The sequence below is a fragment of the Mercenaria mercenaria genome, chromosome 15, assembly GCF_021730395.1.
Source record: "Mercenaria mercenaria strain notata chromosome 15, MADL_Memer_1, whole genome shotgun sequence".
Classification (NCBI taxonomy): Eukaryota; Metazoa; Mollusca; class Bivalvia; order Venerida; family Veneridae; genus Mercenaria; species Mercenaria mercenaria.
In genome coordinates this window covers 42,226,333-42,294,313 of record NC_069375.1, presented here as the reverse complement: position 1 = coordinate 42,294,313, position 67,981 = coordinate 42,226,333, and the positions used below count along the sequence as shown (strand labels likewise).

General features: G+C 34.9%; 2 protein-coding genes and 1 long non-coding RNA gene across 3 annotated transcripts; all 3 read left to right on the top strand.

Annotated features, from left to right (window-relative positions):
• The first annotated feature begins 8,469 nt into the window (after positions 1–8,469).
• LOC123552133 (17-beta-hydroxysteroid dehydrogenase 14-like) lies at positions 8,470–19,652 on the top strand. The gene is made up of 9 exons (XM_045341546.2): positions 8,470–8,651; positions 12,559–12,597; positions 13,412–13,500; positions 14,373–14,439; positions 15,360–15,451; positions 16,198–16,302; positions 16,864–16,931; positions 18,250–18,346; positions 19,242–19,652. The coding sequence occupies exons 1-9, from the start codon at positions 8,549–8,551 to the stop codon at positions 19,374–19,376; spliced, it is 795 nt and encodes a 264-aa protein (XP_045197481.2). The 5' UTR covers positions 8,470–8,548; the 3' UTR covers positions 19,377–19,652.
• A 4,331-nt stretch (positions 19,653–23,983) lies between these two features.
• On the top strand, positions 23,984–42,202 carry LOC123557225 (DBH-like monooxygenase protein 1 homolog). The gene is made up of 11 exons (XM_053524205.1): positions 23,984–24,006; positions 24,564–24,753; positions 28,397–28,529; positions 30,206–30,307; positions 32,433–32,609; positions 33,657–33,826; positions 34,590–34,833; positions 35,514–35,610; positions 37,274–37,437; positions 37,899–37,903; positions 41,845–42,202. The coding sequence occupies exons 1-11, from the start codon at positions 23,984–23,986 to the stop codon at positions 42,178–42,180; spliced, it is 1,641 nt and encodes a 546-aa protein (XP_053380180.1). The 3' UTR covers positions 42,181–42,202.
• Positions 42,203–48,674: 6,472 nt separating this feature from the next.
• LOC123557154 (uncharacterized) lies at positions 48,675–56,903 on the top strand. Its single transcript, XR_008367247.1, has 7 exons — positions 48,675–48,827; positions 49,422–49,588; positions 49,719–49,962; positions 51,131–51,227; positions 52,850–53,010; positions 54,627–54,714; positions 55,239–56,903. It is a non-coding gene; the product is annotated as an uncharacterized LOC123557154 (long non-coding RNA).
• The last annotated feature ends 11,078 nt before the right edge of the window (positions 56,904–67,981 follow it).

The following is a 67,981-nucleotide window of genomic DNA, read 5'->3' as shown; positions in this document are numbered from 1 at the left end:
CTTAAAATTAAGAAAAAAATGCACCAGAGGCAACCAGTTTATACCAGTTTTTCAAACTTTCCAAGGAGAGACCCTGAGCCCTCGAAAATGACATGGATAACCCCTCCCAAACACCGAAATTTTGAACAAAAAATGCAATAAAAGTCCAGCATTCCATATTTGTCTTTCAAAATTGTCCATGGGAAAAGACCCTAACCACCTAAAATAAGGGGAGTGCCCCTCTAGTACGTACCTAAAATAAACAAAAATGCACCACAGGCCAACATTTCATACCTGTATATAAAAAACTTTCCCACAAATATGGACAGAGGAACCCCGTACCTACCGCACGACGCCGGTGACGCTTTAGTTTAAAACTGGTGCCCCCTAACATCCCCCCCCCTCCCTACCTCCCATCCTCCATCAACAATTTCTGGCCCCCGGCCTGTTGTGTAACGAAATTCAGGTCGACTAAAGACATGCGATACAACGCGCGACAATACGCAGCCCGAGCTTAATGTCTCATGAGCTAAACAGGACTCCATAGAATTACATAGTTCAGACCTGAAATAAATCTAGTGCTGTGGCGAGTATCACGTTAGTGCTCAAACCTTTACGTATGAAATATAACGTATGTATGGTGCGGTACCACTGAAAAGCAAACGTGCAGATTAGAGTGAAAGGTCAATTCAGCCCTTCTTAAATGAAGCATGCATTACCCAGTCTTATCTCTAAGTTGTAAAGACTGTTTAACTTACCTTATTTTACTGTGCGACATTTAGCGTTGGTGTTGCGACATATAACGGTGGGCAAATTCTGGCGACATTTAACGTTAAAGGTGCGACATTTAGCGGCAGACGATTTTGCGACATTTAGCGGTGGTTGCGACATTTAACGTCAACCTTGCGACATTTAATGGTGGTTGCGTCATTTAGCGGCGTTGCGACATTTAACGTTGCCACAGGCTTACTACGGAATTAGTCAGCATGTACCAGAACTGTTTTGAACGGCTAAATTAAGCTACAGGTAACAACTAGCAAATTGTTTTACTATAGAATATAACAGTGTGTATAAGTGTTGGTTGCTCGTAACATTATCCCTTTGTGGTTTTGTTTTATGCATCTGCAGCAAACAAATGTGTACAATGTCGCATACAAGTAAGTGCACCACATGTTGTAATTTCAAACTTTTGGAACAATACAACATGGTCATGTTATAAACAAAGGTATCAAGCAGTAAGTCCGTAAATTGTGCCAGATAAAATTCTAGTTTCTAAAGGAAATAGGCAGCATGAAAACATCTAAATTACCTCATGTTGACATTTCTAATATTTATATATGAAGCCATGTTTGGAGAGAGACATTAAGGTATGAACATACTTAATAGCTGGCCTTCTTTATTCTAGATAAAAAATGACAAATTTCACATGGCTACAGCACAGAGCAGGACCCGTTTTAAATGTCTGTAGCTTACATTTTTACATTTTCTTAAAGAATAGTGTCAGTGCTGAATAAAAACATCAAAAGAAAATTGCGGGTAATGTACTTCAGTCAAACAAACCAACTACAATATCAAGTAAAATGATTCACCAAATTGCATGACCTACATTTCAATTAATAAATCTGTCATGCTATCATATTATTGCGAAAATGCTTCCTAAATGCTAAGGAATAAGATCTGTTATGTAACTTCAGCAAAACAAAATGTAAAAAAGGAAGGAAAAAGCTTTACAGAGCAAAGAAGGAGGACTCTTTGAATGCGACTACGGTAACCATGATTTTTGTCCGCGCCAGTTTTCTATTTAGTGTCTGTATACCTTACTTGTGACCCTTGCATTGCTTAATTCTGTTAAATCTGGATTGACCAGTAATGACACTTGACTTTCATTAACATGTACACTTCACAGAACCAATTAAATGCCAGTCGCCCAGTGCAATAACACATTCATGTATAAGAAATATAAACTTGTCAAACAAATGTATAGAGAAGTGCTGGGAAACCTATTACAATTCCTGGATATATATTAAAAGGGTGTAAATATCAGTTTTGTTTATTTTATGGGTATTTGGATGAGTCATTTGATTTGAAAACATGATCACGTCATATAACATATAAAAATGATCTATTGAAGGGTCTCTCTTTTTGATATAAATCTAATAATTATAGGTTATTAGCTTTGTATCGGGAAATATCCACGAGTTCTTCAGCGGAAATATTGCGCGACTTTAGGAGCGCAATATTCTTCCGCTGAAGAACGAGTGCATATTTTCCGATGCAAAGATAATAACCTTTTTATTACATACGCAGCTACATATATAAATATTATGTAAATATCATAAATATGTTCAATAGCCTGAATAGGATTGACAATACTGAACTAAATAGAAAAAATAGTGCCACAACACACACTGAATATTACGTCACGCACCCGATATGAAACTCAGGCGTCAATGTATGGAAAAATATTGACGTTTCCGGTACCAGTGTAACTTAACGAGGAATGAAAACGAGTATGTAATATTTACAGATATAAAGCTAACCTCGTGGACCTAAACACGTGAATATGTTTTACATTTTTTGATATGTTATACATAAGATCCATGAATTCTGTTTCTTTACTTTTTAAGTTCAGTAGTGTGATATTTTTTTTTATTTTTTTTAAATTTAACGATTGAAATAAATTAATTTTCCCTTAATTTTTTTTTTTACAATTTCCCCTTTATTGGCCTCATATTATTTTTCCGGTTTCTTGTATATTGAATGTGTATAAAATGTAATTGAATAAATTTTGTGTCAAGGGTTATAATTGGTAAAGGTAATGAATTAACATTTTTGAAATTGTTCTAGATATATCTAACTGAAATAAATAAAAGGTAGTTCCCCTTTGGGGCCTCATGATTTGGTCTATCTAAGCCTACAAATCGTATATGTAGTCCATTTCCGATCCAGTATACTTTAAAATACTTAAATTCAAACTTTCATGCTTTCTTCTTAAGAAAGATCTTTTTACACGCAGTTGTGAAATTAAACATACAGTAAAATAAGATTACCTCCCTTTCTAGTATGTATCTTGAGAAATAAGAGTATTTTGCAGTAAACTTTGTATAATTGTCAATACGAATTGGTTGTTTGTCTATGCTAGCGATATGTTATCCATGTTTAGATCATATGAAACATTACTTTATAGATAAATTTCAATTTAAAGGAAAAATTATTTTTCCCAAGACATTTTACCTCCCTTTTCTAAATTGATTTAAAAGGAGGTTCCAGGGCAGATATAGCGTGTCTCCTCCTCTTGTAAGATTTCGGATACCTTAAAGTAATTTCATGCAAAATTTGGTGCTTTCTTCACAAACGGGAACATCTTTGCTATTTTTTGTTCCATATCTTAGTCGCTATAGTGAGTAGGTTATAGGAAAATGATGTTTCCTTTAGTGAAGAAAGCACCAAACTTTGTATGTAACTATTTTGAAGTATGCTGAATCCAAAAAAAGGAGGAGACACGCAGTTCGCTAATCTCAGTTATATCTTTCATTTCTACATTAGTACGTTTATTCTTCTTGCTTGTAATTCTCAAATGTCAAACCAGCTGATTTTCACGTGGTAAAACACTCGCTGTCGCTTGTCTGTATTGTAACCACTGTAAACAATCAATCTGATCACCTCGGTCTTTATTATAACCAATACTATGATTACATAGCCTAATTTTGTGTGACTTATTTGTACCAGAGTTAAACCTAAGGTTATAGGTCGATTTCCGTATTAATCGTTGTTGTTGTAGTAACACGGGGACAAAATCGATAATTAACAGCTTCGGTCATTATCTGACGGGACATATTTAATATATTTACAGGTAGGCGGGCGGTTTACTTAACGATGTACTTGAATGAAGTTTTAATATTAAAGTGAAAAGCGGAACAAGTCGAAAATGTATATAATACTGTAATATCAAATAAAGTAATATTTAAGAATATGAATATGTTTTCTAAAATATTAAGAAAGACATTACATATTACATATCTAATATATAAATGTTTGCTTTAAGTTGGAATACTACAATTATATTGTAGCTGTATTCTTGCACATAAAAGATGAAAATAAATTATGATAGCTTAGATTTTATAAAAAAAAAATATACAAAAAGTTAATTCCTCCGTTTAGCCTACACAAAGCGGACTGTCTATATAGTCAGCTTCATAATTTAACACTTGTTAATACATGAAACATAATCCTGAACATATACCTATGTACACAAAAGGAATATTTACGCACAAGAAACAGTGTCTGTAAATACACATTAAAAACAGGAATTACATATATTATACAGCACCACTGAAATAATGTTATACACAAAACGCGAGTCGTAAATTAAACTGACGGCAAGCTGTAATGGCTTTGCGACCGATTCACTTCTTAACTGTTCGCTAGTTACTTGATTATTAGTTTCATGATTACGTAAAATCAGAACTGTGTTACAGTTGAAAACGAAACAATATATACATACCAAAATAATCAGTTTATCTAAAGTCATATTTTAAACTCACCTATGATCTACTGCCACACACACGCCACACCCAACAACGTCGTGGTTTTGACAGTACATGTCTATACAGTTGTGAGTTAGTATTTCACATCTCTCGGTTGGTGCCTGTCCTACAGTCTTCCTAGATCCCTGCATCTTGACTGATCCTGATGGAAACTGGTCTTTGTCCAGAATCTTGTGTCCGGTCAGGGACGGAATGTCCTCGTGAACTATGACACATGTTAAACAAAAATAATCCTGGCATTCCACACAGTATTTTTCTGCTTCTCGATTTTGACCTTTACGTTTTCAAACTCTACACAGAAGATCAAAAGTATCCTCGGACAGAATATGTGTTCATACGCTCCCCGGTAGCCATTTAGCTACTTTTCTTTTCAGTTTAGCAAAACATTATTGTTGTATTAGAATCATTAAAAATTCAAGTGCTTGCCTCAAAGAGTTTCAGATGTTACGAGTGTGTTATTCATTTCTCTTTTATCCTTAACACTATTTTCATTAGCAAATATGAAAACTTGCACAGATTACGAAAACACCCGAAGTTTTATTATCGCTTCCCGATACAGGTCCTAAATAGTATTCTATATATATTCTATATAAAACATTTTTAAAGAGCTACCAAACATAGCTAGACAAATTTCAGAGAATAAATCCTTACCTCATTTTAGACAGTTATGATGAAACTGATATACAATGAAGAGAAAAGTAGGGTCATGTATCTTCTAAGAGGGATTTCTCTTGTCACATTTACTTACTGTAAAATCGCATCAAAACCACACCGATGTAACCTGAAAGTATAGCTCATACCAAAATTGAGTTTCACTTCACCAAATACAACCCTCTTTCCCATTTATTCTACCAAAATATCAAAAATACACCCACAATGAAATTTAAACAGAAATCAGCTGTAGATCAAAACGTCTGTGGCCATGCCAAGTCAAAAAAATAGTGTTCAAACACCTGTCCGCCATCACGAGACTAGACCAGATGGCCCCCGCGCTGGTTCCTTTACTATATACGAATACATGTAAAGGGAACTAAACGAATGTATTTGACTATGATTTGTAACGTAAGAGTTGCTGTTACTCTTACCGGGTCTTATCTCTGGACATAAAAAGTTACATTTTGTCCATTATTTGTAACAAAATGGAATAAATACTGCGTATGAACAGTCACATATTGACAGATACAATCAGTTTTTCCTGTGATATGCAGGCTCCATAACCTCAGATCCCCTTTCTAAATTCCAGTTTGTTTAGTTCTGCTCATAGTTTTCTCGTTTAGGGCAAACCCATTATTTTAACTGGGGACCATACGCCGCTTTTCATGAAATTACACACTAGTGTAGCATTGAAGGTTCCATGTGCACCGCCGTATGAACACATCTGCGGATGTCTCTAAATTGATTTTTTGTACTTTTAGAATGTGTAAATGTTGAGTTCTGCTCAACCCGGGGCTAGAGGGCGTGGACGGTAGCATGCACTTCCACTACCGTCCATGAACAAGCTCAGTCAAACTGAGCCAGCAACATTTTCGTTTTTGTTGTGTTGAGCGACCTGTGGAGTTTCCACTTTTTCTATTTTATCATTTTCTGTGGCACGGTGAGCAGAACTACATCGTTATAGATATGCGTAAAAACTTACAGATTTTAAAATTCAATTCGAATTAACTTTGAAAATATTATCAAGCTAAACCTCTTATAATATTAGGACGGTTTTCATAAAAAACGATTATAGTTCAGCTGGTAGAAATTACCAAACTTTATGATTTTAAGCATGTTCTATGTCACGAAATATAACACAAAAATGCAATATTAGTCCCTTTTCGTATTTTGACGAAATTATTTTTACTCCTACCTCTATTGGATCTGACAAAAACGCTTATATGTATATATATATATGAGCCGCACCATGAGAAAACCAACATAGTGCATTTGCGACCAGCATGGATCCAGACCAGCCTGCGCATCCGCGCAGTCTGGTCAGGATCCATGCTGTTCGCTTTCAAAGCCTATGGCAATTCGAGAAACCGTTAGCGAACAGCATGGATCCTGACCAGAATGCGCGGATGCGCAGGCTTGTCTGGATCCATACTGGTTGCATTATGTTGGTTTTCTCATGGTGCGGCTCATTTATATTTCTTAACAATTAAGGTAGTGGACACGAAATGACAATCAGCAATTTCCGTGTGATTACGTATACGTATTCTTGTTTGCTGTTTCGGAATCCTTCGGCCACAACAGGAAATTGCTTTTTTCAGAACCGAAGAATGCCGAAATAGCCTACAGAGAACACGTAATCGAACAGAAATCTTTAAAACGGGACCGTTGCCTTAAGTACATGAAAGACAGGTAAATTTTACAAATAATAATTGTTTAACTTTGTACGTATGCTGCAAAAAAGCTATCCATATTAAAAACCGCAGTCCCGTGAAACATGATACGTTGATATAGAACATTCTAAAAATGGTTAAAACTTGGAAATCATAATTATATAATTTTTGAAAAAAAGTTCAAACACATCTTTTTAAATGAATTTCATATTTTACTAATGCGGAGAAAGATTTGTGATAGATTTCTTTAATGTAAATGTTATATGATATTATGGACTAGTACATGTAAATTAACGGTTGCTTTTGTAAACATTTTAATAGCCTTGAGAGGAAGCCTAGTTTTACAACAGGGATCACTCGAAATTAAAAAAAAAACAAACGCCACATGTATTATGAAACATACCGCGCGATAGCGCGATAATATTGCAGATAGTGAACAACTATGACATAAACCGCATTATTTAGAAGATAAAATGAACTATTATTCAAATAAACACATTAACAGCGTTAGAGAAAACATTCGCATATTTGTTATGCACATTTATATATTTTCATTCATTCCGTTATGAGAAGGGACAGAGACCGGATAATGCCAAAAAATCACTGCTTGGGTTTGTTTACATTCCAAGGTATACACTTACCTCATTCCCAGTAAGTTCCCTGTACTTTTTTTCAATTAGTGGTCTCTGACCATGAACATCAAAAGGAAAGGCGTGACAGTTACGAGTAGTCAGGGAGAACGTTCCTTAGATGACATCTCATTTGTTCCGTCTGGTGAACAGAATGGCCAGGAAGCTGATTTTAATGTTAAGAACAACAAAATGTGTGCAATTTATAATACAATGTATAATCTTGTTTACAAATGGAAATGAAATATAATGTAAATATAAGAAATGAAACTTCTTTATTTCAATGTTCATGCGAAATGAACGACCAAATAGGATCGGCAAATTAAACATGAATCGCGCTAGTTATGGATTTGCCGATCCTATTTCTGCCTTTCATTTCGCAGAGACACCGACAAAAAATAGTCCATCTCTTTAGTACACACAGTTATGAAAGTAACCTAAGTGTGGGTCGAAATGTAGATATCTTTCATGCAAGAAAGCCGTTTTCGTACTGTGATTTTTTATAAGTATGTAGATGTATTTTGAAAGCATTTATATGCAACTTGTTATTTATGATGTTTATAGAACTAAGGATTCCTGCGGACTAGTAAGTTTTGTTCAAAATAAATTAATGCTTCAGAGCTAGGAAAATTGATTCAAGCATTAATTAATTACTGTTATTTTATTTGGCAATACCCGGCTTACGGCTAGGCCTTACGGTTTTAACAGATGAACAGATTAGCTACTTATCAGTCAAATGAATAAGCGATTTCATATTGTTTTCTTTTAATGCATTATTTTACTTTTAAATTATTTCCATCAGCTGTTTTACTGTTGTTGCGCGTTTCAAACGTAGCACTTCGTAGATGCTGAAAGTGCATATCGTGCCAACAAATTTAATATTAAAATTGGTAGTGCAGTCCGCATAATTATCACAATAAACTCCAACTTGATTGATGTAGCCGAGGTCAGTTGAATCACCTTCTACACTTAAGCGCAGATATGAACAGATAAATTGATAAACTTCGACCTAGTCACAACCTGAAGACTGTAGGGTATTTTAAATAAGCGTTACTATTTTAAGTAAAAAATGTCTGGAATTCCAGTGTCACGAGGGTTTCGGTTTCAGAACAAAGTTGCTGTGGTTACAGGAGGTTGTTGCGGTGTAGGGCGCGGCTGCGTTGATGTTCTAGGTAATTATATTCGTTAAACTGTACTAGTATCTAAAAAAATTTCGTTGTATACATAATATGAAATGTGTGTATTTTGAGCTAACTTGTATGGGAAAATACGGCATACCGGTTTTTCGCATGCATTGAAGATTTAGCTAACTTTGTGCTCTGGGTGAGACATTGTGATCACTCACCGCCCGTCCGGCCGTCTGTCCACGCCGTCTGTCCACGCCGTCTGTCCGTTTCTACTACTTTCCTCTAAAACTGCTAGTCAGAACTGCACCAAAATTGGTAAGTAGCTTTCTGGAATGGTTTTCTGTCAATAATATTAAATGTTCTGCTTTGTTCCTTTCTAGGGCTAGAAATAGATATACCGTTAAATGCCTTCTTCTCCTGAACGGCTTGATAGACCTTCATCAATCTTGGTCTGTAGCATCATTATAAGGTCCTAATCCAGTTTGTTCAAACGGGTAAGAGGTGGGGTGGGGGAGGGGAGGCTTGGTCCCTTTTAGGGACTACAAACGCTAGAATATAACATATAAACAATTTCTTTTTGTGACCTTTATGAATCCTAGTTTGTAGCGTTTTAAGGCCTCTCCTAATTCGTTCAAATAGGGCGCTTGGTCAACTAAAGCAAGAAAAAAAAAAAAAAAAAAAAAAAAAAAAAAAATCTAGATATGTATGCGAACAACTTCTCGTGAACTGCTTGATGGATCTTCATCAAACTTGGCCTGTAGCATCATTTTAAAGTCATTTTCTTCACAACCGCTGGATGAAGATAACCATTATATTTCCGTTTTTTTCTGTTTCTTTACAGTAGCTTGTTACAAAAATATGTCATTCAGAAAATCGAAATAAATGTCAGGTTATGGATAACTTATACATGTAAATACAACAGCTCGTATTTTATCGCCTAATACTATTCTTGATTTTTATTTACAATAGTTGTGTCAATTCAAATTTGACATTTACCGTCAGATAAAAAGACAGTCGTAATTCTTTTTTTTTTAAATTTCCTCCGTGCCATTCTTTATGTCTTTTTTTGTTTGTTTTTGTTTTTTCTTTTCTTTGCGAATGACATCAGATCGCACGTGCAATCTGGCAGAAAAAACCCCCACCATTGAAACGAAAACTTCAACACATAGTTACTGCCCCCTTTCGGTACCGTAGACAGTGCCATCACGTAGAATGAAATTTTCGAGAAAGTAGAATGACTGAAAATGAACTAGCAATCTTCTGTAAATTTAAGAAAAAAAGTCTAGTTTCAGATAATTTACTAGTTTTGGTGTGATGGATTTGTGACGCTCTGCAAAGTCCGTGTTATTGCGTGTCTTTTTTAACTTGTAACTGTACAAATACACGTTTTTTGCCTTCGAAGTGGGTGGTGACGGAGGGGGGTGTTACAACTTCACGTGTTAATAAATATTCATGGAAGGTTTGAAAAATTTAAAAAATGGAATGAACAAATTTTGGGGGAGGGGGCGTGGGGGAATGGGTGACCGGGTGAGGGTACAAAACTTCACGTGTGGGTAATAAATATAATAAATATTAATTTAAAATTAAACATGAAAAAAAAACTAATGTTGTGGGGGTTGCATGATCGGGGCGGTGGGATGACTGGGTGGATGAGCGAGCTTTAGGGGGGAGGGTACAACTTTGCATATTGATAAATATTCATGGAAGGTTTAAGGCTAAAAAGAATGGGAAAAAATGTGGGGGTGGGGAGGGAGAGGGGTGTGTGACCATAGCGGTTGGGGTGACCGGATGTGGGTACACAACTTCACATGTTGAAAATAAATGTTCATGGAAAAAAATGAAAGAGATTTAATGAAATTCTACCAATTGGTTAGTTTGTTATCTACAAATATGTGGATTATCAAGCAATTAAAGGGCAATAACTCTGAAGTTACTGAATAGATCCTGACGAAATTGTGTGTGCACTTCCACAGTATAGTGATCTAAATTCAATCAAGTTAAGTTTCATAGTTCTAGGTCAAATATGTCACAAGTTATGAAGCAGAAATTGCCATATTTATAGTACCTTATATAGTTAACGCTAGAAATTACTAAGGATCATAACTCTGGTGTTACTTGGGCAATCTGACTGAAACTTGACGGGCGACTTTTCACTATATTGATGAACATGTGTGTGAAGTTTCATTTTCATACTCCAAACCACTTTCTAGATATGGCTCCGGACGGACGGACAATGCAGAAACTATATCCCTCCGCCTTGGTCGGAGGATAACAATAGAGACGTCGCCGTTCTAATAAATCAATTTGCTGGTGGCCATTAAAATGATTTTCGTTTGCGACTGCCTAGTCCAGGCTTTATTCTATATTATCCGGATAAACGACATTATACCATTCCTTCCGAATTATCATATATGCCAAACGGGTATCGTATATCAGGAATTCCGAATTTTATAGCATATGGAAATCCGTATTTTATTAGTATACGGACTTTCAAATATACGAGCCCCGTACACGCCCGTATTTTAGTTTTCTTTCCGTATATGGGTATACTTCCGTATACTAACTCTTTTTATTTTCGCAGTGATATATGCAAAACGACCACAACGTCTCAATTATATTATATCATACAATTATCTATAATATATTCATTTACATATCTATGTTTATACATTGAACATCGCTGTTATCTCAACCCAAACACATAATTCAGAACAGCTCATTATCTCATATGACAGTATATTTTTCGTGTGCATTTAATAAGTATTTAGAGAGTCATTTCTTAAATATTCAAATGTACGGCACATGCAAAAGAAGTTACTTACTTGATTTTAGGAGGTCACCATTTTAATACACTAACGTTATTATATCTTGCAAACGGAGTTCCAACCAAATATGTACCAAAGCCAGTTTTTATTAATCTATTTAAAGCGGTGCCATTGGTCAGGGTGACTAAAAAGCAAACCAGTGCGGCTAGCGTCGTAAAAAGATTGAGAAAAAAAAAACATAATTGAGCCGCGCCATGAGAAAACCAACATAGTGGCTGTGCGACCAGCATGGATCCAGCCAGCCTGCGCATCCGCGCAGTCTGGTCAGGATCCATGCTGTCCGCTAACGGTTTCTCTAATTGCAATAGGCTTTGAAAGCGAACAGCATGGATCCTGACCAGACTGCGCGGATGCTGGTCACAAAGTCACTATGTTGGTTTTCTTATGGCGCGGCTCAATTGTAAGATGACAGATTTTAAGGATCTTGTATGACTGCCTGTTTTCTCAAACCCGCGGAATTAAAAACCAAGCACTAGCGATGTTTTTTATCCATGCCGTCCCGATGGTTGGAAAAACACCTGCCTTATTCAGGCAGTCATGTTAGGTATTTTTTCTTGCCTACCGTTGATAAAAGACATTACGAATTAAGGATGTAGGATCAATGTTTTTTTCTACCGTTAAGACTTTTTATACTCTGTGAGCTTGAAGAATAACAGTTTATAAGACAAATAAGGACAGAAAACGCACAGGTCACCGTACTCGTTTTTATTTTATAGGGCATTTTCTTCACCCACACCCGCACTACCGAAGCTCAGTTAAATTGAGAAAAAATGAGATAAGATGTCGTGCGCACGAGATAAGATGTCGAGCAATCGAGAAAAGATGTTGTGCGCACGAGATGAGATGTCGTGCGCACGAGATAAGATGTCGTGCGCTCGAGGTAAAATGTTGTGCGCACGAGATAATTTAATCTTTAAAAAAAAGAAATGCATGTCTTAAACCTACCACCGTACAAATGGTACATTCTTAGCCATATTTTTAATTATTTAGCATAATAATGTTTGGCATAAATTTTGTAAGATAGAAATATTCCCGTACATCATACATTATGACGTCCTAATATGACGTAGATATATATAATTATACGTACGTGTAGCTTGTCTTTTCCATATATTACTTTTTTTCAGTTGAGGAGGGCGGCTTTGTTGCGGTCTTGGACTTCAATGGTATTTTTACACATTAGATTTACATTAACATTCAATGCTTTTATTAGATTTCTCTAAAGTTGCAACTATATGCTTACACATTGAAAATAACTTCACTTAATTAAGCAGAATTATAGTCTACTTATTTTTTCCTGTGTTAAATCATCGATAGCTTCAATCAGTTTCGTTTACTATTTTCAATATTTGTGTAAAATCGTTATTTAATGCACAGTTGTATGTAGCGTTCCGTGTCATTATCACTGGCGGCTGTGTTCAGTAAAGTTTTTTTTACATCTAGATCTATCATAATTTTATGCACAGAATTTTAAAATTGTGGAATTCTTTTGGTATTTTTTATAGAATCTACTAAGGCAACAGTCTCAGAATTAGTTTAGAGCTATATACAGAAAATATAATGACATCATTTGATGATATGATGATGATTATGATGATGATGATGATGACGATGATGATGATGATGATGATATATCGCCTTTCAGTAATATCGATGCGAGGATTTATTAACCTCGAAAATGCAACAACTGTTTGACTATTAAATCCAACAACTCGAAGGATGCTTGGAAAAAAGATTAATAAATAGAAATATTTTCAGAATCACTACTCATTTTAGCATTGTGTTCAGCTTCACATTGTAGGCCTAATGAAGTCATAAAGTAGGTACATCACAACTGGATGTGATGTATTTTAACTCCGCTTACGAGTCAATACGACTTTTCATCATTCATCATGTGACTGTATTAAGACCAGTAGAAATTATAACAATTACAAATGTAATTATTTTGATGGACATTTTTTATATATGCTTAAACTGTAGATGAAGTCGGAAAATCATTGAATTCAGACGGCCTGGCCGGTGAAATGTATTTTATACACTGTGACATGAATAAGGAAGAAGATATCAAGGTTTTTGAAATTTATAATATTCATGATTCTTCTGTTAGTGCATCAGTTGTATGACGAAAGAATCATCAGTCTTTGAGCAAATTACAGTTTCACATTTACACTCAGTTCCAAAAGAAAGTGTGCACTTAGTTTTCTGTTATTTTTTCTCGGTTATTTTCATGAAAACTTATAATGTTTGGTACCGAAATTTAAAACAGTTCGTAAACAAATTGGTGTGCATTTTGGATTTTGAGTTATACCTGAGAGTAAGTGTATGAAAGAATGAAACAAAAACGTCGGGGATTTTTTTTTTGAAATATTTAAACTTAAAAAGTGCACACTTTCTTTTGGAACTGAGTATATAACATCTCTAAGGAGCAAATACCTCCAAATAACGACATAATTTTCCCTACTGGATTAGTTAGTTTATACTAATTTGTTTTAGCTCGATTGTGATGACAGTTTCAAACTGATTTGAACCAGTCAGGAAAACCAGTTCTGATGTCATATGAGAAGTCAAAGTCGTGACCAAAATGGGGCTCGAACCCACGACCCCAGGTTTGAGCCTACTGGATTAAACTCTATACGTTAGCAAATTAACTACTGTATTGTAAAGCAAAAAATAGCAAATACATTTATGTCTCCCAACTGGTGATCGCAATATAGCAGTTACACTATAGATCATTAGTTAAAAAAAAAATTCTGCAGAACCGTAGCGTTTAATTATAATTGTTTCTTTCTGATCTAATGAAAAACCCGATGCTGATAATGCTGACAAGATTAGTTAGACACGCAATAAATTGAAGTTTAAGTTTGACTTTTACATATACTTTTCTCTTTTAAGGCACCCCTCCCCCAAAGCCTCTGAGACATAACTCTTTGTAACATTTCAGAATGCTATTGAAGAAGTAATAAAGAAATATGGCCGTATCGACTGCTTAGTGAATAACGTTGGAACTCGTAAGTATCTGCGAATTAATTGCCGCCATTATTGTAAAGACAAGATATTTTCTTCTATGGTCATGGAAATTTAAAACTGGCCAATATTATAAGATTCTTTCACTGGTTGTAGGTGCAGATTGGAATTTCCGGTCTCGAGGGTAACTGTTTAGGCGGTTACGAGGCTCCAGCCGCGTGACCGCGTAAACAGTCACCCGGGAGCCGGATATTCCCATCTGCACCTACAGCCATGACAGCCAGTGATAGAATCTTTTTCTTGCATACCATATTCAACAGAGAACAGTAAAAATAAATTCAAACAAATGATTTTCTTAAAGCACTTTTTTCTTATAGTAGCGTATTAACAAAGCGCGGGAACTTTACGTCGGTAAACTGGAAGTACGTCATGACGTTACAGAGACGAAAACAACGTAAGAGTTCCGGTTTTGTTTTATTATCTGCAATGAAACGTTATGTTATTTCCTTAAAATAACGGTTTTTTTTAATCGAGAAATATGTTATAAGGAACAAAGCGGAACTATCAAGGTATTTAATTTTTATCCCGTTTTACGAAAAACATTATTATTACTACACACATATTCTGTACATATGTAGTTCGTTATACGTCATATACAGCACGAGAGTCATCTTATACCCCGGGGTGTAAGATGGAGTTTTCCAGCACCGGTGAAATCACCAGAAATCCCCGTCTGGTATGCAAGAAATGTCCATTTTTCCTGTTATGTATAAAACAGGGTCTCATGTAAACTAAATTTTCACTATCATGGACAACTTCTTAAATACCGCATTAAGTAAATACAAGCAAAGCAGGCGTATTTTTAGTCTCAGGTATGCCAGTTTAATTTATTTTACTTTCACTTATTTTATAATTAAGAATTATTATAAATACCCCCAACATCTGGTGCACATGTTATTTTAAGATCCTGGGAGTAAAGAGATTGATGACCTCTCAGTGCAAGGCTTCAGAGATCTTCTCAACACGAACCTAGTCAGTTACTTCACAGCAAGTAAAGTACGTTCATTTTCGAATAATTCAAATTTGATATATTAAAAGAATTTTGTTTGAAGAAATACTATTTGGCTAGAGGTGGTGGACCTGTAATCCCACACATTTGCAGCTATAGGGAGACAGAGTTCAGATAATTTTCTTCCCTTACTTTTCCATAGAGAACATTTAATGGGCTAAGTGAACGTAGATCTCTGCCGTCTCAAAAATATTGTTCTCTACAATGGACGATGTTGATCTACTGTTCTATATCACAATACATATGTACTATAGCTGGCGAAATAGAATCAAACATAATAGACAGTGTAACTGTAACACTGAGGACAAAACCTTGATTCAAGGTTATAACCAGTCCAAAATCTCAAGCATTACATTGTCTGTCTGTGATAACAGATTTTAAAATTGAGCAGTGGCACGAGAGCTTTCAGAGACTGGTCTCCAAGCTCCGTTTTATAGTCTTTTAGAGTTTTAGTTTAAATATGGCTCTTTCCGCGACAACCATTAAAGTATTTTTTATTGCGTCTATAGTTTCAACCGACGTTCTAATTTTCTAAAGTAGCCACAATAGTTTTATCAAGGACAAAGTAAAGATTAAAGTTTTAGTTTTTAGTTATTAGGTGGCAGTTGTGTTTGACGCGTTATATTTTTGCAAAATGTCTTGATTTAGTCACCCTTGACTTATATTTACGTATCTTTTTTTACCGACTGAATACATTAAAGTTGTTCTTTTTACTGGTTTAATTTCTTTGCAGTATGCGTTGCCTTACCTTCGCAAAACAGAAGGATGTATTGTAAATACCGGCAGCATCGGTTCATCAGCAGCTGCGAAGGGTATGCCGTCTTATTGTGCCTCGAAGGTAGGTCTGTCAACGGAAGCAAAACAGATGATACTGCTAAATTTTATGATCATGTAACAACAATGATATTTGTAGAAACACACCTGCGATCCATACCTGCATAACTATATCAATATTTGTTACAAATGATACAAGAATGATTTCTAAATAGTTTAGTGTTTGGTCAAACTTTTTTTAAAGTATTATTATTACAGAACTGCGGGAAACTCACACGCAGTCACGCTTGTGACACCAACACGCTTAGCTAAGGAATGTTTTATTCGTCACTTGCTTTGCTGGCCACAGCTTATTTAGATGTAACTTGTACATTACCTAATCTTGATTCTGAATTATTGTTAAATATCAGTCCTCTTCGCAGTCGTCTCCATTAACAATAAATGTAACGCTGGTGAAAGGGGTATTCGTTATTCGGAGTTTGGCAAAACTTTAGCCATAGTTTTCGACAATACCCAAATAGAACAAGCATAATTTTATTTTTTATTTTCCGTATAAAGCAGAGAATGTCAAGCGTAGTTTGATACGAGATAAGTTAATTTTGGTGAATTTTTATTTTCTTTTAAGGGTGGAACTATCGCCTTTACTAAGGCGCTTGCAATAGACGAGGCCAAACATGGAGTTCGTGTGAACGCGTAAGTAGTGTTTCTTAAAACTAAGATAAAATTGATAATAATGTCGTCCCCTCCGATTACACCTCATTGAGCAAACTACTATTTGTACTTTCCTCCAATGAATCGGGTTTTAACTAAAAGCGATTTGGTTATGACAATCTGAAAATTCCGTTCGAATACGTATTTCTTGTATGCGATTTGGGTATTCTCTAGTAGAAAGACAGGTGCTCATATGAGCTAAAATATTATGCAAAGTGTGCCGAAACGCTATAAAGAATACGTCATGGTACGGAAGTAGATCAGTAATAAAATTTGATTTTGTTAAATTCAGCAATCTTGTCTATTTTTGTAATCTCATTAATTTTATTTTCAAGTAATATTTGATTCAATCGCCTTATACAAATTTTGTTAAGTGCAACATTATCTGGATTGCGTAGAAATTTATACAAAGATCCATCTCAGACAATTCATTACTTTAATTCATATACATGCAGTCGTGACCTTAGCAGGGAATGAACTTTGAATCTTTGTCCGACTACAGATTAGCTGTTTGACCGATGATTCATTGAATGTTCTCACCAGAGATAGTTGACACATCACAGGGCAGTTTTACTTCAAAGGGCATTGACCAATAAGATGACTGAACGATAATTATATATTGTTCATGAAGATACTATTACCTTTACGGTAGATACAGTATAGATTACTCATAAAGGCAGTATCGTCTTTACGGTAGAGACCGTGTAACCATCCGATATTGAAAATAACATCTTTACGGCGCAGACAATATAGATTGATCAAGTTTACAGTACCGTTTTTACGGTAGATACAGTATAGATTACTCATAAAGACAGTGTCGTCTTTACGGTAGAGACGTGTAATATCCGATATTGACAATATCATCTGTACAGTGCAGACCAAGTTTATAGTATCGTGTTTACAGTAGAGACAGTATAGATAGAGCCCGCCCGCTTAGCTCAATAGGGAGAGCGCAGATTTACGGATCTCGGGGTCGTGAGTTCGAGCCCTGGGCGAGGCATATGTTCTCCCTGACGATTTGATAAAAGACATTGTGTCTGAAACGCTGGTTAGGTGAACTGCCCGCCGTTACATAATTAAAATACTGTTGAAAAACGGCGCTAAACCCAAAACAAACAAACAAACAGTATAGATAACTGATACAGACAGCATTGTCTTTAAGGGAAAGAGACAGTATAAAATCACAATTACGGTGGAGTTTGCAATAAATTTTATATAAATAGTATTGACTTTACAGTGCAGACATTATGGACAATTTATGTAGACATCGTCAGTCTAATTTAAGGAACCATATTTTCAGAGTGTCTCCGAGTATAGTAGATACGCCCCTTTTGAGAACAGTAATACGTCAGTGGGGAGAAGAGCAGGAACAAGTCGACATGCTTGCTTCCTTTACGGTAGGATTTGTAAAAAATAAAATCTGATTCACCGATTCTGTAACGGTTTTTTTGTTTTAGAAATTTTCTTCTAACAGATTAAGTTGTATACTCTAAAGATATCTTTCAAGTTTTGAAGCCAAAAAATTGTATTTTATATACAAAATATGTGTATCATTCTGTCAGAATTGAAAAATTTAGAAGTATTAAACATTGTTTAGTTCCTAAGTATTGATTTTCATCAATAACTTGGAAAATAAATTAACAAAAGCACTTGTTATGGAATAGGTGAATCAAAAATAAACATACTTTTACCCATTCATTCATCTAAGATACTCAATCCAACTTAAAAAAGACCCATTTTTCAGGGTGTCTCCGAGCATGGTGGATACCCCATTGCTGAGGTCAAATAGAAACAAGCTTGGTAATCTACAGGAACAACTTAAGCTACTTGCCTCGTTTTCGGTATGGCTAGTAAATTATAGTACCCAGATTATACCAAATTGGATGAAGCAACCAAAAACCATTTGTATCCAACTCCAAGTGCAGTCAATATGCTAATAGAAGCAGTCTGCTTGGTTTTCTCAGTAGGGGAAGTACAGGACAACCAGTCAAAAAGTCTTAGCCAGGCAAATCATGACGAATTGACAGAGGACGACACGTATAAAGTGTTATTGTCCTCCGCCCTTTATTCATGTTGAATTGTCACTTACTGGAGCCCTTGTGAGGGTCGTCTTTTCTTAAACCGGTTGTTGGATCTAAAAAAATTTCCTCTCCCCTGCGCCCATAGGCCAGGAGAGCCGAAAATAGAGAACACATTTTAACACACTTCATCATGAGACGTTTTTTGCTCTTTGATATTTAAGCCCGAAGAATGTGTTGCAAATCTGACGACGGTGTTATTTCCTTATTTCAGCAATTAGGTCGTTTGTCTATACCTCGTGAGATAGGTAAAGCTTGCCTTTTCCTGGCAGTTGATGCGACCTTCACTACTGGAGAGGAACTTATGTGTACAGGCGGAACAGAGATAGGATACGGCGTTAAACAATAAATGCAATGATAACGGACATAACTGTGTGTTAAAAATATTGGAACACTGTGTGGACAGTAATGCACTGGTAACAGATATTACTTGGTATATTATCTAGTGTGTGAAAACGGCAGTATAATGACAATGAAATGAAATATGATATGGCTTCATCGAAACATATCTAATGACAAGAGTCAAGAGATTATAAATCTTTGGGTCAAGCTAATAAACAAGTTGATTATGTTTAATGTTTATATCTACATAAGGCAAACTGTTCCTATGATAAGGAAAACAAAACTCGCCTGTGTAGGTTTTGTGATATAATGTTTTCTGTGGTATAAATGTGTACAGATATATCATAAATATTTTGTAAAAGGTGACAGATAAAAAATACACGTTTAGCCCTTACCCTGATACATTTATGTCTATAATGAATTTTGTCCGTCTCCCAATTTGGACAGTGCCATTTACTGTTAAAAGGGGTGCTTACCAAAAAGATACTAACTGAATTGCGAACAGTGCAGATCTTGATCAGACTGCAAGGATATGCAGGCTGATTATGATCTACACTGGTCGCAAAGACAGAACCAACCTTGTTCAACATGCTAAGGTTTAGTATTTATAATTGATATGAAGGAACACAACTACTTATCCTACAATTAATAATGTGTTAGTAAATAAAACGGTAATGATTTCTTGATATTAATAAACTTCGATAATGTGGCAGTTGACCTAAATACAATCGACACTGTTTATTTTCCGATACAGGTAAATTCAATATTTGTTTTACAATGGATCTATGACGGATTATCATTGAACACCCCTGGACTTATTGGACTCAACTGCCACATTATCAAAGCTTATTAGTAATAGTTTGAATCATATTAAATAATACATTTTTTCTTATAGAACTGTCCAATACCCGTGTTTTCCTGAATGTTTAGAATTTGATTACATAATAGTTTGGTAATGGAGAGCCAATAGAATTTGATTTTATATCAGTTTGGTTATGCAAAGCCAATACCTTCCTCTCACAGTGTGTCAGCTAACGGTGATGCAACTTAACCTGCCTTTAAGGTCACTTGTATTAAACACCAACTTCCTTACGCAGTCAGTGGGCTATTTTCCCAAATTTACTTTTTGTTCTTAATATGATTCATCTTAAGCAGTCACCTGTCTTAAAACACCAAATTGTATCGCTCCCTCTGCTGACTGTTCAATATAGGTTTGACTGTATAGTAAAATCAAATTTTCCAACTGTGTGAATATCTTTAAATTTTCTAAAACCGTGACTGCTTTTAAAAATGGAAGAAAACACTAACTAGGTGAGTTCCTGTGAGAAAGTTTTGAACAGTTGCTCAGGTAGCTCATTCTGTCAATATTTTCAGATATGAAAAGTACCATTCTTTTTATGCGGGGACATAATTTTGGCTATATCTGCAGATTGTCACTGTAACGCAAATATTTATTCCGCAAAAATAATTTGACAATTCTCTATTACAAATGACGGGCGTTCCGTTGAAGAAATCACATATACTTAGGATAAGACTTTAAACTAATCTGCAAATAAAAACTTTAGAGGGCATAGGCACTATAAGGTTTCTTTGGCGGAGCCAAATTTTGATTTAAAATTAGCTTTGTTTGAAGCAGAACTTGAATCAATTTTGAAATCAAGCATGTTCTTTTTATATCTATTCATTTTTTTTGTTATACTTTAGTTATTCAGAGTCAAGTAAGTGTTATAATGATATAAAGTTTATATTCTATAACTCGACCCGACTTAATTCGCTATTAAATTGAAGACTGAAAATGTGTGTTATTGTGCAACACACACAGGTCGTGCATCACAATCATTACGTCATAGCGTCTGACGTCACAGCGACGCGCTATAAAATAAAACACATGTCAGGCAAATATTTTGTGAATATTTTCAAACAATTGAGATCATGTTAAAATTGAAATAATATAGAATCTATCTCTAACAGTGATTTAGTCTTGAATTGTCTCGGTATTTGATTCTTGCACTTCTAAACTCCAAACAACGACAAATTAGTAAATGATATAGATTCTATATTATTTCTTGACTGAATTGTCCGTTTAGGTATATAAAACCTTTGTATATATATGCTCTTACAATTCTTCATTTTTACCCAAAAATGTTTAAATAAGAAACAGATGACCAAAATATAGATTTAAAACACAGCCCATAAAATAAACAAACGTGTTTGTTGTCGAAAGACATTTGGTCGAATACGACAGTTTGCCGATTATGTCATTAGGTCTACCGTGACTGTTCCTCGAAGCCTTTAATGCGACAAATGGTCGAAATAAATATTTTACACTACTTGCTATATTTGTCTTTAAATTGGCGGACGAAGTGGTACAGAAGTACAGTGGTAAGGCGTTGAAACCTAGAGTCGTGGGTACCAATTAAAGTCTTTCAGTTAAATTTCGCTATTAAACGAAGACTGAAAGTGTGTGTTATTGTGAATCACACACAGGTCGTGCATCACAATCATTAAGTCATAGCGTCTGACGTCACAGCGACGCGCTATAAAATAAAACCACACATGTCAGGCAAATATTTTGTGAATATTTTCAAACAATTGAGATCATGTTAAAATTGAAATAATATAGAATCTATCTCTAACAGTGATTTAGTCTTGAATTGTCTCGGTATTTGATTCTTGCACTTCTAAACTCCAAACAACGACAAATTAGTAAATGATATAGATTCTATATTATTTCTCGACTGAATTGTCCGTTTAGGATATAAAACCTTTGTGTATATATGCTCTTACAATTCTTCATTTTTACCCAAAAATGTTTAAATAAGAAACAGTTGACCAAAATATAGATTTAAAACACAGCCCATAAAATAAACAAACGTGTTTGTAAACATGGACGGATCCAACCGGAAGGGGAAGAAGCATTTTATAGAGATATTTCGAAGGCAGAAAACAATACATATTGTAGCCCTGATCAACCTATAAACCGCGTCAGTCTATTTTTTTAAGTACGACAACACGGTTGATCCATTTAAACGAGTTGTATACCAAGACACGATTTATCTTTACTAAACTACTCAGTCAATGATTAAAGGAAATGATTAAACGAAACAGAAAGACATTGTTTTATCAGTTGAATAGTTGCTATGACAGTAACCCTGTGAGTAATACCTGAAGTCGCGAACACTTATGGTAAGCTGTCCAATTAATTATCGGAACATGAAACTCAAATGATGTTACCTTGTCCACAGTAAAAATGAATAACATTTAAAAGGAAAAGTGAAATCGGAATCTATGCCATATTATAGCAACTTTCATATGTTTTTTCCGAACTTATTCGAACTTTGTACCTCTGTATTGAGGCATACTCTCTCATATCCACTGAAAATGCCGCTTCTATATCTTAAACATTTTACGACGGCAATGTATAGATCTTCTTATTTTTTGAAAGGATTTTATCGCATTTCAAGTATTTTCATTTTTTATGTGTTCTATTCCTTATTCGAAATTTGAAAAAGGAATACAGAAGCGGTTCCTTATTTCTTATTGAACAATTCCATCAAATTTAAGTCCAGTTTCTTATTCGAACTTTATACCTCTACTTTGAGGCATACTCTCTAAAATCGTTGGAAAATACCACTTACATATACAAAACATTTGGGCCGCCCAATGAGAAAACCAACATAGTGCAAAATTTTGACATTTTCACTTAATTGCACTTTTAAAAAGTAGCGAAATTCTGAGGCATACTCTCTTAAATCGTGGAAAATATCGCTAACATATTTAAACATTTCATGTCGGTGATGTTTACCTACTTTTTGAGGAGGTTTTCCTGCATTTCAAGTATTTTGATTTCTTTTTGTTCTATTCCTTATTCGACTTCTGGAAAAGAAAGAGGGAACCAGTTCCTTATTCCTTATTCGACTTTGTGATTTTATTACTTATTCATTATAAATGTCACATTTTCACCCGTTATTTTGTTAATCGTAATGAATTACAGGACATAAATAGATTTCGCATCTACATTATGAGTTTTCGAACATTTGTATGTATATTAAAAGACATACACTTTCGGTATCTAGAATAAAAAACATCTCTTTGCAATTTTAGAAGAGTTTCGGATTTTTTTAATTCCTTATTTATCTTTTGAAAAAGGGAATAGGATTCCTTATTCCTTTTTTTTCGGTCTTACTTCGTCGTGTTATGATTTAAGATGTTCATTTTTACTGTGAAACATTTAACCGCGAGTAAGGATAACTTCCCCATTGCTTTTACAAAGTATTCACCGAACACAGAAGAAGGAATTAGTTCCTTATTCCTTATTTGAGAAAGGAATTAAGAATAAGGAACCAGCCTATTTTGCATTATAAGCACATTTTACCGTCAGAGATATTTGACTGTACGTTTTTAACCCCGTAAACTTTACAAAATCAACATTTTGGCCTCAGGTTTACGGAGTATGTCTGTTAACCAATTAAACCCTATAGCGATCAGTATTTTATGGTTATGTAAAGCAGTCAGAAAAGAAAATATTTGAAAAAGCTCGATCAAGCATTCAGCCCAGCTGTCCGGTTAAATTATGGGTCGCATTTTTACTACGGCCGTGGACAGCAGTTTAAAATGGAGACTTATTTCTTAATCAGGTACGTTCTTTATTTTTATATCTAATTTAGTCTCAATTATTTATCAATTATCTAATTACATAATCATTATAATGAAAATAATAATAATAATAATAACAATAATAGATATAATTGCATAACGAAAAATTTCTGCTAACTTATTCTGGAAGAAAAGTAAAAACATATACGATTAAATATTTTTTTATGTTTAATTTTAAGATTCGCTGCAAAGTTAAATTTTAGTCTATCTGCGTGTCGAAGTATGAAACATCTGTGTTAGTTACTAGCCCTTAAATTAAATAAAGATGAAATGAGTCGCGCCATGAGAAAACCAACATAGTTGCATTTGCGACCAGCATGGATCCAGACCAGCCTGCGCAGAAAATATGGCTTTAATTTGCTGTATTCGGGAGTACTTCGCAGCATGGTCTTGTGCATAATTTTAGACTAACTCATATATATTCTTGTTTCAAAACGCCATGCATGGCTTAGGTATAATACTTCCAAAAACGTTTTTATTTCTATAATATCTTATTTTTTTCGGACTATGCTTATGGATTATATATCTCACTCCCTAGGGTATTGGTTTTGTACGCGTTGGCATTGTTATGCACGTGCTATCCGTACTTCCAAGAAAGTTTACCGAACGGAAAGAACGTACCACACCCGTGTATAAGTGGACACACGTGGGAAGGGGTCGGGCATGAGAATCAGAGAGGAGCTGGAACAAAAAACATCTTTGGTGTGGATTTCAAGAACAATAATCTGGTAAGTTTAGTCACGTGATACAAGTTCAACACTCTGTTTAATGTATACAGAAAACGTTCAAATACTAATTTCAGCCGCACCATGAGAAAACCAACATATTGCTTTTGCGACCAGCATGGATCCAGACCAGCCTGCGCTTCCGCGCATTCTGGTCAGGATCCATGCTGTTCGCTAACGGTTTCTCTAATTGCAACAGACTTTGAAAGCGAACAGCATGGATCCTGACCAGACTGCGCGGATGCGCATGCTGGTCTGGATCCATGCTGGTCGCAAATGCACTATGTTGGTTTTCTCATGGTGCGGCTCATTTATTTTAGTCGGATCTGAAATTTGTTAGAAGAATATTGTAATAGTTTCCACAGATAAAACAGCACTGCTGTAACATGATGAGTGGAACAACCGTGGCTTAAGACGGGCTCGAACTTGCGGCATGCTGATTTAGGGATAACATCATCATGTAAATTTACCCTTAGTACCGCCCTATTTGGATTTCTTAAGTGTGCAGAAGCATACGAGCCCCTTGAAGCATCGAAAAGAATGGAAAGAACAATAAAAAGTGATCCGCACAGAAAACAAAACAAAATCAAAGAGTGTTTTATTATCGAACTTCATACACCGTACTTTATCATCTATAAAGTATAAAGTAAGTTGTATTGATTTCGGATCAACCTTTAAAGGCACTGACCTCCGTACAACAAAAACAGATTTTTGTTAGATTTCAGAAAGTTGTTTCTGTACTTCTTAAGAACTTTCACTTAAAGAAGGCATTGAAACTTAGTTACTGACAGATTATAAGTTAAGGAAACACATAAGACTGAGTTGTTTTTACTAATTTTTCTATTCAAAATTAAAAAAAGTTTGTAACAGAGTACTAGAGGTAAACTGCCTTCGTTATAAAGCTTTGTATAAAATTTAAGAACCGTTAAGTACTTATTGGTTAATACCACGGGGAAATTTTAATTGACGCGGCACCTGGGTTCGATTCCCGACTCGGGCATTTTTTCCTGATCTTGCTTAAGATAGTTTAGAACAAAAACTCATGGACTAATGTTCATAGTTTGACCAAACTTCAATTTTAAAGAAAGATATTTTTTAACCAAAATCTGACCTCAGTGCCTTTAATATTAAAATAACGCAGTTAGCCCTTAGCCTGCTGGCGGCAAGTGATTCTGCCTTTGCGACCAGTGCAGACCAAGATCAGCCTGCACATCCGTGCAGTCTGATCATGGTCTGCACTGTTCGCCATTCAGTCAGTGTCTTTTTGGTTAGCACCCTTTTTAACACTTACTGGTACTGTCCAAATTGAAAGATGGACAATTTCATTTTATTTATAGAAATTTAGCAGGGTAAGGGTTAAAGCATATGCAAAAGATAAGGCGTTCATAGCACAGCCTACAACCTAAACTCATTGACAAGTTTCGGTATATCAGTCTAGCCATCTGTTAAATTCATTTATATGTCTTAGTGCTTCAATTACCTGATTTAATCAATCCATTGACCAAACAGAAAAAATTGTAAACAGTGCAAGTTTTATTAAATGCGCCCTGGGCACTTTCCCATACCATTATCGCCAACGTATCATTTAATTATATTGATAAAATCAGAAGGCTTCATAAAACCATGCATACTGGACACCAGTAGAAATACAACGTTTTATAATACGAAAACCAGCAACAATATCAACATTACAAACCTACTGCAAATAACATATAATTAGTATCTCTGATAGCTTGATATTTTGAAAACTATATCATATGGACAATGATCGTGAAGATACTGTAAATCTCTGATAGCTGGTTATTTCGAAAGCAGTAACATGGAAAATCAAAATACAGATATTAAAAATTGATATACATGACTTGGTTGCATGGATTATTTGATCACGACTTCATATTTTTACACTACTAGCTATTGTGCATTTTATTCGACCTGGTGGGGCGGAGTTAATCTGTGACTATGCAGAAGACGCATTATTTCATACAATTATTTGGGAACTAACATCTCACTGATTACCTTATTTATAATGTAGGTACTTTGCCGGCCAATTAATTACTTTAATTAAGAACTCAGTGTGACAGAATAATGTTAGCGGGTTTTTTTTTCTGTGGGATGTATCATGGATGTTCTCCGGGCCGTTTAGGTGGGGATTGACCCAATCATCCGGGACGGTTTGCATGCTGTGATGCATTTCGCAGACATCATACCGTTTAATTCTGTCTGTTCAAAATGTAAGATATCTTCTGTTCTATTCTGCTCTGACCTGTGTCTTTGAGAGGTCAGTTAATGTTTTATGATATTGTATTTTTGTTTCATGTTTTGATCTGCCTACCTTCAAATTTAAAATGCTTGGTATCTTATTACCGTCATGTAATTTTAAGTTCTTCTATAATAGTTCAAGTGCCATTTTGTATTGAACATTATATAAATGTTTTTGTGTAAAGCACTTTTGAAGGAATTTTTATATGAAAAGAGTGCTATATAAATGTGTTATAAAATAATAATAATAATAATAATGGTAATCTCAAAGAACGAGCAAAATAGGTAGAGCAACATAATTGTTTAATTCCGTAACTAACGCTACATTGGTTACAGTGCAAGGTAGATGACCACTAATAAGAAATCAGGTTGCCGAATCTACTATATATCCTGCACAGTAACGCAGTGGACTATCCGCTAGGTCGATAAAAAGCACTATATATTTGTCTTTAAAATGGCGGACGAAGTGGTACAGAAGTACTGTGGTAAGGCGATGAAACCTAGAGTCGTGGGTACCAAATTAAAGTCTTTAAATTTAAGTTACAAACGTTCCTCCAGACAAGAGTCCCCTGTATGGGTCTTTCAGACCTGGCACGCTTGAGCTTCTGTATATTACACTGTCAATTAACTAAAATCACTAACCTGGTTGTGGTTGAACTAGGTGACAATATGACAAGTGACAAAACGTCTGAATTGCTTTGTCTTTCGCATTTGACTTATGTTTGGGTGTTGTAAGCTACTGCTAACGCTATTCCAAAACTTAACACTGACAATTCTAAAAACAGAAAATTGCTTAATGCACAATGTACTAATCTTAAACTCAGTTAATGCCGGTTACATTGTATAGCTGATAAACTCTATTAAAGACTTGTGTTTAATGAAGTTACTTGGTATGTTTCATCAACAAAATATAAATTCTCAGGCCAGTCAGGTACTTGCTAAGAACAAGTAAGAAGATAATTTAAAATAAAATAAGAAAGATTTACATATTTCTTTATTATTTTGTATATGCGATCATTTCAAAATGGGCCTGTGGATTGAAGTAAACAGAAATATATAAATGAACTATTTGTTTTTTGTTTATTTTTTGTTTTGTCTGTCATTTTGAAAATATTTTCCTAAATGTGTGTAAAATGTAAATAGTGTGGCCTAAAAAGGAGCTGACTTGCGTTAGAAGGTTATTAAACTGTACATAACACGATGTTGTTAAGTAATCTTATGACATTATGCAAGATTTATGCTTTAGAGTGTTCTTTTATTCAAGTCTCGTCAGTATATATTACATCACTTGAAAATACACAGATATGTACATTTATTTTAAATGTTTAACAGATATGTATGCACAGTGCTACTCATATATCTTTCAAATCATAATATGGTAACATAGGTTTGGGACGCCGTTATTTGTAACAAGGATTCCGACGGTGATGGTAAAACAAATGGCGAGGAACTAGGTGACCCAGACTGCAGCTGGACTCCAGGCTCGAGCCCAAAATACACAACTGGACTGTCTCATCCAGGTAACTCAACTGGGACTAATTGATTCACTAATTTATTCTTTTTATGCCCCCGAAGGGAGGCATATAGTTTTTGAACCGTCTGTCCGTCTGTCGGTCTGTCAGTCTGTCGGTCTGTCAGTCTGTCAGTCTGTCCGCAATTTTCGTGTCCGGTCCATATCTTTGTCATCGATTGATGGATTTTCAAATAACTTGGCATGAATGTGTACCACAGTAAGACGACGTGTCGCGCGCAAGACCCAGGTCCGTAGCTCAAAGGTCAAGGTCACACTTAGACATTAAAGGATAGTGCATTGATGGGCGTGTCCGGTCCATATCTTTGTCATCGATGGATGGATTTTCAAATAACTTGGCATGAATGTGTACCACAGTAAGACGACGTGTCGCGCGCAAGACCCAGGTCCGTAGCTCAAAGGTCAAGGTCACACCTAGACATTAAAGGATAGTGCATTGACGGGCGTGTCCGGTCCATATCTTTGTCATCGATGGATGGATTTTCAAATAACTTGGCATGAATGTGTACCACAGTAAGACGACGTGTCACGCGCAAGACCCAGGTCCGTAGCTCAAAGGTCAAGGTCACACTTAGACGTTAAAGGTCATTTTTCATGATAGTGCATTGATGGGCGTGTCTGGTCCATATCTTTGTCATTCATGCATGGATTTTAAAATAACTACGCATGAATGTGTGACTCAGTAAGACGACGTGTCGCGCGCAGGACCCAGCTCCGTAGGTCAAAGGTCCTAAACTCTAACATCGGCCATAACTACTCATTCAAAGTGCCATCGGGGGCATATGTCATCCTATGGAGACAGCTCTTGTTTAGATTTTTTTACACGACTTCAAACTTCTTACTATATTTATAACTAATTTATATACTAATAATTTTGGTTGTAATATTTCAATATTCGTGTTGTTTTTTTTTTGTACAGTTCATTTTCTTTTCAATCTTTAAGCATTAGAATTCATCTCTCCTAAAATAATTCTTACCTGTCTGTCTGGTGTTTTTGTATTTTTAAATCACACGGCGCAAAAATGCACCCAGTGCAATATTTTTGCAGCAGCAAACGTCATTTGCACCAGGTCTTACTTACATGTACTAGGCGAAATAAACGTCCTTTTGTTTGTTTTCGTTTTGTTTGGCGCCGTTTTTCCTGTTTTTGTTGTACCTACTGTTCGCAAGAAGCTGCTAATTCCCCAATATGAGTCAGAGTCAGAACTTTGAGGTCGAATGATTTCTGACACAATGCCTTTTATCAGTAGTCACGGAGAGCAAAATTTCTCCTGCAGATCGAACTGACGACCCGCGATCTGTCGATCTAAGCGTCAAAACCGAATTTTGCAAGGGGTTCATTTTGGTTCACATGAGGAGGTACTTGCTTTCCGCTGGTAAAAAATTTACACTTGTTTGCAAATCTTGCACATGCAAACAACATGTAAGTCAGAATTTGGAAAGCGAAATGTTGGTTAAAAAATTTGACCGTTCTTGCTGAGTTCGGTTAAAGTAAGAACAATCAGAAATGGATGGAGATACTTACTCTTATTATATCTACACAATTGTAGTTACTGTATTTGTTTATTCAACCAGAAACGTTTTGTAAAAAGATAATCTATATGCTATCTTTTATTTGGCGACTCATTTTTTTTAATAATTGCAAACATATTTATTGTTTTACAGGTATATGCGAACCGTTTGAAAGTCCGCAATGTGGGGGTAAACCTTCTTTTGTCAACTGCGAGGACTCCGGAACTTTCCAGTGTGACGCCATAAATGAACCAGGTTACTCACTTTATATTAGCGAAATTTCTGAAGCGTTAAAAAGAGCAATTCTTTATTTGCTTTGTCAAGACAGTACAGTCAAACCTTATCTAAAGCCCACCTCTGAACAGATTGCCTGACTTTAAAGACCGCTGGTTTTGTTTCTGCTTCAACATCTACAGTGTATCTATACCTGTGGATAAAGACCACCAACCAATTAAAACGATTTTTTGTCTCTCCCAAGACTGGTCTTTACAGACAGGATTTATTGTAAATATAAACAACGATCCTTACACTTGTGCGGAGATCAACAGCTGTATTCATATTCCATTTTCCGCCATACCACTGACCTTCTTGAAGCCATATCAAATAGTTATGCATTCAATGTGTGATTCAGAACCCGGATCGGTGAAGTTCAAGTGACCTTAAACCGAATAAACATTGAATATATGATGACATAGTCCAAAAGATTTATGTGGAAAAAGTTCTTTCCTATGAGCAACTGTGGGGTTAATAGTTGACTATAGGCCACTGATAAACAACCCATCTATTCCCTATAAGGTATTTTCTACACTATATTTGTCTGTGGAGCATGTTTGCTTTTTCTTGCATTTGGACATCATCATGATCATGGCGTTTGTTCGTAATGCTGTTTTTCTACGTTACCACAAAATACAAACTACATAATTATATAATTTCTTTAATTTTGAAGTTCAGTTATAGTTTAAACGATTATTTAGTTTTAAATATTTATTTCTTGAAAGCTTTTCACACAAGAAAAGTGTTGCCATATCTGTAAGCTGGTGAGGTAGTCATTTCTCCGTAACGGAGTTTTGATATGTTACCTTTTTATACTAGTATTTGGTAAAACGATTTTAATGAATAAATTATTAAATGTGTAAACTGTATTACTAGTATATGAAAATGTAACGTTAAAAACCATTGATGGAGTAACCAATTAGTCATTTACATTACACTTGTTACGTTACCATTTCACATTTGTTTCTGTTTGTATCAGTTATCTATTAAGACAAAAAGAGCCAATTACTATCAAGTTTTTAAATTACTGCAATAATAAAATTTATTATATACCTATATAAACTGTGTAAAAAGATCGGCTTGTATTTCAGAATCAAATATGAACAGGCAGACAAAAATTCCGTATTGTACCTTTTAAATTCCGTATTGTACCTTCCGTATTGTATGCTGCCGGACTATTTTCATAAATATGCTTGCGCGCAGATCCGATCTGGCAAAAATCCACTCGAGCCGAATACTGCACCCCAGATCAAGCTTTTGTTATAATAACCCTGTTGTATTTACATGTTGGTCAAGTAATGTGGCTTCTAAATACGTTACCATCCTATTCGGAAGATGATGTAGGAAAACTTAAAATCCATTTTATCAAGATATTAATGATTTTTTTAACTGTATTAGCTGAGGAAAATGTTTTCTTCTGTCAACCAAGACAACATTATGAAATAAGCATTATACAGATAATGTTAGTTCTTCTTTTTTAATTGAATTATATGTTATTGTCAGTTAAGTGAATACACCATAACAACACAGAGTACTTACAATTTGTAAAGTCTTGTAAAAATAATATATATAATCATATAAAACTCTTTTTAAATTCCGGAATAAGATGCAAATTAATAAGAATACAAATTTGTATTAAAATATATTTTTTTTGTTTCAAAATAAATGAAATTCAATCAGCTATCAGGAATACGGTCTATAGTGCTCTACATCAATCTAAAGTAGTGCCCTACCTTCTGCTTCACTTTTTCACAGTTTTATTCATTTAGTAACTGTCATAACAAAGACTTTCTCGATTAAATGAGCGCATTAAATTATTGGTCGTGATATAATTGTAACATGAGCCGCGCCATGAGAAAACCAACATAGTTGCTTTGCGACCAGCATGGATCCAGACCAGCCTGCGCGTCCGCGCAGTCTGGTCAGGATCGATACTGTTCATTTTCAAAGCCTATTGCAATTAGAGAAACCGTTAGCTAACAGCATGGATCCTGACCAGACTGCGCGGATGCGCAGGTTGGTCTGGATCCATGCTGGCCGCAAAGCCACTATGTTGGTTTTCTCACGGCGCTGCTCACATATAATTGCAATGACTATTATCTTATAGACACATTTAACTTCACGGTTCGATTCCCCGAGACTCCCGTGCCAGCGAAAGAGACAACTTATATATGCATCACGTTCGAGCTCCCCATGGACAAGGAGTACCACCTCGTGGCCACTAACCCGTACATAGACAATAAGGAGGTCATGCATCACACACTGGCGTTCGGTTGTGACGGGGGTAAGATAATATATTTTGTTTAAGTCAAAATCATGTGATATCACTCGATATGCATCTGAAAGTGGTGTTTGCTTGTGACGGAGTTAAGATAACATCTATTGGTTAAGTCAAATTCAAGTGATATCACTCGATACCGATTCGTGCACCACACACTGGTGTTCGGTTGTGACAGGGATAAGATATCATCTATTGGTTCAGTCAAGTTTATGTGATATCATTTGATACCGATTCGTGCATCTCACACTGGTGTTTGGTTGTGACAGAGGTAAGCCATCATCTATTTGTTGAGTCAAATTTCTGTGATACCACTCGATACCGATTCGTGCATCTCACACTGGTGTTTGGTTGTGACGGAGGTCAAAGTCATGTGATATAACTCAAATGTATTTTCGTTGTAGTGTTTAAACCTTTTTTTTTTAAATTCAGTAGAACTGTGTTTGTTTAGGTCTGTTACTCATTTACACATTATATTATTTCATTTAAGCATTTCAAGAGAATGTTTGCAGGACTAGATCTATACAGTTTGTGTAGGTTCAAAATAAGAGCACTTTTACCGCAGGTTGTGAGTGCCAACTTTTTCAGATTCAGTCGTCTATGATGAGGAAAATGGGCAACAATTCCACGTGTGTGACTCAAAACCTGACATAGAATTTATAATTGTCCCATAGTAAGCCTTAAAGTTTATGTTAAAGTGAAAACTTTGTATCGGTAAAAACATAAGGCATTGATTAAACTATAAATTTTGTCCAAAGCATATGAGCCGTGCCATGGGAAAACCAACATAGTGGGTGTGCGACCAGCATGGATCCAGACCAGCCTGCGCATCCGCGCAGTCTGGTCAGGATCCATGCTGTTCGCTAACAGTTTCTCCAATTCCAATAGGCTTTAAAAGCGAACAGCATGGAGCCTGACCAGACTGCGCGGATGCGCAGGCTGGTCTGGATCCATGCTGGTCGCACACCCACTATGTTGGTTTTCCCATGGCACGGCTCATATATGTTAAACATTCGATGAAAGTGAATTGAAACGTAGTTATATTTTATATAGCTGACAAAGCCCCTAGAGCTTTAAATGAACCTGTGGAGTGTGGAGGAACGATGGGTGGATGTCGGGAGCTCATCGCAGCTTGGGGCGCTGGTGGGACTGGAAACTGCTTAGACAGGAATATGGGGTTTCTCATAGGGGCAAATAAAGGGCTGAAATATGGTGTGATGCAGGTGGATATTTTCATTTGTTAAATAATCTATGGTAAAAATAATATTGAACTTCATTCGTCAAGGTAGTAATAAACCGGACGTCATGGTTGACGTCATAAAGTTCTTTTCCCGGTCTCCGGGTCAACCGTTGTTTATCTCAGAATATACAACGCTTTACTTCCTTCCTTTCAAGCCATGCTAGACTTTCAATTTAGCATGATTGTTTTTAATTGGAATAATATTTTAAGATGCATACAGTCTAATCTTATCACATTAAGACTTTCTAGATCTGGTTTTAGATAGTAAAGGAAAACACCAGGCGCCCTACTCAACATTATTTCTAGGATAGGCTGGCACTGGTGCAGAACCACCGACCCTCTCCGTGCTGCTACTGGATGGCTCCCTCACAGAACAAAACCTTAGTTCTAGTAAGTCTGGACCCGAAGCACTCACTGGCGAGTGATTCCAAGTTAGCGTGCTTAAACACTGGACACACAGAAATAATATAGATCATTTGTAGATCTATACTTCGTGTTTTCGTACATTGCTTCAAAGTCTCACGACACTTAAGTAACTTGCTAGACGGCAAAATTGGTTTAATTATATCAACTTTATAATGTTGTTCTAAATTATTATGTTACACACAGAATCTGGGACTCATGTATTAGCACAAACTTTTGGGCTTCTCACCATGTACAAGATTTTTTTTATAGGCAGTCCTGTTACTTCAGTTATATGTAAATTGCAGCATTAACTAGCATTAATTATATTTTCTCGCTTGTAGCATCATTGGAACAACCCGCAAGAGATTCCAGACTATAAAGACAGTTCAGGAATGACGTTTTACCTGACCCCAAATCTCCGCCCAAACAACGCTGGATTTCTGATGACTGGTCAGTTTAGCCTTGACATTCCACCAGGAGAGAGTTACTACTCGGCTTCCGGTTCTTGTGGCGGAAGTTGCTTGTCACAAATAATGGATGGCCCAATTTACGTGTCCCAGGTCAACAACCACATGCATTTACTTGGTAAGTTTATTTAGCAAATAATCAAGGCATTCGAGTGGTTTATCGTCTGATTTACCACGGTTCAGAGTTCGGAAGCGTAGGAATTGAACCACGAGGGCGATAGCCCGAGTGGTTAAATACTGAAGCATCTGAACGATGGACCGTGGTAAATTAGACGATAAATCACAAGAAGGCCTTGATTGTTTTCATTCTGACATGCTCATTGAAATATTTTAATGAATATTATGCTGGACTTCATTTACCTGAGGAGTAATGTATCGGACGTCATGCGGACATTTGACGGCATAATTGACGTCATAATGCTCTCTTACCGGTCCGCGCGTGAACCGTTGTTTATCGCAGAATATACAGACCTTGATTTCCAAATTGTTTAACTGGAAATCAAAACGAGTCATTTTAGAATAAAAGTTACTTGTATTAGCTGCGCAGGTGTGTGTATCGGCATTTTCCGTGAATGTTCGCCAGTTCTGCATCGACATCGTCTGTTCGAGTTCGTGAAATGAGTCCGTAAATAAATGGCATACAGGTGTATCTAAGTCAATCGGTCCCGTTCGCTTAAAATCGACAGAAAAAAAGAGTCGTTACGACAAATGTGGTGTTGGCTGCAAAAAAAAATACGGGCCTCTTTCTTTTTTTATTATTTGGAATAAAAATAACTAATTTTGTTTTATATCGTATAGGGACAGCACAATTCACAGAGCTGCGCAGAAACTCCTCGTTTGCGAGGTACCTTGCGCAGGACAAGGTGTATGACTACAATACACCAGTTTCACATATGTAAGTCATTCTTCACTATGTTCGTTATCGTTTTATGTATGTGTAATTAAGTATTTCAGTGTTTTTAACCGTTATAAAGTAACGTAAGCTGTATTGTTCTAATATTTTTGTGAATTAATGAATAGTGTTCAAAACGGTATGTAACTCATGTCAAAGAAACAAGAAGTATATATAGATTTTTATATATTGACGAGCTTTTACAACATATATCAAAAACATGGCAGAAGGTCTATCAGGTCATATATATGCTTAATATTTGTGTTAGAATGCATTCTCTAGGCAGACTTATGTGACAAAATACTCTGGTAATATGTATGTTGAGCAACAAAAAACAACAACAACAACAACAACAAAAACAACAACAACAATTCATTCGCATTATGCATTATTTATATGTTGCAAAATGGAATCCTAACATTGCTTTTCACATAATACAGGACCTAATGCAATCGTTGATTGGACACTTTTTCGCATGAAACCAACGCTCGAATATTCAAAAGCCTTGTCATTGAAAAAAGTTAATGAAATAATACAAAAGTAAAAAAGATTGATAATTTTATAAAACAAAATGCTAAACAGAGCTATGGAACCTGTGTACTGCATGGCAGATCTTCACAGTGAACAAGTGTTTGATGTCTGAATCCATACTCATTATATCAATGGGTACTGTGGTATCAGCTTAGATCAAAACCTAACCAAAATTTCGTGGTCGAAGAAAGGGCATAATTTCATAATAATCGAAATGGAGTTACGGAACCTATGCATTGCATGTCAGAGTATAGCAGTGAACAAATATGTGAAGTTTCAATCTAATCTTATCAGTGTGTTAAAAGATACTAGCTTAAGAAAAAATAAGCCGGAATTAAGGCATAACATCGTAAAAATGCAAAACAGAGTTATGGAACCTGTACAGTGCATGTCTGATCATCGCAGTGAAAAAGTGTGTGAAGTATATATCCATTCCCAAAAATTGGTAACTGAGACTCTAGATTACATGGTTATATATACAAAACTCAATGGACATATCCGCCGACGATTGGACGAAGCAGCTCTTCTTATTCTTCGAACAGTTAAACTAAAACTGTTAATTCATAATGACGAGATACACAAGGATATCAAGGAGACAAAGTGACAAATTCTATGCTTTAAATGTTAATGAAACACAAGAAGTGCTCTTTCAAGCGTTGTGTATATCTGTCGTTATACCAGAGGCGGACGGACACTTGTGTATAAAAATCAACCAGCATGGATCCAGACCAGCCTGCGCTTCCGCTGTTCGCTTATGGTTTCTCTAACTGAAATAGGCTTTGAAAGCGAACAGCATGGATTCTGACCAGACTGCGCGGAAGCGCAGGCTGGTCTGGATCCATGCTGGTCGCAAAGCCACTATGTTTGTTTTCTCATGGCGCGGCTCATATATCTGCCGTTATACCAGAAGCGGATGGACACTTAATCAACCATCTGCAAACCAGTGGTGTGGCTTTCCCATTTGTAATAAATAGACCGTCTCATAAACCAACACTACCAAAGGCCAGGATTCTATTTTAGTATAACTTTATCATATTTAGGTACGAGATCTAAAGTCCAGAATTGTTTTAATAAATGTTATTTTACTGAATGAAGCATTACTTTATGTTAAAAAAACAGCACACAATTGTTTCAGCCACAGGGATCCTGTTATGGTACATCCGGGCGATGAGCTGAAGACCACGTGTATATTTTCCTCTGAAACAAGGAAGAGGACGACTAATTTTGGGGACGCAACGTCTGACGAAATGTGTCTAGCTTTCTTCACATACTATCCGGAAGAAAATATGAGGACGGGTCGTAAGTTAATTTCGTTTCGCATGTTCAATTTTCATTTAAAGTCTAAGCATGTGTAATACTTTTTGCAAATTCCGAAAGGAGTCGAGCCGAATATAGACTTACTAACTACTTTTAGATTCAATTTGGTGTAATTATTATTATGCTCTGCAGTTTCGGCGGTAACTGGCAGATAATCTGTGTCACCTTTAATCATCTCAATTGAGTTCGGATAAACTTTTTTCCGGATAATGTATATAACTAAGAACTGACTCCTTGGCTCACCGTTTCTTGAAATAATGAAAATATGGCATGTTCTAATCTCTGGCCTGGCCTGGCCCGATGAGCCCAATTTTCGACTGGGCCGGGCCAGGCCAGGCCAGGCCATAGATTTCAATTTTGTTAAAGGTGAAAGTGATTTCTACAGCATCTTTAAAATCTGACTTTTGAATTTGTGTATTAAAGAATATGTTTGGATATTTCAGACATTGTATAAATACATTTTGAATTCCTACTCGGCAAAATTATACACCTGGGAATAAGCCTGTAGCTAACAAAACTATTAAGTTAAATTTAAAGGTGATGCCTGGATTAAATGTTATGACTATTATCAGGGGATCTCCACCTCAGTTCACTCTCAACTGGTGTCAACTGAATATTAAACCTATCTGCATGTAATTTTTTTATCTATTGAGGATTATTTAGTATTGTCCGAAACTTTTAAACTGCCACTCCAGAATATTCCGTATGCTTCAGTAAATAAATTTTCGGTGCCAAAACTGAAATAAAGATATAAACCAAATGAAATATAAAGATTTCTTTATTACCAGGTCGTATATGCAGATTATAGTTGTGCTGACAAAATGTTCAGCTACTAATCTCGGGGATGCGAGTTCGAGAAACCTGTTTGACCATTTTCATTTTTTGAGTCGGCTAAACGATGTAATCGTTTTGACGAGTCCTTGCTATCCAGCGATTCTCTAAGTCTAAATGAACCAAATAACACAGTGAAGCGATGTAGTTCCATTAGATTTCTCAAACTTCAAACAGTTCACTGCAAGAATGAAATTAAGTTGCGTGAATTCCCTTTGCTATGACCTATATACGATGTAATCTGTCATATTTATGACTTGTAATTGTGCAATACTCGAATGTAACTCATTAAGCATAAATGTGCATTTTATGAATTGCGCAGGCTTACAAAGCTTGCGTAACATCCAGCGAAAGACAAAAAATAGTTCCACAGGGCTCCAGATAAGATGCGTATTAGCGTAAATTACGTATAGAAATAATGCAAATACGCATGTCTTATAATTTCTAAACGTATATAAAATTACAGAAATGCACACAATGCTTTTTTAAAAACAAAATCTGAATCATCTGGATGCGTTAGGTAACATAGCCGATCCCGATCAGCCTTAATTCTCCCACATTGAACGTATACACGCATCGTATGATTTCTATAAACTTTGCGTGGGTTTCTACACACACACATGAATTTTGCAGTCAGTAAACGGATAAATTATCGGAAGAAGAAGCTCTTACTGGTTTGTTTAGTTACTACAGATATTAAAAATGATTTTAATTCTTATTTTTCGAGAAATAAACAAATCGGCGAAACATTAAATTGTATTTTCTTGTAGTTTTTGAAATCGAAAGTAGATCGTCTATGTTTGGCGAAATGAAACAACTTTTTTATGAAAAGATTTAAATAAGAGGTAATTTAACCGTAAACTTCAATGTCAGATACTGCCAATTGCTGCTAAATGTCTTCGTATCATCACAATTTGTAAAATATATTGTTCAAACTGGAGAAAAGTGTAATCGTATCCGGATATAATATTTTGGGTAAATATCGAGCTGTGTTATGAAATTTTAAGAGAAAAAAAACTAAAAACAAACTGAAACTGGTAGACTATACTGTCAGTACATCAGTCATTAGCCGACTCAGGCCATTCAGGCCTTTGATTTTTTAATTTCATCTGTAAACTTAGAATGCAGGAAAACTGGCACACTTATCGTGATTTATTGTTCATTTATTGAAAGAAAAACACAAGTTTTTTGACCTTCTTCTACGTACAATTTATTACCAAGAGTGTTAGATATATTTGATAAAATGTTGTAAGAATAAAAACAGTATCGATAAAATGACATTATATCGAATTAATGAAAACAGTCTGAATTGAAATCGAACCCATGGTAACGTGCGTGAAAGTCGGAGAACTTATCACTACGCCACTGTGCCATTGATAAACTATGCAGGTTACTTTGGCCAATTTAGATATTTTCAGGTTACAAATATGGTGTAAAATTAAGAAAACGCCCGAAAATATTGGCGAAGATTAATGAGTGCCATCTGTCAATATATTACGGACAACAACTGTTATCCCCGTTCCGGGATCTGGGATAATATGATGTGTGGAAGTGATAAATAAATTTTGTAGTTTGGGTTATATACATACTGAATATTTTTTGTAAGACTACTTTTATATTGTTCTAAGTATGTGGAAAAAAAATCCTGCAAATGTTTATAAAACAGGCTCAAGAGCATCTTTTAGCATTTAAATATATCAATTAGAAATAACATAAACACAATGATAAATATTTTTGTAATATATAACATATTACAAACTAAAAATCATTTACATGCATATACTAATCAAGAATAAAGATTAGGTTGCTTCACATATCAATCACTACTTCTCTTTTCATAATTTGCAATAACAAATAAGTTCTCCATTGGCAATGAAGATAGGCCACAAAGATGAAAAGATGAAAAGACTCTGAATGGCAGTTATTGGGGATGTGTTGTGGATGAAGTCTTGATAAGTAAGAAACAATACTGAGGAACACAGTCAAGTAAAAGTAAAAACTGTCAAAGTAAAAATATAAAACAGGACTCATCTCAAAAAAACTTTAATAACTGCAACAAAGATGGGAGGGAGTTGTGAAGGGACACTTAGAGACTAAGTGAAAACCATAACTTCCTTCTGGATAGACAGATGAACAGACAAATGCCGGCGCCGGTAGTGGGGTGGGGGAGCTTTTCAGCTCTCATGGCGTTATCACAAGAAGTGAAAGGATAACTTAGATGCTAATTAATTTTTGTGTTAGAAAACTATCAAATAATCTAAAATGCCAACACCCTGACCACTTATAAGAGGCTCCACGGTGAATATTATTTTTATTACTCATCCATTATTGAACATCAGCTTGATTTAAACCAAACACACATTAAAAGTTCAACTGAACAGTTAAGAGGTCAGCTAAGGATAGTAGGGACACAACCTGTAATTACAATTCCCAAAGTGATGCATTCACTGCATGTAAATATTCAGCTATATTGCAGCAGGTTAACTTATTAATGAAATTATCCATTAGTTTTAAAACCAAGTGTTATACATGTAGCTGACTTTAAATAATTTGATTAAAGAAAAAACCAGTAGTTATCATTTAGTTACACCATTTTCTTCAGTGCAAATCCCTATTTCAAATAAGATGAATGATGGCTAATTAATGATTCTCCGGAGGACTGGCTTCTCATTCTGTTTGACCTGCAGCAAGTAAACAATACAGGTTAATACTGCCTGCTACTGTAATTGTATATTTAGATTTTATGCCATTCATTTCTATATGTACAATAAAATCTGGCCTGGCCCGGCCAAGTCGAAAATTTGGCTCAGCGGGCCAGGCCAGGCCAGGCCAGAGATTAGAACATGCCTGAAAATATTGGTTATTGCCGTTAATATGATTCTTCATAATCATCGCCGAAAACCATGACACAAGAGTATTTTTCAAATTCAAAGCGTAGCATCGTATTCAAATTCTTCATTCACCTTTTTTAAATGAGAACTCAAATTTAGATTGACACAAAGAAATTTACAACTGATAAGAACGTATGCATTTCATATCCGTTTGTCACATGTTTTATTGCCGCATTTTCAATATTTCTTCATGCTTACACAGTATGTATCACAAGGTAACGTCATGGTCTTGAATCTTAAAGATATTGTTGTGCAAATATGACCATTTGATGGTTTCGAATTGCCATTTCAGAGTGCGTTTCATGGAAGAGTTTGAGCTACTGTGAATTTAGGTACCAGGATGTTGTTCGTGGGTGTGAAACACGTAAAATGTTCAACCTGAAGTAAGTTTCCTGGGGCAGCGTTAATACCCTTTTAACTATGCTTTTATTAAAAAATGAATGTGAATATAGTAATAGCAAGTTTGGCCAATATCAAATTAGGTCTACTACTGCATACAGTATATTTAAAGAATGTCTGCGAGACCAAAATGCAAATATGTTCGCTAGATATATAGACTGTTCGTATAAATAAAAAAGTAAAATTATATATATTAGCATAATTATTTTTTTTTTCATGTAAGTTGCATTTAAACATTAACTTAATACCATGGTTAAGTATTTAATAGGTTTACTCGATTATTTTCTCTAGTGATCCCGAAACACTCAAAATTATCACATCAGTGAACGAGCTATGTGATCCTGGCAAGTGTCGCCAGGAATGCTTCGATTATGTGAAAGAGCTGAAGAAGCATCCATGTTTCTCTGGAGACGTTGGCAAATATCTCAGATCTTTTTCTGCTAGACAAGGAACAGATGCACTAGAAAGGATAGCGTGGTACGCTCGACTTGATTCATGTGACGTGGAACTTTTGAGGGAGCAGTATGACGATATTAACGGCGGCAGGACCGCTAAACCTTTATACGCAATGATATTATTTTCACTCATATGTCTAGTATTTTAGTCCGTGCTTATTCTATGACACTTCTAACTTGCCGGCTCAACTGTTTTTACGGCGGATGCAAGACTTAATTTGAGTTTGTTTTTTTTATTGGCGCCAAGGGTATATGTAATTACTAATTAGCATTGACTGTCTAGTTTGAATTCAGTAAAATAAGTTTTGGCGAAGCCATATGATTAAATGTGTTTCAATAAAGATATACTATATAAGCATTGTTTCATCATCAGAAAAGGGACGTTAATATTGTCATTGTTATGTGCAATTTCTTTGCATTTGATAATTTGAAGAACATTTCGTTACCTAAATTGTATAGTTTTTTTTTCTTGATTCTCTAGTAAAATATATTTTTTTTTTATTTTTGCTTTTGTTTTATGTTTAGCATCTGTTAACGTTAAATCTGAAAATGTCAAAAGCAAAATCACAGCATATAGTGTATATATGTATTGCTCTGTCGGAAACAATGTAATCTTAATAATCACTGGCAGTGGTGTTTATATGCAATGGTGATTACTGGCAATGGTGATCACTGGCTTTGGTGGTGATCAATGGCAGTGACGAATACTGGCAGTGGTGATGATCACTAGTAATGGTGATTATTAGCATTGGTTATCAGTGGCAGTAGTGCTTACTTACAGTGATAATGAAAAACTGGTAACAGTGATCACTGGCATTGGTGATTAATGACAGTGGTGATTTTTGGTATATGTGATGATATCTGGTAATTAAGAACACTGGCTCTCAGTTCTTATTAATCAACATCGCTGTGAAGTATAAATTAATCATCGCTCCGCCCTCGTGAAAATATTATGCCGGACGTATAACCGCCCATCGTATATTAATAGTTTTAAAACACGGTTTTGCTATAAATTATTTCTTAAATAGAAATCGCTATCGCTTATAACGTCGCTGTGAAATATAAATAAATAGAAATCGCTCCGCCCTCGTGAAATTATTACGCCGGGCGTATAACCACCCATCGTGTATAAATAGATTTAAAACACGGTTTTGCTATAAATTATTTCTTAATAAAATAGAAATCACTATCTGTGAAATATAAATAAATAGTAATCGCTATCGCTGGTAACGTCGCTATGAAATATAAATAAATGGAATAGCTGATGATAATATTTGAGAAACTGCCAAATCAAGAGGATTACCCTAGGTCATTTTTCCTTTTTGTTGGGTTTAACGTTACACCGACTAAATTATAGGATATATGGTCACTTTCCAGCTCTTGATGGTGGAGGAAGACCCCTGGTGCCCTTCCGTGCACTAGTTCATAACAGGCGGTCACCTGAATAGAACCACAGACCTTTCTTAAGCCCGCCGGATGGCTTCCTCGCATAAAGAATTTAACTACACTAGATCAGATGAAGTAAAAAAAAGTCGTCATATGATAGTAAATACGCAGGGGAAAAGTTTGCCCTTTTGTGAAATCGTACAATGTCATTATAATTTCTGCATAATTTATAAGGTTTCAAACTCTGTCTATCGGTTACAGACAAAATATATTGTCTTTACTGTTCAAGAAAAAATAACATGAAATTGGACTTTAGCTCGATCTACACACCAAAATTCTCCTCTACTGGACTAAAACATATAGGGGGCGTTATTAAACGTTATCAATTTGGCAAATTTTATAGTGTCCTTAAAAACACTATTTGATCTGCTTCAAACAATTCGGCCAAACTAAGTTTTAAAATATGAAATCTATAATTATTGTGCTCGTTGTCTTTCCAACAAAACGTGTCCTGACTTTAAAAGGCAACATTTATAATTTCCCTTCAACAAGCAGACTTAAGAAGTAAGACGGAGGTCTGTAAGGACATCCCTGACTTGATCAAGTTATTCAGTTCATCAGATGGGCAGTGGGCAGTTTGATTGCTGAAGGTCAGGTAGCAGGTTAATCACACACGAATCTGAAACCAGAAACGGAATCGTCAACTATGACTGTCCAGAGGTAAAACGTTTGCACTATAATCCCGAGTATTATTCTGTCAGACATCCAAGCGATGGAAAATATATCACTGGCAATTTCAATTTATAAAAGTTGTGTATAAATGCTGGTGAAATATTTCAATAGAATTTCGTAAAATACCAGTGACAGAATTTGTTCGGTTAGGACTGTCGCAAACGTCTACTGAAAAAAAATCTGTATTTTACTGATACATAGAATGTCTATCTCATGTATCATTTACGAGTTTTGAATAAAAAAGGTGTCCAAATTACCTGTAATTCTAAGATATAAATCTGTCATACAGTAGACAGAAATCCGGAGGTCTACATACAAACATTGTAAGCAATGGTTTAGAATTATCATAATTTACCTGAAAACAGATTGATTCAATCTCGATGTTCTAGATCAGCACGACGTATATATGGTACTTTATTGGCTATATATATTATTCTAACACGACCAACGAATACCCTACATACATGTCTCGGGTTATCTTGCAATTAACCACTCGCGCGCAATGACGTCATCCGATCCAGGTGCGTAGCACGGTCGTAAAAAGTAGTTACCATTTTTCTAACACTGTTGATACTAGTATGTCGTGTTAGAATCGAAATAACAAGTTCCAAAGTGTGATTTATCGTAGAATAACCTGAGTTTTTCGTTCTTATGCGAAACAATATATCACTCAGGCCTACGGCCATCGTTATATTCTTACGCATAAGAACTCAAAACACGGGTTATTCTACGATAAACCACGTTTGGGAACTTATTATTTCTTAAGCATACATTCACCCTTGGACACCTTGAACACAACCAAGCAAAACAATAGCAGACTCCTGTCTTTCCTTTTACAAGTATTATTACTTATTTTGAGATAGCTGTCATTTATCTCTGGTGTCTGAAAGGTCTCACATAAGCTCAAAACGTCTGTGCACTTATTTGAACCTAAATGACATCTTATCTGATCAAGTTTATTAAGGACATATCTAAGATTTAAATTGGCAATATGTAGCCCTCGTTTATTATAAATTATAAAAAGAATGAAATATCTAGACTTGAAGCTGAACTGTATGCATTGATTATTTTAAACAATATTTGAGCAATGTTATGTCTCATTATATAAAACTTACAAGTGCTCAAATATGGTTGAAAATAATAAATGAGCCGCGCCATGAGAAAACCAACATAGTGGGTTTGTGACATTATTCGCATCCGCGCAGTCTGGTCAGGATCCATGCTGTTCGCTAACAGTTTCTCCAATTCCAATAGTCTTTAAAAGCGAACAGCATGGATCCTGACCAAACTGCGCGGATGCGTAGGCTGGTCTGGATCCATGCTGGTCGCAAACCCACTATGTTGGTTTTCTCATGGCACGGCTAAAATATTGATCAATTTATTGATACTTTACTTTCATGCTATGTTTCTCTTTTCTTTAGCTAACAGTTGTTACTATATGATAAAAGCTAACAAAATTTCAAATGCGTACGACACAGATTGTAAATGATATATCGTGTTTCGTATAAGATTACACAAATACGAATGCTCTAACAAAAAGTCATATAGTTCGTATTTATTATAATTTCCATTTGAACAAACTTCTGAAGATTTCAAAATTACTGACTGTACCGTCTACACATACTTTACGAAGATTTCATGGTAGCCATCGGGCTTTGAATGATTATAGTTTTTAAACTGACAGATATAATACATTAATTAACGACTGTGACCAAATACGACAGATATTGAATTACCTTTAAAAGCTTTAAGAATTCTGACACGGGGATATTTTTCCTATTTGCGGATCTTTGTATCCTACATTTATAACGATAGGAAATCGCGTGCAAATGTTCAAGATCATAGAAAAATTAGTACATTTAAGTTGCAAATTAAAACAACAACAACAACACAAAACGACAAAAGCATTAGCAATGGTTCTATCATGTACCCTAAAATCTGCGGCGATTTTAAAGGTCTACAAGGTATTGCCAGATATCAAATTCAGTCTTGTCATGTTTTAATTCCGGCCGCAGGTCGGTATTGGCTTCACCTCTACTTCCTGTAAATATCTGGGGAGAAGGTCATTTAACAGCTGAATAAAACTGTATTTAGATCGGAGGGTGAAACATTCCACAGGTTTTCGAATGAAATAGATAATATTTTCTTAAGGGGTGTGCAGGTGCTCTGAACTGTATTGTTAGACAGTATAATCGGTTGCAAGACTCCTTGTGGAAATAGCTTACGTCATAAACCTGAATACCCTCGGTAGTGAAACTGCGAAAGAGTTCGACTACAAACCTGCCAACTCTGCCACTCTGATACGGAGTGATCTCCCGTAAACGATTTACTGTCAACTCGTCCCCAGTCAACTCGTACCCATTTTGGTCATTTCGTATCCCTCACTTTTCGCACCCCCCCCCTTTTTTTAGTCTTAATTTTTTGTCAAAGTTTCCTAGATTATGATTAATATAATTATGATGTAAAATGTGTGTTCTGTAAAATATGTTCTACATAAAAACATAAAAACTTTACATTAAAAACTACATTTTGTTTTGCTTTTTAAATACCCGATCGTATGTTAAAGTGCATAGTGCATGCACGTTTCGTAATTGACTAATGCGGCCGTGTATCTTTTTTAAAGATACTTTTTGTCTACAACGATACTCTTGAATCGGGTTACAGTAAACCTGTCAAATTAGACGAAAACAATAAATACTAAATGAAAGAGAAAAAACACACCAACATTGCATTAGTTAACCTAATTAAAGTACACTTACATCAGCGAATGCTGGATGCAATGCCTTTAAAGAATTCCCAAAATTGATTTATACTGACTCATACTTGAAGGCACATTGCACCGCCCCTAACATTTGGTGCGATTTTCCCAATTTAAACCGCAAGTGTAAAATCTAAGCAGAAAGATTGAGATTTTCGGCGCACAATGAGTTATTATAATATAATGGGAATTGTAATTAGTAGCTTAGATTAGTTCTTTTCTTGCTGGAAATTTCCCCTATAAAATGAATTCTTGTGATCTTCAATCCGTCATATCTGGTTGTTTCAGTATTATTTTCGTTACTTTGCCCGGGTTACTTACCACTATTTAGTATCATTATTTACCATGTATATAACATGAACTGTCTTTAAAAAGATAGTCGGCGCATTTGAGATCGATACATAAAGCACGAAATTCTTTGTACCTCCATGATAAAAAGTTATGATGTTGAGCAAACAACTTTATTTACCAATATAAACTGAGCTTATATATCAGTTGCATTCGTCAATGTACACGTTTTCTAAACTCAACGTATATCAACCCCTGATATTTCTTCCAGAGGTGTATCAAAAAAAAATTTGGTATGCACAAAATATTTTTACATGAAAAGGTTCTACAACATGTACCTTCATAGAAACTGGATGATGCAACTTTGTCATCATTGAGCATTTTGAAATATTATTCAAGATGGCCACCAAGATGGCCACCAAAAGTGCAAAGAAATCATATCTCCTAAATTACAGGGGATTAAGACAGGATTCTGTATGTATATATTATTTTTATTGCTGGAGGTAACGTGATAAATACCAAATGTATATTTCAAAGAAGAAATTCATTTGAAAAATCCAAAATGGCTGTCAAAATGTCCGCCAAAGTGGAAAATCAATATATATTGCATTAAATACTCTAAATGTGCAATTTTTTTCCTGTCGTATATGGGTATTTCTAATAATTAAAATGTTCTAATCAACCAAGTACCCGATGATTTTGGACAGACCGGTCTAGTTTCCTCAACTGCTGTCTTTTATTTAGCAAGAAATTGTGGGATATGTGCAATATTTTAACTGACACTATCGGTATTCCGTATTTTGCCGTTGTAAACTTCAGTTAAGATATCGGACTAGAAACAGCAGAGGTGTTACTGCTCTCGATTTAGCAAAATGACATACTGCATTTGGTCAAGTTGATCGTTTGATAGGTGGATCAATGCTAAAAAATAGTGTTAAGTGTCCTTGTTTCTGACGACAGAAAATCACTTACAATTGCTGGTTTGTTGTGACCTTCATCTTTAATGTTAATCCTACAAATAGCTTTACAGATCTATAACACTATAGGACAAACAAGAACCGATTTAGGGCCATCATTACCTTCTTGTTTCTATTCTTTTAACCAACAGTTCTGTTGATCATATTTGTGTCAGCTTGACATTGACATAGACCCATCTGTTTAGTCCATTCTTTCGATTTTGTCCGACTTGAAACTTCAAGATGCACCGAGGAATCAGATATTCATGAAAGTGTGACACATTACTCACACGACGTTTCAACTCTTCAGAATAATTAAATAAATTATATAATTCCTTTGTGTTTTGCTTTCAAATACATCTATTTGGACCAGTACATACAGAATGGCATTTTACTTAATACATAAACACTGCTGGCACTTGCATTTTCTTTTACTTACATTTACTATTGCAAAAGTTACTATTATATAAATGTGTACGGTCGTACATTCCATTTTTTTTTCAAGAGACATTCAACTTTACGGCCCGATTACCTGAAACTGCTGTTCCGGCTAAGGAAACAACTTACATGTGCATAACTTTCGAATTTCCAAGTGTTGAAAGTCACGTGGTAGCATTTCAACCTATTATTGACAACGAATACGTGATGCATCATATAGTTGTATTCAGCTGCAAAGGTAACATTAAGATTTTATAACTGCGATGTATGATGAAATCATACTGAGTGTATGAGATAATAATGACTTTGTGTTTTAATTTTTTTAAAAAAAGCTATTGCATTACTTTCACAGTAATTTGACAACTTAGAACATAATTGCTCAGTGAGTTCTAGATAATTTATTGACGAAAACATTCATACAGTTTGTAAAATATGCAGAAAAGCGACCCACCGCTTTTGTCTGTTGAGAAATACACTATGTCTTACTTGTACCATATACTCAAAATATAAACTAAGAGTCAATATTGATTTATGAATTTCACTTGTATTAAATCAAATTATTTTGGACGTCTGACATGTCGTCCTTTTAAATTAATTGATTCTCTCAGAATCTCATTTTACCTTATATCTTTATGAAATATTTGAATATCATTAAGTAATGTTTTTTTTTCTACTATAAAGATGATGATGATGATGATGACGATGATAATACCATTTTGCGTTTTACGCAAACCTAAGTAGGTGTTGTGTCGTCTTAGTTTTGCCTGTGCTATTAACTTCAGGTGTAGCCTAGCCAATTTAAAATCTTTATTATACCGCCTTTTTAATTCAGACGATACCACGATTGATAACACTGCATACGTTTGTGGAATGACACCTGGTCAAGGATGCATGGATATGATAGCAACATGGTCGTTTGGAATGGATGGGCAATGTTTACACAAAGACAGCGGAATTCTCATTGGAGGAACTAAAGGAATCAAGAAAGTTGCAATACAGGTATAATTTCCTTACATGCGTATAACCGCCAACGACGGACGGAAAACGTTTCCAATGTAAGCAACTACGTAACGTAAACTGAAATAAAACACGTCACGTATCAGGTAGTTATTTTTTTTCTTTATTTCAGTACCATTGGGATAACCCTGAAAATAGAGCTAAAGAAACTGACTCCTCCGGCTTTGTTTTCTACTTAACTCCAAAACTCAGCCCCTACAACTCTGGTATTTTAACAATTGGACAAATGTTCCTGGATATCCCACCTGGACAAGAAAGCCACAGAGCTGTAGGCGTATGTTCTTCAGACTGTACCCCGTTCATTCTCACTGACAGTATAACTGTTACATCTGTGTTTAATCATATGCATTATCTGGGTAAGTATTTACACTTAACAACAAAATTAATGGTTAAGATATATCAAAGGTCTCATTAGCAACAAAATTAAGGGTTAAGATATATCAAAGGTCGCATTAACAACAAAAGTAAAGGTTAAGATATATCAAAGGTCTCATTAACAGCAAAATTAAGGGTTAAGATATATCAAAGGTCTCATTAACAACAAAATTAAGGGTAAAGATATATCAAAAGTCTCATTAACAAGAAAATTAAGGGTTAAGATATATCAAGGGTATCATTAAAAACAAAATTAGGGGTTAAGATATATCAATGGTCTCATCAATTCAACTACTAAATTTGAATGTTACATATTGCGAAAGAGTATCGGATCTTGGTCGAAACAAATATTATAAGCTTGTTACGGAAACCTGTATTTGTTTCAACTGAAGCTAAATTAGAAAAATACATAGTGAATTATAAGCCCCTTCCAAATGATTCTTAAGCATATAGAAGGATTGACCCTCGTTTTCTAATAGACTTTTCATGAACGGCTGAACGACTGACTTGCGATTGGTCTTATTTTGTAACTCAATTAATGCATAAATAATGGTAGGTAGTTTGTTCAATTCTTTGAAATATTGCTCTCGAAAGAACGTGCATAGTGAAACAAGTGCTTGGAGGCTCAAAGCTCCGGTTTCTGACATTGTCTGCGGTATGTATCAATTGAGAGGGGATCATATGACATTACATGTTTTTATTTTCGTTTGAGTTTGGGATGAAAACATGTGTTTTTATCTGTCTGTCATACTTTATCATCCTGGATCCGATACTCGTGCCTTTGTGTGAAATTTATAAATTGAAGCTGTAGTTGAATTAAATACTTACCAGTTTTAATATTTAGAAATAATTCAGTACTTCATTTGAGCCGTTCAGTTTGTATCATGTATACATAATATATGCAAATGCTTAAAGTGGCAATCTTCTGAATTTGTTATAGTCAGCACAGATATTGATGTATTAAAATATGAAAGATACAATATAAATTGGAAATGCCTATATGTATTGACTCTACATACACTCTAATGTAGATATTCCTCTTACTGAAATACATGTTTTTCATATTTTTATATAAATTAAATTTATTATTATTGGATACAGTATTACATCAACAACAGCAACAAACAATTTTTTTTAATTTGTTGACAGGTCGTTCTCAAATGACGGAATTAAGAAGGGACGGTGTGTTTGTTACTGACCTCGGAAACGACACACATTATAGTTACGACTAACCTGTGCTGCACATGTATGACGTATTTTATAATCGCTATCTTAGATATATATGTAGTTAAGTGCATCAAAGTACACAGTCTGAAAAAAAATAATCAAAGTATCATTTTCTGAAAAAGTGTTATTTGAGCTGAAAAAAAATGATCCTGGGTGAAAAATTTGGGAAAAATGGAGATGACTCCGTTAAGACTTTATTGTAAGTTTAGGTGACTACCCAGCCAGCATTCTATATCGGCCCGATATCAAACCGACGTCGTTGTCTATAACGGCCCGATATCTGCTTCAATTTCGGCTGCAAATAGGAATGATGTCTGTCCGACCTCCGGTGACGGTATCGGGCCAACATCATAATGACATTGGTCCGATATTGGCAAACGATATATGGCCAGTTTCAAAATGATATCAGCCCGATATTGACAGATCATATCGTGGTCGCGAAATAATGTGACAAACAGTGCTTTATCAAAGTTTTTAAAATATACACTTTATAAATTCTTAGAGTAATTTACTTGAGAACTGATGTATCTCGCATCATGTGTATGATGCTTGTTTGATTTTTGATTGTAATAATATTTTTCACAATTATATACTGCATGTTTTATACAGTTACGTAAGCTTTCTGTATAATCTTAACACTATTAAAATTGTTCAATTAGAATTTTTAACATATTTATATTTTCATTTTTTTGTAAATATAAATATTTCTATGGCGGCATTTTACATAAAAATAAAAATGCATCTTAATAATTACCTCCCTTTATTACATATAAAAAATTGATAAATGCCGTCAACAAATTTTGTTTGGAAACTAGTTTGATTAGTTCTGACAAACATCATATTTGCTTCATAGATTAGCACATATAAACAATTAGATTACTTTTTCACGTTTATCAATAATATTTTGAAAAATATAGTTATATTAGAGAATCCAATATCGGCCCGATGTCAATCGGACGTACGAAATAGTTACACTGATTGATGTCGATCTACCGATTTCAATATTTTGCGGCACTACAACAACCCGACATCGGCCCTACATCGGCACATTTTGCTGACATTCCGACATTATACCTTTATCGGGCCGATATAGTCATGCTGGCTGGCTATTGACCTACCACCTCATGCAAACCATGCGCTTTTTACTTCTAGGCATGAAAAAAAGCATGCATAATTACTACAATGATCAGCAGTCTGAAATTTAAAAATAAAACTAAATATCAAATAAGTCAATGCCCTGGGGACAGTGTGACATTTATTGTGGTCAATATTGTCAACAAACCGGCGATTTATTTTGAAAAAGCCAAAACCCACAGAATTTCAAAAGGTAAAACATGTTGAAAACGCTACTGCTGGAAATGGATCAATCTCTGCTACCCATATGTATGCGTCGCAGTGTGGGGAAAAATAAATAGAAAGATGAGAAAATCAAAGAAAACAATTTCAGGACTATTAGATGCATGACTGTGTTATCATTTAACCTTTCCATTGGATTGATATAACAAAGATAGGATTAGGATTGACAATCGGTGTTCACTCAACAATTTCACTCTATAAACAGATTGTTTCCTTTGTGTAAAGAGCGTTTAGGGTAAGTCTTTACGCTACAGAGTATTTTCAGTTAAGTCATGCCTGTTCAAGATTTGAAAAAGGGGTAGATATATATCCTGGCGACGAGCTTCGGACCATGTGTGTCTTCGACTCGACATCAAGGGAAACAACTACAAATTACGGATATGAAACAAGAGATGAAATGTGTTTTTCAATCTTCAGCTATTTCCCCGTCGAAAATGTCAAATACGGTAAGGGAATTTAGAATTGTATTTTTAGAGAAACTTTCCTAGGAACTTCATTTCTTTCGTATTGTTTCATTTTATGAAACATTGTTCGAAAGCATTTTGTGTTGGAATGATTTACTGATTAGGGTTTAAAGGTATATTCGAGCTAAATTTCATATTTGACCTTTACCATGCTGGACATGAATGATTCTGCCTTTAGGATCAGTGTAGATCATGATCAGCCTGCACATCCGTGCAGTCTCATCATGATTTGCACTGTTTGCCATTTAGTCAGTATCTTTTTGGTAAGCATCCCTTTTAACAGTTAACGGTGCTGTTCAAATTGAAAGATGGACGAGTTCATTTTAGAAATTTAGCATGGTAATTATTTCATATAGTTTATGTAAACATAAAATTAACAGGTCTATATGTATTGATAGTATTAGGTTTAAAACAATACACACTGTATACATATGTAGATAAACACAGTATATGAATGTGTACTACCACTAAAGAAACTGGCTGTTGTTTTGTTTTTTTTGTTTTTTGACAATCAACTGTTACCGCATGACATTTAATTTTAAATAAAACTCTATATGCTATGGTGGCATATTTCTGCATACGATAACCAGATAAGTTTCGCAAAAATGTATCGAGTTTTCACGAAAAATGGAACTTTTTTCGCGAAAACATAAAAGCTTTTCACGAAAAGAACTGCAAATATTAAATGGAAAAAGATTGCGTTAGTGCCCACTACTGCATAGGAAAACCAGATAAGTTTCGCGAAAATGGACTAAACTTTCATGAAAAACGATTAAGTTTTCGTGAAAATAAAATGTTTTCGCGAAATAATATTTTATTTTCACGAAAACTTTACCGTTTTTCATGAAAATTTGGTCCATTTTCGCGAAACTTATCTGGTTTTCTTATGCAGAAGTGGGCACTAACACAAATTTATCCACTTAATATTTGCAGTTCCTTTCGAGAAAAGCTTTTATGTTTTCGCGAAAAGCTTATATGTTTTCGCGAAATTATTTATGTTTTTCTTGAAAACTCAATACATTTTCGCGAAACTTATCTGGTTTTCGTATGCAGAAATATGCCACCATAATATGCAAACTGAATTTCTATATTAAGTTAAGTTAAATACATTTGATCAGGATTTTATAATTTTTAAAGTATATATCTAAAGATAAAATATTTGAGTGAAAGATGGCCATTGGATGTCTTTAAACGTGATATGAATTTTAGATATTGATCTGTACTAGTAGGATTTAAGGTAACGGACCCGTAATGACACTCAGCAATTTGCGTGTGATTACAATTTTTGTTAAGCAATTCGGCATTTTTCAAACGGAGTTAAACGTAATGGAAACATAATTTTCCGTAAAAACCGGAACATGACAAACGGGGAAAAGGTAATTTGCCGACTGGCATTAAAGGTCCATTAACTTAATTGACATTCAACGAAAGTGATATTATATCTTCCAGTAATATAACTTTGTAATAGGGTGTAAATTGTAACAAACACACGGTAACAGTCATTCCAGATATTAATGTTACAGTATCTTTTTCTACTTCTTTTTGAACAAATAAAAAAAACTTGATAAATCGTTCTCTGTATTTTATAACTTGACTAGGTTGCACTTCATGGAAACGCATCGGCACATGTGATTGGCAAGGAACTGGTAAAGTTAAAGGATGCGATTTGACGTCCTTGCGACTGGAGTGAGACATTTTCTGTGAATTTCAATGTACACTTTTCTTCCATTTTTAGACAAATTGGGTTCTGTAATGGTGTCAGTCAATATATCAAAAACTGGACATGTCTAACAGATTGCAACGCCGATAAAATAATAGATCATCAGTATTTCAGCTGATATAACAGTCAGCTATATATCCTCAACTTCCTTTCAAGTTTTGACTACAGGGACATGATTTACGAAATATGAAGGTTGTTCTGCCTAATCGTATGCTACTCATTATAGGAATATTTCTTTACTGCATTACTGTACAAAATTCTCAGAGTTACCACATTACTGCATAAGAATCTCATAATGGCCACATTACTGTATAAAACTCTCATAGCCACGTAGTTTTCGCTGAAAAGTTTAACACAGTAGATTTGGCTGGGTGCTCCACTAAAAAAGAAAATACAGTAACTAAATTTGACACTGTTTACGATCACAGAACATACCAAGTAGGTAATATAGCAAGGTAACATTAAATTATATAACTATTTACTATTTCAGGAATCCGGAGATGCAGCAGCTCATATCAAATGTTACCAGTAGGTGTGTGCTGGGGTTTTGTAAAGCTGGATGCTTACTATATGTGCGTGACTTGAAGAAGATGCCATGTTTCATGGGAGACGTAGATATATACGTAAGACATCATATCTTGACAGGCGACCCAGAAGGTGCTGCATCCAAACTCTTAAGTAGCTTTTATGCTGCCTTTTACTCATGCGACAGAGAATTGCTGAACGATGAGATCAAGGAACTGGAAACTGCATTTTGTTTGGAAATGAAAGAGGCCGATGAGAGATGTAGTGCTGAAAAGGCTTTAGCGATAGAAAACTGCTGTGAAGAAAATATGTGCGACGAAGAGTGCAAGGTTAATTCCGTTAGAATGATAATATCTAATGCTTACATACTTGTCTTTGTCGCACTGCATTTGTTCTTTTGACTATCATTTTCAACCAGCATTTATATTCCCACCACACCATTATTTCACAGCACATTGATAAATAACAGTTTAATAACACAATCATATGTAATTCATTATCATACAGTGACTGCCGTTGTAGATTTGTTATAGTCGCTGGCCAGTACCGGTGTTGTTTTGAATGATGGACTAAAGGATACACCTTTGAGTTGGATTGAATCATACCTAAGTCAGAGAACAATGCAGGTTGTAGTGAATCATAAATTTTACAGAGTAGTCAATCTTCCGTATGGGGTTCCTCAGGGGTCCTGCGCTGGTCCAGTTATTTTTACAATGTATATTGTTGCGCTAAACAAGGTAGTGCGTAATTACCCTGTTAAAGTGTATGGATATGCAGATGATCACAAGCTTGCTATAAGGGGTCTGTGCTGGAGATGTTGGCAGCGAGAGCTCTATATTAAACAATCTAAATTAGTGTCTTCAGGATGTTATAATCTGAATGAAAAATCATAAAATGAATATGAACAATTCTAAAACAGAAGTTATAGTCCATGAAACAAAAAATCATCTTTCAAAGCCAAATATCTCATCTGTTGAGGTTGGTGGAGTTCTGGTAAAATGTGTTGATCATGTAAGAGATTTGGGTGTTCGGGCTGAAAATGACTTAAACTCTGATCGTCACATTAGAAATAAATGCCAAATTGCCAGTAACCAATTGAATGGTATTAGAGGCCATTTAACAAAGAAAAATACAGAAACTTTGGTACATGGATTGATGCACTCACACCAAGATTTTTGTAACGGTCTGTTTACGGCCATTCCAGAATATTAGTTAGACAGATTGCAGAAAGTACAAAATCATGCGGCAAGAATAGTAATGCAAACTCAGTATTATGAAAATATTACACCGGTTCTCAAAGCTTTGCACTGGCTTCCTGTACGAGCAAGAATGATGTTTAATGTTCTTGTGCTTCTTTTTACATGTGTTGTGGGAACTGCCCCAATTTATCTGCAAATATGATTAAAAATTTTCAGTGTGGATATGGTTTAAGATCTAAAAATAAATCATCATAAATATCAAAACCCAGAACAAAAACTTGTTTAGCAGATAGATCATTTGAAAGGACCAAAATGGTAGAATGAGCTACCCGACAAACTTTGACAAATTAGAGAGGAAGATTAATTTAGACATTGTCTTAAGACACATTTGTTCTCAAAGTTTTATTACACTTAAATTATCACTTGGATTGATGCACATATGATCAGACTTTATAATGCGCATTAGAAGCTTATTCTAGGCATAGTTCACGCTATATAAGTGTTATTTGTACTGTATTGTATTGTATTGTATTGTATTGTAATATATTGTAATGTATTGTATTGTATTGTATTGTAATGTTACAGTATTGAATTGTATTGTACTGTATTGTATATTTCCAATATGATTGTTTCAAATCTAAGTGCACGCGCTAATGGTATCATCGTGTCTTAAAGTTATTTTTAGTTTCAACGTCTTTATATGAAATTCTAATGCGAATACGAATTTTGTCTTAATTAAGGAAAGAAGTCAGTCGTAGTCATAGATGTAAAGTATAAAACGTCAATTTTAATATCAAAGACAACTAAAAAGACCGCAAAGGTTTTATTCGAATACTTCTGTTGGTTGCTTAAGCGAATAAACATGCAACATTTAACAAACAAAGTACATGTAGACTTTTCAGGGGTTATTTCGTCAGTGTGAAATGATCGCTTAGTGCACCATTGTACTAACTATGTATGTACATCTCTTCATCTCCTAATATTAAAAAGATATTTGATACCTAAAAAACTGACCATCTAAAATATCTAAAGCAAAATGGACAACTCCTGAATTGGAAGTTTTCCAATGATTTTGAGATTTTACCAATGATAATCCCACAGGTAAATGAATTCAATAGAATACCATACAGGTTTATTCTACTTTCAGCACCTTGAAAGAGACTGTAATCAAATTTCTTTTATCGTTTAGTAAATCTTTGTACAAAATCTAAGTGAAATGAGATTATATGCTGTTTATCATGAACTTACCAAAACAATAGATTCTACCAAAATTTCGTAATGTAAACAAACCCGTGCAACATTTTACCATCAATTTTTAATCATGAATGCACTTAAAGCGGGTGATATTGTTATAATTGATTGCTAGATATAATCCTAAATGTGAGGCGTCCACAGAAAAAAATCTTTTTCGAAGTTACGTGAACTGTTATTAACTTTATGTAGGCTGTAAGCGGCTGTGGATTTCTAAAGTTATTCGCTTTTATTGTTTGCAACAATAACGGGATCTTTACGGTGGCACAGATGGTCCGAGAGCTCACGGGCTTTTATTGCAACAATTGAGGCCAAAAGAAGTTTATATCTTTTAAGAAACAATTTTTCGCATCCTCCATAAAAACCCATTTCTTAAATGTCAAAACCGTGCCTATCTATATTCTGCTCACTTATGTTTGTGACAGGGGAAACTCACTTGTAAAAATATTAGGGGGAAAGGTAACGTTTACGCTTACCAGATGTTTTAATGTTTACTTACAGTAACTGTCTGATTGTCAGTAAATGTATATATGTCAAACAATGACAGCAATAAGAAATTCATAAAAAACAAATGAAGAGCAAATTGGATATTCAAGGTAAAATGTCAAGTTTATGTAAAAATCACAAAAATGGCATATTTGAAATTTATTTTTATTCTTAACAAATAGATTGTTATCATAAGTCACTAATCTTTATTTATGTAATGTGTATATATCAGCAAAAGTCAGAAATGCAAATTTCATCGCAAAAAGTCAAGGTCAACCCTAATAATTGAAAGTCAAAGTTCATTTTCATGCAAAAGTGTAAAAATTGTTAACCATAACTTTCCCTAATCTGTTTATTATGTCTTCACATCATAAGACACTGAAGTTGATTATAATATCAAAGGTCAAAGGTAAAATTTATGTGAACAAATGCATGAATAGCTTCCTGTTTGAAATATAACAGATATTTTTAATCATTATTAGTAACTGCTTGTGATTTATTTTAATGTATATGTGTCCCGAAATGTCAATAATGAAGATATCGTCTGAAATCAGACAAGTTCAAATATGAGACATTAAGGGTCAAAGGTCATTTTCAAGTAAAAAAATGAAAAAATTAACTCTTTAATTTTTCTATTTGTTCATAATATCTTATCGATATTGGTCAATGCTATCGGTTCATTTTAATGTATAAATGTTAGGCAATGTATGGTATGCACATATAATTTCAAAACATTTAAGGTCAACCATAATATATGAGGTCAAATGTAAATAAAAAGAGTAAAATGTTGCAATAATATCACCTATTTGTAATAATTTTTATTGTTTAAAAGTATTTTATTTGTCATTTTAGTAACTAATCTTTGTTCATTTTACTGTATATATGTCAGACGATGTCTTGGAAAAGAAATTAAGTCAAGGTCAAACCTGGTACTAAAGGTCAGAGGTCATTTTTGTGTAAAAATCAAAATGTAGCATACTTACTCATTACATTGTTAAAAAGTAGTTTGTTGTTATAATTCAGTGTTAGTAATTTATTTTAATGTATACATGTCAAGCTAGGTCAGCAATGTGGGTCTTATCCCAATAAGTCAAAGTCAAACCTCTTATCAAATGTCAAGAACAAATTTGTGTGAAAATTTGCAAAAACAGCATTTTTTGCAATGATTTTTTCTTTATTACTTTAGGGTATTATTGTCAAAACTAGTAACTGATTTTTCAAAGTACATGAAGAATTAGTCAAGGTCAAATCTGACATTAAAAGTCAGCAGAGAGGGTCTTTAAGAAACTTGCCATTACGAAAGAACTGGCTGGAACAAGTTGGGGAGCAAATGAAAAGATCCTACGGCAAGTCTACACAGGCACCATAGGCCCATAGCAGAGTACGCATCCACCTCATGGGTAATTGCTTCCAGAACGAGTAAAGACAAACTGGACAAGGTCCAAAATTCAGGCCTGAGGATAACTCATTCTCGGAGCAGTGAAAACAACTCCAGTGAAAGAAATGGAAAAAACAGTCAATCTTGAGCCATTACTGACAAGACGAGAGTCAAAACCCTTGTGTAGGCAGAGAAGGCAAAGAGACTACCATCACATCCTATTCAATCAAAACAAGAGAGCAAAACCAAGAACAGACTGAAACGACAGAGTCTCAACCATATCGTGAATAACTGCAAAAAGGGAAAGCAGCAATGTGCTCCCAAGATCAGATTGGAGGTGAAGGAGTAGAAGAAAAGGGAAAACAACATCAGGCTCACCAACAATTTCTCACGCTAGAAATGATCAATGACCGCTATCCAACACACACTTGGATCTAGCATATACCGATTGGTCAGTGGAAAAAAGCAGTTCACATTGCTTGGAGTGGTGCCGATATCAAAATTCTAGAAGCTCTACTCTCATACTCTCTCATCCTGTCGGCGAGATGCTCCAACTTCAGAGCCGAGATGCAAGCCCTCACATCGGCCACACTCCAACTGTTAGAGCGAGGAGAAAAGGGACAGAATATTGTTTTCCTAACAAACTCCAAGTCAACTCTTCAGGCTCTCTCAGCAGGTCCATCAGACATCTTCACGAGATAGCTGCTGGAAAACATCAATTTCCTGTCTGAGAACAACAATGTTGCATTTCAATGGATTCCTACACATGTGGGCATAGCCGGACATGAAGCTGCGGACAAACTTACAAAGGAAGCAACCAAGCAAATACACAGCCCCAGCCTCCAATTTCATACAGAGAAGCTTAGACTCTGCTGAAGAACAGCTTTGTGTCAGACTAAAAGAACGTAAATGGAGGCTACCTGCTCAAAAATGACAGTCTATACAAGCTAATCAGACAGAGCCAAACAACTATCCTCCGCACTGGATACTGTGGCCTGAGGAAACATATGAAGAAGTTGGTTGTTGCAGAGACAGCTAAATGTCAGTGTGGATCAGAGGAACAAACACCATTCCACATCCTGCAGAGCTGTTCCTGTCTAGAAGAAACACGCCAGAAAGTTTGGCCGAAAGACATCCCATTTTAGATAAAGCTTTGGGGAGATGCCAGCGACGTGCAGAATACGGTGCAGTGCATTAATGCCGCCTACAGGTTAAAGGTAAATGTTAAAGGTAAATTTTATTTACCATCGCTTTGTGAAACAATGAACATAAGCTCTGTAGAGCTTTTGAGCGACCCTATTTTAAGAACAGTTAAAACCAATTATACTTTACCCCGCCCACGCCCACGCCCCCACCAGCAATTTGCTGTTACCCATTAAAACGAACTAACATCAAGTTTTAACGACAGGATACTTTTTAACAAAGAAATGAAGTAACAGTGCTATCTTTTGAATTTTTATCCGAAGATGAATTTGAACCTTTAACATCAGGGCTGATCTAGACTCATGTCTGATGATATTTTCATTGTTGACATTGAGATATATATGAGCTATAAGATACTAATAATGACGAAACAATGAAAAGTATTGCAAACATGCTATTTCTGCAATCTTTCACACATATTTGACCTTTTACCTTTGATATAAGCTTTACTAATCACTGTGTTTTGAATTTGAAATTAAATCTGCATTGCTGACATTGCCTTACAAATATACTTATCAAAAAATTATTTTCACTGAAAAAAAAGAAAAATTAATTTCTAAAGAAAAAAATAAATATGCTGTATTTTGAATTTTTACATGAAAATGACCTTTGACCTTTAATGTCAGGTTTGACTTTGACTAATTTTTTATAATTATTTCAACAGTGATATTGTCTGTTATATATATTTTAAAATGAGTAATGATCAGTTTTACTACTAGTGACAAAAATACTCCAAAACAATAAAGAAAAATCATTGCAAAAATACTGATTTATTTGCGATAGTTTACACAAATTTGACATTTGACCTTTGATAATAGGTTTGCCATTGACTAACTGGGATAAGACCTACATTGCTGACCTTGCTTGACATGTATACATTAAATTTATTGGTAACTGTGAATTGTTACAGCACGCTTTTTTTGAACAAAGAAACAAAGAAATGAGTAAGTATACTACTTTTTCAGATTTTTTAAATAAAAAATAACATATACATGACATATATACAATTAAATGAACAACAGTCGTTTACTAAAATTACAAAACAAATACTTTTAAACAATAAAAATTATTACAAATAGGTGATGTATTTACAACATTTTACTCACTTTTTTAACCTTTGACCTTTGATATTATGGTTGACCTTCAATATTTTGAAATTATATGTGCATACCAGACATCGCCTGACTTTATACATTAAAATGAACTGATATCATTGACTAATATTGACAAGACATTATCAACAAAGAAAAAAGTTAAAGAGCTATTCTTTTCATTCTTTTTCTTGAAAATGACCTTTGATTTTTAATATCACATTTGAACTTGACTCATTTCAGGCTATATTTTTATTACTGACATTGTGGAACATATTTACATTAGAATAAATCACCAGCAATTACTAATAATGAAAAAAAGGTTTCTGATATTTTTCAAACGGGAAGCTATTCATTCGATGTTTCACAAATTTGGCCTTTGATATTAGCTTTACCCTTGCCATTTCAGGGGTTACATCTGCACTGCTGACTTTGCCTGACACACGAACATTTAAACGAATTAACTGTAGCAACTAATAATGTAAAGACATATTAAACAGGTTAGAAAAAGTAAAGGGTAACATTTTTCACATTTTTGCATGAAATTGAACGTTGACCTTCAATTATCAGGGTTGACCTTCACGTTTTGCAATAATATTTGTATTTCTGATTTTGACAGATATATACACATTATATAAATAAAGATGAGTGACTTATGAAAACAAACTAATTTTTAAGAATAAAAATAAATTTCATATATGCCAGTTTTGTAACTTTTATATAAATGTGACCTTTGACCTTGAATATCCAGTTTTTCCTTCATTCCTTTTTGATGAATTTATTATTGCTGTCAATTGTTTGACATATATACATTTACTGACAATCAGATAGTTACTGTAATTAAACATTAAAAAATCTGTTAAGCGTAAACTTTACCATACCCCCTAATATTGTTACAAGTGAGTTTCACCTCCCCTATTACGAACATAAGTGAACAAAATATAGATAGGCACGGCCTTGACATTAAAGGAATTGGTTTTCATGAAGGATATGAAATATTGTTTCCAACAAAATAAAATAAACTTCTTTTGGCCTCAATTGTTGCAATAAAAGTCCGTGAGCTCATGGACCTAAAGGTGACATGCACTACTCTCTTTTTTTAATTGCACTTCTCATTTTTTCTGTCGTTTCCACGAGATACTAACCAGGGGGAAAGACTTTGTATATCTTGGTAACGAGATACTATGTCGTGGGAACGAAATAAAAGAAAGAGAAGTGCAATTAAAAAATGTATTGTATTGAAAAAAAAAGGATAGCGCAAAAAAAAAAGAGTAGTGTAATAAAAAAAGAATAGTGAAGTATAAAATAGAGTAGTGCATGGAAGCTATGTTGAGGGAACGACTTACTAACTCGTGGGAACGAGTAAGCTATGTCGTGGGAACGACTTTCTATCTCGTTCCCACAACAAAGAAAGTCGTTCCCACGACATAGCTAACTCGTTACCACGACATAGCTATCTCGTTCCCACGAGTTAGTCAGCCAATCAAATTGCTTGTTATATTTATTTTACCTGTGATCATCATGGCCGACAGAAACAGTCAAATCTTTACGGAACCCCTCTTCTCACCATAAAATCTTCCAAGTCGTTTTCCATCATGGCGACTTTATTACAAAGGGAAGTAACTTATCATTTATAGCAAATAAATATAAATTACGCATGTTACTCAAAATTCGATTGGTTGACTAACTCGTGGGGACAGTTCTTTTGAAACTACATTGTATAATGATAGTGTCAATTACAAGCCAACACTTTTCTGTATGCAACAAGTATATCAGTTTCAAATTATTGTCACTCCTAGAAATGTAAAACTCTTTAGCGAGGTTCAAGAACCATACAATAACAGTATGACATTGTATCAAAACCGATAGTAACTCAAAATCAAATTATTCTTGCACATGATAAAATGTAAAACGCCTATCTTTTTTATCTACAACAGTATTTGTTCATACTTTAAAGGTATATAAGACCCAAGTTCATATTTGAAAATATGAACAATTACTTCATTGTATCTATGTAAACTAAAATTAACATTTAAAATTTATTTGTATAAACCGTAAGGTCTGTTATGTTTGAAATAGTACACACCTAATACATGTATAGCTTTGCACAGTATAATTCTGTACTACCACTTAAAAAACTGGAAGTTTCTTTAATTTACCTCTGTTTTACATGCCATTTAATTGTGAATGTAGCTCTACAACGCAATACGTTTATACATTTAGTGAAATTAAACTCATTTAATGAAAATTTTTTTGCTAAAGCTGGTATCTAACAATAAATTATTTTAGCCAAAAAATATTGGGTATGGTTTAATCAACATTTAGATACGGTGTCTCTTTTTAAATTTTGTCTTTTGACAGTTCCTGTTATATGCAGGCTAGAAACCTCGGAACTGTCTCTAAATCTAAGTTTGTTTAGTTCTGTCAATTACATTTTTTCTTTGAGCTTGTCCATTTTTAACAGCTTTTAGTGAAATTGCACTCTGATGTATTTTTTCATGCCCCATGTACACCGCCGTACAAACATATTTGCGAATGTTTCTAAAATGTATTTTGGTATTGGTAACATTTGCAAATTTAGAGTTATGCAAAACCTGGGCTACAGGCATGGATCGAAGTATGCATTTTCACTACGGTGCATGAACAGGCGCATTTAAACCGAGCAACATTTTCAATTTTATCATGTTGAAGTCTCAGTTGTATCTTTTATAATATCATGTCTTTTATATTCAACGCATGATAGTGATCTAGCATCTGCCTTTATCTAATCTTAACAGCCCATCTGACCACATTTCTTTAAAGAATTGATATGCTGGCGGCATTTTTACAGAAAATGAAATGACATTGGGTAAACATTGGACATTCGAAAATGTTTTATTCAGCACGCTACAAACGACATTCGAAAAAGATGAATTTCGTTCAGCACATGACATACGACACACGATATTCAAAGTTTGAGTTTTACAGATCAATATGCACGTGGCAAACATTTTGAAACATTTAAGATTAGACATATACCTTTAAAACATTGGACGTACAGCAATTGAACTTTGACTTTTTACCAAAAAAAAAAAAAAAAAATGTCGTGCAATACGTGACATATTTACATGTTTCATTTAGATATGTCATAGAAGTGGCCTCTAAATTGTTAACAAGCTTTTCCTTTGATTTGACCTGGTGACATGTTTAGATTGTTTCATTCTGGCGTTTTAACTACATAAAAACTATTCGGATTTGTGACATTGGCAACCTTTTACCAGTCCCTTAGAATTATTCTATAGACAGTTTTATTTTTATATGAGCGGATTGACGTTTGGCAGTTTGCTATTTCAAATCATTTTATGTCACTCATACTGAAATATAGCTTTAAAATTCCTATAGAGCATGAGTGTAATAAGTAATCTTTTTATTTCTTCATATTGCACGAACATACAAAATCGAAACTGGGAAACATGTAAATTTCATATACCGAGTCAGCAATACAACCGTTACATTTCTTGTGGCATATTTGTTTCGCGTTTTGTTCGCTCATTAAAGTATGATTTATAAGGAACATTTAATTGTCGTTTATAACAATCTTATAACCATACAGCACGGAAGCCCAAAGAAAACTTTATAGCAAAACCTTCAATAAATAGTGACTGTTGTTGTCTGCATTAATATAATTACTGAATTTATAAACGTTCCTTGGACAAAAAACGAACGCAGCCAAGTTGATGGATTCATTTCAGGACAGCTAAAGAATTGTAATAAATATCTTTCAGAGTTCTTGTACGTGTCGTTTTCACAAACAAACGGAATGGAATTTAGGGACTGCATGGCGTTGTAATAATTGATAGTAGAAATGTCTTTTGGAAGTAAAAATTTAACCAAGCAAATTATAGCGGGCAATGTAACAATACCTGGTACGCCCTCTAGTAACTGTTTATTAAGTGAAATTCTACTAACTTTAGGCATGGAAAATATATGCTTGGTAATGGACAAGAATCATGACATTGTGTTTTTATCACATTGGACACAAGTTGCGCGCAGAATGTTGTTTAAGTAAACCTCGACATGTTTAATGTATCATATCATGAAATTCTTAAGGTGCGGCTTATACGTATATAAATAGTTTGGGTCACCGTCAAGTCTTCTTTATGATTCATGATCAATGCAGTTACGCCTATTTTCGTTGAAAACACATTTGTCTATGTAATTGCAATAATGACCAAACAGGAACTATATTTCAATAGCTTTGTTACGTAACATCCGTAAACAAGCACAAACAAAGTAGTGGTACAGTCGTATTAAGCTTCTTCTTGCTGTTCCGTATCACAGTTTGAATGACATCGTCTGACAGTTTAATCAATTGGTTACCAATGCTTTCTTGCAGGAGATTAAATTGACTATGGCCCAGCACACGCGATCCTGTTTACACTTGGGGCAAAATTGTAATTCCACAGACTAACTTTAGCGGGACAGTGATTACGGTTCACACATATGGCTCAGATGACAACAGCTTACGAAGTTCCATAGAGAATCAAATAAAATTAAGGCGAAGGATGTGTATTGGCAATCGGAAAGTAACGCATTCCCTTGCGTGAGTTTTGCACGGACCGTTTCTTTCGGAAATAATGTGTGCATTGATCTACATTTATAATCAAAATATGTAATCATACAGAAAGTGCAGAGTGTTCTACGTGTCCACTACCTAGGCTGAAAATACACCACGCTGTGTCTTTTTTATTAGATAAACCTGTATTGTTTAATCAACTGTAAATAACTGCTGCATTAATAAATTTCATCTGATTTCAAGTGATAAGTGTTAAACTGGAAAAGGAGAGACATTTTATCAGCTACTATGACAAACCTAAATTCTATCTTTCATGTAAGAGGAAACGGCTTATTTTTCATTTTTCTAGTGACATATTTTGCTAAATGTGTAGCTGAAAACATAGAGTTACAAAAAAGTGTCCAAAAGTTCTAAAATTAAGACCAACCTTTAAAGATTTAAGCAAATAGAATTTACGAAGCGTCATTGGACACCTTAAAGCAAGAAAAGTGATGTGATAAATACATTTAAATAATTATCCAGTAAATACAGACAGTTATTCTACTCTATTGTTTTCAAAGCTGAAGTGATTATTCGTTCTTTAAAAATACAATTAAATATAATTTGTTTATACTCTTTTAAAATGCATTTTTACATTTTATTGTAAAAATACCAAAGTGGAAACTATATTTCAATAGGTTAGTTTCCTAAACATTAAAAAAACAACCACTGGTAAGGTAAACTTTGAAATAAATGAGATTCCAGTGGGACGTGGTATAATCCTATTAATTTTAGTCTGCTTTTTTTTCTATAGCAATGTTTGAATAGCGTTGTCCGATAGTTTAATCAATTGCTTACCGATGTTTTCCTGAGAAAATTAAATTGACATGCAGTCTCCCTCTGGGGGGATACATATTGTTTTTGCTCCAACCGTTCGTCTGTACGTCACACTTCATTTCCGATCAATAACTGGAGAACCATTTGACCTAGAACCTTCAAACTTCAAAGGATGGCAGGGCTGGCTAAGTAGACGACCCCTATTGTTTTTAGGGTCACTCCATCAAAGGTCAAGGTCACAGGGGCTTGAAAATTGAAAACAATTTTCAATCAATAACTTGAGAATCACTTGACCCAGAATGTTAAAACTTCATAGGATGATTGGCCATGCAGAGTAGATGACCTTTATTGTTTTTGGAATCACGCTGTTAAATGTCAAGGTTACAGGGGCCTGAACATGGAAAACCATTTCCGATCAATAACTTGAGTAACACATGGCCCAGAATGTTGACGCTTCATATGATGATTGTTTATTCAATGTAAATGACCCCTATTTATTTTGAAGTCACTTTGTTAAAGGTCAAGGTCACAGGGCTCTGAATATTGAAAACCGTTTCCGGTCAGTATCTTGAGAACCAATTGACCCAGAATGTTGATACTTCATAGGATGATTGGACATGCAGAGTAGATGACCCTTTTTGCTTTTGGAAACACTCTGTTAAAGGTCAAGGTCACAGGGACCTGAACATGGAAAACTATTTCAGATCAATAACTTGAGAACCACTTGAC

Excerpts from the sequence above, each read along its gene's own strand:
- LOC123552133 (XM_045341546.2), top strand. The coding sequence starts at position 8,549 with ATGTCTGGAATTCCAGTGTCACGAGGGTTTCGGTTTCAGAACAAAGTT. Across the intron at positions 8,652-12,558 it reads CGGCTGCGTTGATGTTCTAG|TTGAGGAGGGCGGCTTTGTT; the intron begins GTAATTATATTC and ends ACTTTTTTTCAG. Across the intron at positions 12,598-13,411 it reads TGCGGTCTTGGACTTCAATG|ATGAAGTCGGAAAATCATTG; the intron begins GTATTTTTACAC and ends CTTAAACTGTAG.
- LOC123557225 (XM_053524205.1), top strand. The coding sequence starts at position 23,984 with ATGGAGACTTATTTCTTAATCAG. Across the intron at positions 24,007-24,563 it reads GAGACTTATTTCTTAATCAG|GGTATTGGTTTTGTACGCGT; the intron begins GTACGTTCTTTA and ends CTCACTCCCTAG. Across the intron at positions 35,611-37,273 it reads AATACACCAGTTTCACATAT|CCACAGGGATCCTGTTATGG; the intron begins GTAAGTCATTCT and ends CAATTGTTTCAG.